This window comes from Carettochelys insculpta, chromosome 15 (genome assembly GCF_033958435.1).
Source record: "Carettochelys insculpta isolate YL-2023 chromosome 15, ASM3395843v1, whole genome shotgun sequence".
In the NCBI taxonomy this organism is placed as follows: domain Eukaryota; kingdom Metazoa; phylum Chordata; order Testudines; family Carettochelyidae; genus Carettochelys; species Carettochelys insculpta.
Window position 1 is genome coordinate 27,163,420 of NC_134151.1, and position 72,089 is coordinate 27,235,508.

General features: G+C 44.1%; 1 protein-coding gene across 1 annotated transcript; it reads left to right on the plus strand.

Moving 5' to 3' along the window:
• Positions 1 to 6,066: 6,066 nt before the first annotated feature.
• Positions 6,067 to 43,031, plus strand: SLC25A48 (solute carrier family 25 member 48). Its single transcript, XM_075009781.1, has 7 exons — positions 6,067 to 6,112; positions 10,042 to 10,085; positions 15,447 to 15,518; positions 17,689 to 17,941; positions 34,456 to 34,704; positions 37,645 to 37,778; positions 42,704 to 43,031. Exons 1-7 carry the CDS (start codon positions 6,067 to 6,069, stop codon positions 42,824 to 42,826), a joined length of 921 nt encoding a protein of 306 aa, XP_074865882.1. The 3' UTR covers positions 42,827 to 43,031.
• The last annotated feature ends 29,058 nt before the right edge of the window (positions 43,032 to 72,089 follow it).

Below are 72,089 nucleotides of genomic sequence, written 5' to 3' on the forward strand. Positions count from 1 at the left end.
CACCAGGGGGGAAAAAAAACAGGCATTCCCTTTGGACAGCTCAGTGCAAAAGGTTGCTCAGCGTGCAGCAGTCTAGGTCACATAAGGAATGGCATAGATAGTGTGAAAAATACTATAGTGCCATGTCATGAATCAATGGGACATCCTGCTCCAGAACAGTGTTTTCATGTCTGGAAACCTTATCTCAAAAATTACACAGGGTGGGATTATCAGAAACTGCCTGAGTGATTAAGCCATGCGATGTCCATTAAAAGTTAACTGGACTTGGGTAACTGAAAACCTTAGGGACTTTTGAAGATCCCTCACATAGAAATAAATGGGTGACCAAAATGATTAGGCTCGGGGAAAAAAATCTTTATGAAGGGCCTATAGGCTGGGACTCCTCAGGTATCAGAGGTGACAAGTAAAATGATACCCTGTATGATACTGTGATGCTATAAGTGGAAGAGTAAAAGTAAGGGCAGGTGTACACTAGGAGGTAAAATCAATTTTAGATATGCAAGTCCAGTTATGAGAATTGTGCAGCTGGAGTTGACGTATCTAAAGCTGACTTTTTGCTTACCATTTTTCCTTACTTCTGATTATCAGGAGTACTGGAGTGGATGACAGTGCCACAGCAGTTCAATTTAGCACATCCCCAGTGCTAATCGAACTCAAGAACATCAGCAGCCAGTGGGTTGATCTACTGCTAAGTGTTGACAGGCATACCCTAAATTGAAAGAAAGCAAAGTGAAAACTGATGATACAGTGGAATCCATTTCTCAAGACATTACTATGGCCAAGAACTCAGCTGGGTTTTAGAAGGGAGTTGGCATCTCCTTGGGGAACAAGTCGTGCACGACAGGATGAACTGAATTATAAGGGACACAAAGCCTCCTTCTTCAGGGCAGAAGTCAACCTCTGACAGAGGGGGCAGGGTGATAGGGAAAACACCTTCTCCCATGGACAGGCATTCTGGATGGTTTCTTAGTAGAAGGTGGCAATTCTATGACTTCACAGGAGACCTTTAAGAGAAGATAGGTGACAAAGTGGGAGGCAAAAATGGCTTTGTAAGCCAGTCATTTATGCGTTACCATTATTGTCACAACCTATCCTTGCTGTGGGGAGGCTGAACACATCCGTGCAAAATGGGCAGTGACTGGATTCCTCTACTTACATGACAGTAGCTTCCACCAACCATTTCCAACTGACCACGTCTCCTCTGAAAACATGTCCTGTCCCAATGGAGGAGGTGTAGCAGTCACTAGGTTTTCTTTTTAACAAGAGATTATGTTATGGTACTGTGTGGTCAGTGATGAAATATTGTGTCCAGTTCTAGTGTCCACAATTCAAGGAGGATGTTGATTAAATAGTGTTCAGATAAGAGCTATCGGAATTATTCCAGGATTAAAAAACCTACCTTATGGTCTTACCAAACCCACAGAAAGTTCCGCCTGCAGTCTAACCTACTGAATAGAGCCCTGCACTGGCACTCAGAAGATGTGGAGTCACTTCCCGTTTTGCCACTGGTCATCCTGAGTAAAGCATTTCTGGAGCCTCAGTTTCCCTATCTATGAGATGTGGAGAATCATAGAATCATAGGACTGGAAGGGACCTCAGGAGGTCATCTAGTCCAGCCCCCTGCTTCAAGCAGGATCAACCCCAACTAAGACAACCCCAACTAAGAATGAGGTTGGTCCCTTTTCTTCAGAGGAGTAGCTATGTTATCCTGTTTCAGCAGTAGGAAGGAGTACCATGGCACCTTAAAGACTAACAAATTCAATGTACAAAGAGCAGTTAATCCTGGACCAGCATTTCTGTAATGTAATGGATCACGATAAAGAAATATTTTACGCTTGGCCCAATCAATGTTTAAGCTGTATTGTAAGCCTGGAAACCCAAGCTGCAATTGTTGCCCCCATGATGATTTCAGCCTGGACTAGGATTGACATTTCCAGATTGTTTGGGCACATGCAATACAGAGGTGAACTCCACAAAATATTTTGACCATGGCAGGTCTGGGAAGAGATTTCTTCACAGCCCATAAAATCCCACAAATCCCCTTGCTGTATAAAATAATGTTCTTCCAGGTTCTCATGACTCTTTCCAGTGAGCCCCCTCCTAACTTATTTCCAAGAGAGAGACACTTTTCAAGTCTTTCAAATTAAGTCTTCACAATTAGGTTCTTCTCCGGTATCTCAGCCTTTCCAGGGCTGGTTTGAAATAGCAATATTAAGTAGCTGATTCATTGCTGGAAGTTAGTTATTCTAAATGTTGTAAACTTTTCATCTCACTGTAAATATATTGGCACATACAGTGTTCAGAGATATACTCCCAGAAATAGAGCTTACCGTTAGTGTCAATTCCAGCTTCCAAATTCCTTCTGAACTATCTTTAGGTTATTTACAGTAAAGTCTGAATAATATTTTTCCAGTAAGATGCAAATCATTTTAGATTATTTCACACTTAATAGGACAATATTCAAACATTGGTAGGGAAAGTTAACTGTGTGGCTATTAAATTAAATAGAAGGTGTGGCTAAGTCATCAGACAGCTTTGTGAATTGTTGTTCCTTTTGGTCAGAATTTTCAGTCTTCATGAAAATAATACACACAATGTCCATGCGCATCCATTTATATTATTTGTTATGAATTTGTTATTATTATTATTATTATTATTATTATAGCTGTTTGAAAATTTTTCAAGCAAAAGTTGAAATATTGGAAATTTTTGCCTGAAAGCCACAGTATTTTGCTTTTCAGGCATTTTGTTTTAATTAATTTAGTCAAAAAAGAGACAATTTGCTTTTCGCACAGTTCTGATGGAAAGAATTGCAGTCAGTAGTAATCCCAATGGAAGGTTCACCCACTATGGTGTAACAATGCTCATTGTCTAGAACACTTTTGATGGTGATGAAGGGATAATCCCTTTTTTCTCACCTTCTTCCCCATTCCGATCCCAGGACATTGCACATTCACTAGACCATATCTGTGTGTCTCCTGGAATGCTTTACAGTGGCACATGAAGGATGACTTTGTTCTGGTCATTTTTTCTTCTTGTTAGATCTCCTTTGTCCAGAGTCAAGCAAAACTATGAGAAAGACGCTTGATAACTCAGGACACCTAATTTTTAAACTTTGCAGTTAATAGCTTTACTGGTTTTAATTGCAGCTAAATCCTAACCCAGTCATTTTTGGCTTTTAATTTATTAAAGTGAAGAATCCTGACTGTTCATTGACTGAAGAGGAATAAGTTCCATTTTTCCTGTTCCTCCATAAAAACAGGGTTAGGTTAAGACAGGGTTAAGCAGGGGCTCTATCCTACAAATCCTCATTCAGGTAGGCAGTCCTTACGCAGGGGCATTAAGAGCTGATCTTTAAGGTACAGCCAGGGAAATTAATCCAAATGGCCTAAAGTTGTGAATTTCAAGTGCATTAATTAAATTACATTAAACTGTTGTGTGAAATTTGTTACTGACAATTAAGGCCATTTTAATTCTTACTAACAGTGATCATATAGAGATTTAATGAAGTTTAATTAATTTTCCTGGATGTCCCTGCATAGATATGTCTTAAATTGTGACTAGTTCCATTGACTCATGTATGGAATACCAAAGTCAATGGGACTATTCACCTGGGTAAGGTCTACTCATAAAAGTTGGCAAGATTAGTTCTTAGTTACACAACTTACCTACTATATCAATCCTTAGGGGTCTTAGCCCATATTTAGAGGCCAGACCCTAAGCTGGGGTACATCAGGAAAGTTCTGTACCACAGTCATTTCCCTAGCATTCAAACACCATATTATGAACCCTTTTCTCATATTGTACTAGTATATCTGTATTTGAGTGTATTGGTGACCCTGTTCAAGAACTCTTAAACTACACCAAATGTGGTATTCAGCTTCCTCTTACCCTAACCTAAGCCACGTTCAGGGGCCGGTTATGCCCAGAAAATGGGAAGTGCCAGGAATGGGACTGTGTTCCATAACATGGAAACAGAGGGGACGTGATATGGAGAGTGGCCACTGAGGGAGAAAGGCTAGTAAGTTTGGGGCTCTGCCATCTAGCCTATCATCAGGCTGGTCATGTAGTTCTCTGCCCCAAACCCAGAACCTGCTCCTCACTCGTGTGCAGAACCTGCAGGCCATGTGGGGAGGAAATGCTGGAAGGGGTGCAGCCCCCAGAGCCTGCCCGCAGACATCCTACAGGCTGTTGGGGAGGCAGCTGAAGGGGAAGCAGCCTTCTGGAGCCTGACTTCCACCTCTACACAGCCTGCAGGCCATGGTAGACAGCTAAAGGGGGGCAGCTCCCCTGAGTGGTGTGTGGGATAGCTCCTAGAGCCTGCTCCCCCTGACATCCAGCAGGATGTTGGGGACAGCTGAAGGGGGGCAGCCCCACAGTGCCCCCTCAGAGCCTGCAGGTTGCCGGGGGAACTGAATGGGGGACAGCCCTGAAGCCTGGTTCCCCTCAGAGAGCCATGGGAGCCCGTTTGAGGAGGGGGCAGTCCTTGGAGCCTGGCCCCTCCCCAAACAGCCCTTAGGCTGTGGAAAGGAGCCACTGAAGGAGAGAGCACCCCTGGAGCCTCACTCCCCTCACAGAGAGCCTGCAGACCACAGAGGACCAGTGGAGGGGACAGACATCCCCCCATCCTCCACCCCAGAGCCTGGCCCTGCCAAGGACCTGCAGGTCAGAGAAGGGTTCTCAAGGGAGGGCTGACTCTAGAACTTGCCCCACCCCACCAGACAGCCTGCAGGCCGTAAGGGGCTGCTCGAAGCCAGGCATAGTCCCCAGAGCCTGACTAGCCACGGGAGCAACCCCACCACACAAACAGGCTGCAGGATGAAAGGGGCTGATGGAGGCTGGAGGTAGCCCCCAAGGCTAGGAAGTGGAGCCAATGGCTGGGGAATTCTGCCTCAGTTGCTGGGCAGAACCACTGTTGGAGCAGCACCACCCTCGCCACCACAGATGCCCCAATAAGCCCTGCCCCTGCACCTCCCCGGCCTCTGTCCTGAAACTTCTGCCCTGACTTCTGCATCCCTACCTCTGCCCTGAGCTTCCCACCACCTCTCAAACCATTGCCCTAAGCCACCCACCCCTGCCCTTCTGCACACCAAACCCTCATTCCAACCTTCATTTTTATCATAATGATTGCACATAAATTTTTCATTTATTTAAAAAAAAGTGTTTGGTTAGAGACCCAAGCAACGATGGATACACCTGTGAATGCTGTTGTATAGCCCCTCTTCCCCCCCCCGCCGGCAAAAAGGGGCAGTGTGGTCTAGTGGATAGTGTAGTGGACTGAGATTGAGGAGACTTTCATTCTTGACTCAGTCTCATCTCAGTTCCACTGCTGATTTATGGATTGGTCTGGGCAGAGCTCCATGCCTCAATTTTCCCATCTGCAAAATGGGAACAATAACACTGACTTTCCTTTCAGATCCACTGGTAAAAACACTATATAAAAACTAGGTATTGTTGTTATTGTATCATGACTGGAGTGTGTATCTGGTCATCAACTTATACTTCACATGATTGCTCAAATCCATGCATGCTGTACCTGACATTTTATATTAATTAATTTAAAAAAATGAAGACTACAAAAACCCCACCTTTTCAAATGCAAATATCAACAATTATTATTGCCAGTCACATAAAATCCCTCTTATTGATATTTTGTTTCAAAGGGAACAATTAGAACACAAAACAATTTAACCTGGAATAAATGCATGATTTGTGCTAAATCAGTAAACTTCCCCATTTGTCCCTTAAAAATAAATAAGGAATTCCCAGTACTCTCATTGTACTGTGCCTTTAAGGTTTGGGGAAATGATGTCACAGTGGGCTTTGGAGGTACTTTGAGACAGGCTGTGTGAGAGGTTAGAGTCAGAGTTGTTATGTTTTTAAGACTGTTAAAACATGTAAAAGAAACAAACTCTTGCTACAATCACTTTGGGACATGTGGTGGAGTTGGATTCACTTTTCTGCACAACAAGAGACACATTCAAGCAGTCCTCAGCAGCACATGCAGAAGAAATAGAATGTGAATTGCAAAGGATTTGAATAGGAATTGTCCAGCAGTTTTAAAACATGGGCAATCTTCAATTAGAAGATTTTGTAGCAGGTTGGATAGGAGGTAAGTAACACTGGTAGGAAGTTTTGGGACCGTATCAAAGGAATGATATAAAAATAGGTAAGTGAATGGACATTTTAAAAAAATGTATAATATTGATGGATCCATTTATCACATTGTGGGCATTTATTCATGGCAGTGTTTGTATTCATAGAGAGGATTGTTTCAATCAAGCAGTTATAGAATATTACATGGGTTTTTTTTCTGTTTGTTCTAAGGCTACCAATATGCAATGAGATGTGGGATGTCACTTTATGGTGTCATCTATACATTACACATTCCTGAAGTAAGTGCATGACCTATAAAGCTGAATGCCTCTTGCAGAGAAATCTGTAAAATGATATTGTAACCCAACACAGAAGATGATGGTTTTATAAAGGCAGTCTAGTGTTTGCCTATTGAGTTCATATCTCCATGCGTACAGCCTCAAATTTAAACAGCTCAAGCCAATCAGGCAGCTCTATAAATCCACACCCTTTTATGAAAGGCACAGATCTGTTCTGAGTGGGTAGTCCTGTTAAGGATAGAAGATTATTACCAAGAGAGCTTTCACTATCAGACTGGAATTATTGATCAGGCAGTTTTCTGAAAGTACTGGATTAATTTTGGCCTTCTGGGAACTGGGCACCATCTCTATTACAAAGGGAAGGAAGAAGGTCCTGCAGACATATCTTTCACACACAAGCCACGTCGACACTAGCAAGTTATTTCGAAATAGTTTTCAAAAGAAGGGGCTCTTTCAAAATATCCAGCGTAGCGTCTACACACACAAAGTGTTCTTTCAAAAGTAAATCGAAAGAACACAGAACTCCTTTCGAAAGCGCTTTTTCATTCCCACTTTGGGAAGTGTCCCTACTTTGGAAAGAAAATGTGCAGATGCTCTATGGGCTCTTTTTTAAGAAAGAGCAGTCCTCATGGTGCCTGATTTTTTGATTCCTGACACATTCTTTGGAAAGAGTGGGGGTGGTGTGGATGCTCTTTTGAAAGCGCAGATCACTCATTTGAGCCACTTTTTCCTATGTGGACTCACTCTTTCCAAAGAATTTCTTTTGGAACAGATCTTGCAGAAGGACTTCTTTCAAAAGATCACTGTCATGTAGATGTAGCCATAGAGAGTTCCTTTTCTTTAGAAAGACCCCAAAGAGCACCACAAAAATACAGCTACTGCTGGACTGGAGGGCAGCTGGCAGGTGGACAACACAACAGGACAGAGGAGGAATTTTTTACTCAGAGCGGGTGGCTACCATTACAAAAAGTGCTACTGTGTTGGATTTTTAGTCTCCATACAGAGCTCATGAAGGTTTTGTGTTAGTGCCACACCAGGGTGTGAGATCACTAAGTAGTTAAATATTTCCAAGACCAGACCAATGTCTTCATTTATGCAGGAGGAAAGAATCTTTGCCAAATTGCCATGAGAAAAGGTGAGGCTTGATTTCCAAAACCTAAGAAGGCCGACTCATCTTTGCTGATGTATTTTGACTATTTTGCCCGTCTGTTACTGCAAATTCACGCCTACATATAGTGCAGGAGAACCATGTAACCAGCTAGCAAGTTGGGGATCAGATTTGTCAGTTGGATGTGCAGTTTTCATGCACAATCACAAAATCAAGTTCATGTGATCCTGAGCAAAGGTTCTGGAACACTTTTTAAAAGATTCTTATTCCCTAGCCGTCGCCTTGCTTCTCTCCTCCTACCTCTTTTTCTCCTTTGAGTGGGCCATAATGGAAACCTTTCTCATGGACATTGCAGGATCATTGCTGGGGGCAGACCACTTCCCAGAGCGGAGTAACGTCTAGTATTCTGACTACTAACAAAGCAGACAATTAACTGTGAAGCCATTTGTCAGGAACGAGGGCCTGCAGCAGAGCTAGTCTCCAGGAACTCTGCTTAGGACTGTTGGCCTACAACAGGCTGCCCAATTGTCCCAGCCACCATTGGCCAGGCCATCTGATTGGCTGCTGGGGCCAGCAAGGCCACTTGTAAACCAGCCGTGAGCGCTGACTGGCTGCTTAGTGCTCATGTTCACCAATGTGCCTGCTGCTATGTGGCCTTGTTCCTGAGACTGCTGCCTTCGTCCAGGCTGGCTTTCGTCCTGCCCTGGCTTTGGACCCCTCCTTGCCAGCTGCCCTTGTTGCACCAGTTCCTGACCCCCTGCTTCATTTGTGGCTTTGGCTTTTGACTACTCTCCTATAATCCCAACTCTACATATAAACAGGGACCAATTTAGCTGTAACCACCCGAGAGGGATCTGGAAGTGAATGTGGATAGTTCTCTGAAGACATCCGCTCAATGTGCTGCAGCAGTTAAAAAACAGACAATGCTAGGAATCATGGAAAAAGGGATAGAGAATAAGACAGAGAATATCTTTTTGCCTTTCTATAAATCCATGGTATACCCACATCTTGAATACTGCGTACAGATGGGGTCACCTTATCTCTAAAAAAGATGTCTTGGCATTGGAAAAGGTTCAGAAAAAGGCAAAAAAAATGATTAGGAGTTTGGAACAGGTGCCAGATGGAGCTTATAAAGACTGGGACTTTACAGCTTAGAAAAAAGGAGACTAAGGGCGGGATATGACAGAGTTCTGTAAAATCATTACTTGTGTGTAAAAAGTGAATAAGGAAAAGTTATTTACTTGTTCCCATAACAAAAGAACTAGGAGTCACCAAATGAAATTAATGGGCAGAAGATTTAAAACTAACAAAAGGAAGCTCTTCCTCACACAGCACATTGTAGGCCTGCGGAAGCCTGGCCAGAGGAGGTTGTGAAGACCAGGACTTGAACAGGGTTCAGAAAAGAGCTAGCTAAATTCGTGGAGATGAGGTGTATCAATGGGTATTAGCCAGGCCAGGTAGGAATGGTGTTCCCTAGCCTCTGTTTGTAAGAGGTTGGAAACGCATGTCAGGAGGATTGCTTTGGTGATTACCTATTCTATTCACTCCCTCTGGGACAACAGGCATTGGCCTCTGTTAGAAGACAAGATACTAGACTAGATGGACTTTTGATCTGACCCAGTATGGCCATTCTTGTGTTCTTATGTACTGACTCTGTCTTGTCCCTTGTATCCAATTCCTAGCCTCTGGGTTGAGCCTTGCCTCTGGTTTCTGATTATGGCTTGACCTGCCTTCTGGTTTGAGCCATGGCTCCTCCATCTGACTACCATGCCTGCCTTGACCCTCAGCTCCAGTGTCTAGTGGCTGACTTTCAGCTTACTCTTGGCTCCAGCCTCCAACTACAGATTCCAGTTCTGAGCCAGGTCGTCGGTTACCGGCATCTGCTCTGACTGCTAGGCCTGGCAGCTGATCCGGCCATGCAGCTTGACACAGGTTCTGATCACTAGGCTAGACCCCCCTTGTGCCAGTCAGCAGACGCCATTGAATGACAGATTTCGAATGCAGACTCAATTACACATGCACAAAGCCTGGTTAAGAGAAAATAATGTGGAAAAGTTCAGGGTTTGAATATACAAAAAATCCATCCTCCAAGCTGCAAACAGTGCATGGGGTAGCTACACAGTGCCGCGACATGGTCTCATTCAGCCCCTGGCCTGCAATATCATCTGAAAATCATGTATAATGCCCTTTTCATGTTAAGTGATCTCACTTCCCACCTCTCTGGGTTGGCATTTGTGGATCTGGGGCAGAACTTGCTTCCCTCTTGCAAAGGGAATCCAGAGTGTCTCTCTGTATCTGCTTTGTAACTGAAACCATTGCTTCAAGATGTGTCCTCAGTTTGCATGGTTCTAATGGATGAGTGAATTTTCATCAGTTAGGTATGGATCAGAGTAATGGCAAGTGCTCTGACTGGCTGAGGAAAGAACATGTGCAACAGAGCACTGACTTCAGTGTCATTGGGTAAATGTTACAAAAATAATTCCTTTTAGTCAACTCAGCCAAAGGTGTTTTGTCTAATTACCTTATTTTAATCCCCAGGAGCTGCAAGTGTAATTGTGGGGCATCCTCTGGACACTGTTAAGGTAAAATATTTTAAGCTATGCTTTCACTTACACAGATAGTGAGATTCATCCCTGCACAGAGCAACACTAGTTTCCTGCTGAGGGCCAATTTTAGCCTCTGAAGAAAAAATATATCCACATTTAATGACAGACAGTTCTCTTTGTATTTTTCTTTTTTCACTCAACTCTGATTACAGTGCAGAAAAATTATTGAAAGGCCTTTCAAAAGTAAGAAATGAAAATATGATTGTAAGATGAATTCCCTGGAAAGGATCAAAACTGAAAGTGAAAATGACCCGTTTTCTGTTGTTCAGCTTACTGAAAAGGTCTGCACCTTTGCAATAGTTGCGTTGACAAAGGACAAAGGGCAAGCTGAATTTGTCTTTGCTGAAGACGTATTTTTAAAAGGTTTTCCTCTGGTTGGCACTTCTATAAGGACAGAGTACAAATATAGCTAACAATACTCGGAGCTTTTGCCTAGATGGGAAATCAGCTTTTTTTTTTTTTCTGATTAAGATTGATATACGTGAGATATTGGAAGATGTTTTTAACAGGCCCAAACACTGTAGTGTAGACAAGGCAGAATAGTCTTTAACACAAAGCTGGCTGAGTGGAAAACACAACTATTGGGAAGCATTAGCATTTTTTTCTAGTTGGTGAAGCTTTAGTGGAACACACCACTCCCTCTCCTGCTCCACTGGCAAAGTGTGTTGTACATCCCCCTCTGTGGGCAGCCTCGAGGAGATAATTATCGGTTTCTGCTGCTAGCTATTGGATTTACTCCTTCAACCGAAGTGGAAGAGGCCTGTGTGTGCAGCCAGGTTCCAGCCTACGTGATGGTCCCTAATGGAGGTCATTACGCTTGTATAAGAGTGCAAGGTCTAATAGCTAGTAGAAACATCATGGATCTGCAGTAGAGATGATCAGGCCACAAAGATTCTGAACCAAATTCATCAAAAGTTCCATCATGGTTTCTCCACAGCTGTCTGGGGGGATTGTGTCTAGGCCTGTGCCACATGTGGGCACATTTTGTTATACTTCCTTGTTCTTTTTAAAGCCAGCTATGAGATTTGTTTGACACATTGTAATTAAATAAACAGGAACAAGGGTTTGAAAATCTTATTTTATAATCCATGTGGTTTTTCTCCAGGAGAGATGATCTTGTTTTTTTGAAGACATTAGATATCATCAGACAGAGGATCATTGTTGCTTGAGGTACTAGGGTTTCTTTACAGCAGACAGGAGGGAAGCATGGTGCTGATTACTGATTACTGCAGAAACCTTGCCAATACCTTTACAAATGACCCTGGGAAGTCAATGTTCAGTGCTGAGTATGTACAATGGATATTTTTGGAAGCGTGTTTGTTCAGGAACTGCCAAGTAACAAGTAGTGTATCCTTTCGATGCTTCTAAAGACAATTGTCAAGCTGACACCTCTGTTACATTTCGTTCTGGATATTGTTTGGGAATACCAAGCAGGCGGCTTTATTACTTTTCCAAATTGGAGGAGGAGGAAGTCGAACAAATACTGAGCTAGAAAGTGAGCATCTGAACAGTGTTCATTGATGAACATAGCTTTTAGTGGAATAAGGAATGAAGATTTCCTGTTAATGGGAAATAAGAAACATGGATAAATACTTGCATTATTTCATATATAATCTGTTACAAGATCACAATTCTCAACAAACCAACCAGCTATCAGAGGAGTAGCTGTTTTTGTCTCTATCCTCAAAAACAATGAGAAGTCCTGTGGCACCTTACAGATGAACAGATATTGTGCAGCATAAGCTTTTGTGGACAGAGACCCACTTCATCAGAAACAATGTCAACCAACCAAAAACTTGATTCAGCAGTTCCTTTCCCTTCCCTAAAATCTAGGCAACATTTTTCCTTTTACATTAGGAAGTCATGTCTATAAAAGTTCTCAGCTTCAGTTGCCTTTCATTATGCATCTTTCATTTTACCTTTTATACACCCGAACCACCTACCGTAGTATTTAGACAGTGGTGCTAGTCTCAGCTTTTGCATGGGAGTCTAGTTTTTGGGTCTTCTCCAAGCCCAAACCTGGTTCCACGAATTAAACCAGAGAATAAAGAATACATCTGCTTGTGTCAGGAGAGGCCTGCACATGCACCTTCACATTAGTGGTTATCCTGTTTTGATCTGTTCACTTTGTTTATTCTAAATGGGATCAGCAACCTTTCTGAGGCGGAGTCCTGAAATTTGATCTTTTGACCTCTATGTACAGTCTGAGTGCAGGTGATACATTTTAAAGTCACTGATAGTTCTACTTATAACAACTTCATTAATAAACATATTAAGATGCAGAGCTTTACCACGTAGCTGGTGGTTGGTAGCATTAGCTGGTCTTTTGTTAATCCGCAGGCAGCATGGCTTTGAGCAAGCTCCTGGCAGCATGGAGGTTGAGGGGCAGGACTGAGCTCCCGCCTCATTTGCTGATGAAAATCTGCTTGTGTGCCACTCTTGGCACCCGTGCTGGGGGGTTGCTCACCCTTGTTCTAAATAATGGTTTCATGTCTTTGAAAGAGGAAACTTTCTTTAGAAATTTGCTGGGGCATTCTCTATTTCTCTCACTTGTGTTGCTTCTCTTTGTCACTAGTTGCTTTTCCTTGCCTCGGCTAATTTTTCATGACCATAGCTTTTGTCATTTTTAGGTGACTTTCATTTCCAATAAACCACCACGTGCACTGTAGCAGTAGAACACACTAATCCAGCTTCTTCAAGGGCGTGACAGCTGTGTAATTTTGAACCATAGTCAGCTTCAACGCCGCATAAGATTTAACTGCTATTTCTGCAGTGTTTTCCTGGTGCACTCCTGGGGAGAGAAGAATATTGAATGTTGTATTCACATGTCATTGCAATTACCCAAGCCAGACAAAATGCCAGCTTTTGAGGAATGCTTTAACAATTTTTTTTTATTCAGACAGTAATTTACATGCTTCATTCTTATATTGTGAGCCAGTTTCACACACTGGCCATGCAGGTAAAAGTCCTCTAAGTGAAAATAGGATTCTTTATTTTCATGCATCATAGTGAACCACTAGTGTGTATAAAAGCACTTCTGCACTTTAAGCATACAAGGATGATCACCCTGATTTTCAAGTCTGGCTGATCTGTGTTCAAATGCATGTGCAACAATGGTGTGGGGCATGTGGGACAATGGGATCCCCAGATCTTGGGGTCAGTCAGAGCAACATCATTTGCCTGGCTAAATACTTTTATCCCTCCTTTTTCTAGAAGTAAATATTAGTAGAATGACTGAGGTTTCAAACTCTACCTCTCCTGCAGATTTCTTGCACTTTAGAGTGACTGCTAGTTCCTATAAGGGTCAACAGGGGAATTTGCAGGCTCTGGGATAGGAGCCACAATACTGTACACCTGGAATATAGAAATCTAAGAGATATCATTGATTTTGAAGGTAACAAGGCTACTGAAGTCTGAGATCCTTGTTGTGCCATAAATGAAAATGGATGGTTTAATTAAAGAATAATCTTCGCAATACAGAGTGGTGTGGCATGTCCTTTATTGCTTGCAAATGTATTAACTTTAGCCTTTAAGCACCTGGTTAACATATAAATGAAAAGAAAACAAACCCAAGGAGATGAAGTGGAAAACCCTATGTTATAGCTGCAAATCAGTGTAAGAAAGACTCCAAAGCAGTAACCATGACTGCAACAGGGATATTCAAATAGCCATTCATGTGCATATCTTGCCATACATGCATGCAAATATTTAATTTGCTCATGTCATATTGGTAATTGGATGCACAAATCAGGGATGCAGCTATACACACATATTTACACTTGCAATTCTGTTCCTGCCCTTTTGAAATCATAACCTAATGTTTGTTGTACGGGTCGAACTTCTGTAATCTGTAACTCTGTCATTCAGCAACATCCATAATCCAGCATGATTTTAATTAGCTGGATGATCACTTCTCATGAGTGTGGCCAAGTTTCCCGCAGTCCCATGAAGTTTGTTTATAGCCACCAGTTCTGGCTCTGTGTTCTGTGCTGTTATTTAGCTGTAGTTTTCCCCAAAATGTCTTCTAGGGGCTCAGTAAGCAGTGGAAGTGTTAGTAATGCTGCTAGACAATATTGACCTCTCATTGTCAGGCAGATTCTCTCATCCTGTACTGATAAGGTCCCAAGGGTGCTAGATTAGAATGATTCAACCTGTTCTAGAAGATTTCCCCAGTGTTACTCTGGTTCTTAATTAATTTTTGGTTTTTGAAAAATCAGATGAAAATGTACGTTTCTTTTAAATAATTGTTTTAGGTATTTGCTTCTCCTATTTATTTGGGCTTTGCCAGAGAGGATGAATTTTCCTGTACTAGTGAGCTATGGTTACACTCATCCCAACTGCCATCAGCAGTATGCAAATGTACAGTCTTGAAAATGCAAATGGTCACTCATTTGCATATTCACTCACTGGCAGACGCTGCCAGGCACACAAAAATAGCTGTGTAAACATGGTTCTGCTGGTGAAACCTCCCCTTTATCAGCACAATCTTATGCCTGATTTTTTCCAGGTATAAGAGGCTACCGACAAAGTGGGGCGGGGAGGTCCGCCAGCACAACCATGTTTACACAGCTTTTTTTGTGCCTATGTCAGCATCTGCCCATGACTGAATATGCAAATGAGTGTCTATTTGCATTTTTCAGACCACCTATTTGCATACTGCTGCCGGACTTTCAGATCAGTGTAATAATAGCCATGGTGTCTTTCAGGTATATCTAGTAATTTAAAGGAGAAGCAGAATGAATAAATTACCTGCTACACTTCCCAGTGACTAAAAATCACATTCAAGCTTCCACTTTCAATACATTAATGGAATGTAAGGCCAGAAGAGATCATTTTGATATAGTCTGTCCTCCTGCATAACACACAAGCCAGAATGTTGGCCAGTGATACCTGCATAAAAGCAACAGTTTCTGGCTGACATAGAGTTTATCTTTTGGAAAGCTATCCAATGATGATTTAAAGACTTCAGACAACAGCGAATCCACTGCATTCCTTGGTAGCTAATACTATCATTTGCAAATGCTATTATTGTGCATAAAACACATGCCAATTATTCTGGGTTAGGTTGAGAGGCCTTTCCTTATTTCAAAACAACTTGACAATCATGGACTCTGGATGAAGCAAAGAGCCCTGAATTTATGAGGTTCTCTTTGGATCTGCCGATGGCTCCATGAAAGCTGGGCTGCTGCTTGTTTGTCTTTCTTTACTGTCCCATTTTAACTAGGAGCAAGGTCATAATTTGCTGTCAAATCTAAATGTGCATTTTTTCCATAGTATGACCTTTCCCTCAACTGAAAACACACTGTTTTAACTGCATTTTGTAAATACATTTTGCAGACTCGCTTACAAGCAGGACAAGGATATGGAAATATGCTTAATTGTATCCTTACTGTGTACCGAAATGAAAATGTAAGTAGCTTGGTTTGGCTGTATTATAACAGGCCATCATAGAAAATGGAAAAGATATTCAAAGAGATTACAAAACAGCATCTGTTCACTGCGATGTTGTTCAAAGTCCTTATGTGAAGACTTGCAAGCACCTGTCCTCTTCCCCAGCTAACCCAGACTTACAAGAGAGACTCTCCTTCTCAAGTGAATGACTATGGATTTTTGATCCCTTTTGAGCGGGCACGAATGCAGGCATGTATGACTTTCAGTCTCCTCTTGTTTCTGGAACATGATTTTTGCCAGGGTAACCCTGACTTCCAGCAGATTCATACGTTGCATGAAACTTGTTTGTGAGTGGGAGGGCAGAACAGCGTTTTCAAAAACAGGCCTCACCTACAGCCTGAATTCAGATAGTGCAGAAGTGGCCTGTTACCCATGAAATGCCCTCTCATTTCCAAGGCTTTATGCCCAGTCTTGCTTCTACTGACCTGGCTCACAAAGCTTCCCTGGACTTTAGTGGGAGCAAACTAAACTCTTGTCTTGTTGCGCCAACTAAGAATTCCACAGCTGTTAATCAACTGAAGTCTTGCCCACAAGGGCTACGTCTACACGTGCCCCAAACTTCGAAATGGCCATGTGAATTTTGAAGCGCCGCGGCAGCCCGCATGCTAATGAGGTGCTGAATATGCATTTCAGCACTTCATTAGTAAACTTCGAAATGGCCATTTGCATGGCCATTTTGAAGTTTGGGGCACGTGTAGACACGGCCAAGGTGTGGTAACTTACCTCAGGGAGGCATGAATTCTAATGTTGCATATTCACTGGCCCACGCAAACCTGTCTGACTTGCACTCAAAGTTCCCTGGCACAGGTTTCAAACAATATTAGGCTTAATTCACAATAGCAAACTTCTAGTTTCTGCCAGTAGAGTCGGCATGGGCCAGTGCCTGTGCAACACATTGATGTGCGTTAGAATCCACCTCGCCCTCATGTGCATTATTCTACCCTGTAGACAAACCCTGAGCTGTTTTGCCCTCATGTTCAGATTCTGCATTGTTAGAACAGCCAGCCAGGCCAGCTGAAGGGAATTGGGGGAAAATTCTGTGGTGATGGAGTCCCCATGATTTTATGCAGAAATATGGGAAGGAGTGGAAAGGTCTGGGTATAAACCAGTAGAGTAGCTGGCTGAGAAGCATGGCACAGATTGAGGTTTGTGATCGGTATGATCTGATCCTGCGCTTCCCACTCAGACAAACCTAAACAAAAAGACAAATGATTATTAGGAACAAGGTTGCTCTGGGTGTTACATAGCTGAACTTTAATGTGCTGTCCAGTCCATTTTACTGAGAGTGATGCCTGAGTGAGGACTGAAGAATGTGGCAGGATATGGTCTCAGTAAAATAAGCAAGTTTTTCCACCTCTACAATTTTTGACAATAAATGGATGGGGAGGGCAAACTAATTAAGGTCAATAATGCTGGACTAATGGTGTACAGCATAGTTAACAGATCATCATTATTATTGACTTTCTTGTGTGCACAATAGAGTTTCCCCATTCACCATTTTGCAAGCTGTGGTACCTCTTCCTTGGAATTTTGCAGGCACAATTTTCTCTGTAGGAATTGGTCTCTTGATTGCAATGGAATGAATCCAAGAGAGAATCTGGACCTTTTATAATATTTTTTTCTCTTTCTGCTATATTGAAAATATTCCTTATGCAGCATAATGTGTGAAAAGCACTTAAAGTAATTTCTGTGTCCTAAATTTGCTTCCATTTTTAAGTGTATTGTTTTAGCTACAATGTGCAACTGCTCAGCTCCAAGACACGTGTGCTGTTCAATTTTTGCATGTTTGGCCTGACAACCATGTTGGGTTCTATCTATCAAATCTATCTATCTAGTTTGACATGCCATTGTTAAAGAATGGTTGAGAACTTACCTAGGATGTCACATTTCACAGCCAATTAGCACTATGAAAGGATCAAAGAAAATGTACGTTAAAAATGACAAGAGAAGGATTCAGTGATTGGTTTTCCACACTACTTACCCAGAGTTCTAATTCCCACAGAACTGAGCTGAAGATATGCAAAGTTAAGTATAGTGGAATTCTAAGGTTTATTGCAGTGTGACCAAGTAGGAAAAACAATCAGATTGATCCAACTCCCTTAACTCTTGGTTTATATTTCACTGTTAGGTTGCTGGATTCTTTAAAGGAATGTCTTTCCCATTGGCCAGCATTGCTGTCTACAGCTCGGTGACATTTGGTGTCTTCAGTAACACTCAAAGGTTTATTAGCCAGCAGCGCTATGGAGATTCTAACCATGCCCCAGCTCTCTCAGACTTGATTGTTGCCAGCATGGTAGCAGGGGTTGTCTCGGTAGGAATTGGCTGTCCCGTGGACCTGATAAAGATAAGACTACAGATGCAGACACAGTCGTTTATTAAAGGTAAGAAGGCAAAAGGTTTTTTTTTTTCAGCCTTTTCTGCTCATTCATATTAATTGAAGCTATGATTCAAGGCTGGATTCTTCACCATCTGACATCCATTGTGCTTATTGACAAAACACCACCCGTTAGAAAAACACCACCTATTAGAATTCTCCAGTGCCCCAGAGCCTGATCAAAAGACCATTGAAACCAATAAAAAGACTCCCATTGACTTTCAGTGGGCTTTGGGTCAGGCCCTTACACTTATGGATGTGTTCTACATCCACTCTAAACCAGTGTAAATGACTATGCAAGGTGCTCAGCAAGATAGAATGAGGCCCACAGACCCTAAACTAAATGTTAAACCATGAGATTCTCATAAAAAAGAGAGCTTTTAGTGTGCATCGGTTGTACCACCCAGGCCTTGAAAGAGAGGTGATCAGCCACAGATTAGACAATGCACTAAAGGCACCATCACCTAAGGCAGAGGGCAATCTTTGTTTCAGTAATCTTCTGATCTTTTGTTTGTGGAGCAACAGAATATTGACAGTATGAGTCTCTCCAGCAATCTTTACTCAAGCTTCAATTGCAATTTTTCCTGAATAAAAGCTGCTGATGGATTACCATATTTGGCTCGTGGTAGTATCCTCCCATCATTGATCATTAAAATCCACACTGTTGAGAATGATTATATTTTTCCCTCTAGAACACATCATATAATGCAACTGAGACTGTGAGGTGGAGTCTAGTTTATGGGTACCATCATCCCTTGATCCAGGCAACAAACTGCCTCTGATATCCACAAGCGTTCTGGGGACAGAAAGCTAGGGGTTATTCAATCCCCCTTTGTATTCACATAACTCCCATTAATGTTAAGAAGAGACACAACACTTATCAAGTGGATTAAAATAACTCTCCATTTTCAATCACATTGATTAGAATCTAGGCCACAGGAAAACAGAACACTCGGGATAAAAGAATTCTGTCCCTAGTGAAGCGTTGTATGAAAGGTCAGTGCAAAATACAAAAATAATAAGAAGTCCTGTGGCAACTTATAGATTAACAGATTTTTGGAGCAGAAGCTTTTGTGAACGAAGACCCATTTTGTTGGATGCATACAAAGTAGCTCCAGAGCAAGCCTGCCACTGCATTATTTAGTTCATCTTTCATTCAGTTCAAGGTGGGAGTTTTGGAATTACTCGTTGTTGGCCTAACTCTGCTACCACTGAAATCGCTGATGAATTAACATCAATAGGAGCAGTGTTGGGCCAAAGTTGAGCATTCATAAAGATAATGCACATGGTCTGCAAAGGAGACAAATATATGAAATTGAGAGGTATTACATCTGACTGCTTAAAATCCTAGTGAATTATCACCACAGAAATCCTTTTTACATTAGAAGTTTGGACAACTGAAGGGAACTGACTTCACATTTTTAACAAATTTAGTTTGTCCTTGTCCATTTTCCTCACTGCACCTCAGGAAAGCTAACACCTGTTTGGGACAGTAGGAGAGCATCTTTCTTGTGGTAGGTCTACACAGCACAGTTATTTAGAAATAAAAGCTGTTATTTCAAAGTAACTATCCTAGCGTCTACATAATGCAACCACTATTTCTAAATAAATTCAAAATTGTGGGCATCTTATTTTAAAATTGGTAAACTTCATTTCACAAGGAATAGTGCCTATTTCAAAATAAGCCATAATGAGTAAGTGCTATTTTGAAATGCATTTTTGTGTGTAGCAGTGTTATACTGAAATAATTTATTCCAGAATAGTTTATTTTGGAATTAGCATGCCATGTACACATACCCTTAGAGACAGAATAAATACATGATATAGGGTTTGACATCTCAGTTCATTTCTAGTGCCAGAATTCCCTGCCTGTTGGCCCAAAGGGATGTTACACTTATCCTGCAGTGGAAGGACTGGGCTTCAAAATGTCCAGCAGCTGCAGCTAATGGACCTACTGTCCTGCCACTGAGCATTTTAAAACCAGTATGAACACACTTACAATCAAATCAAATTAGAAAGGTTTTTTTCAGCCTTTTCTGCTTATTCAGATTAATTGAATCTATAATTCAAGGTGGGATTCTTCACCATGGGCATCCATTGTGCTTGACATCCATTGGGCTCTTTTCTTGAGTCAGATTCCCAATGAAGTTATGTACAATCCATCACAATGCTAGCAAGATCTTTGAGAGGCAAGAAAGGGGTAGGTAGTGTCTTTGATTAAACTGACTTTTGTTGGTGAGGGATTGCTCATTTTGCCTAACAGCCTAGGACCAGCACTTCAACAACAAGATTTTTCAGTTCCTTGATTTAGGTATTTTTTTAAAAAAGTGGATTTGGCAGTTATCCAGTGAAATATTTTTAACCACCACTAAATTTAATGATATTCCACTTTTCTCTGCATGGCAGAAAATTTCTCTTATAGAAACCTAAATAGTTCAATTTAGAATCAAAATCAACTGTACTCTTATTGCTCAATCCTGCCGCTTGCAAGAATAGCAGTGACAGAGTTCGTCCTGCGTGAGGGAGGTGTGGAGAGTAAAATTTGCTTGCTGCCTTGAGGACTGATGATCCTAGACTCATTGCGGCTTCAGATTGTAGTTGTTAGTAATTCTTTTGGCTTAACCGTATTTTTATTTCAAGACAGGCTGCTCTTTGAAGCCTTGGACCGATTTGATCCCTTTACCCGTAGATTGTTAATGCAGACTCATGCTGTTCGTGCCATTCTATAATATAGAACTTACATAAAGTTTTCAGAGCAGAACCTTGGGCCAATTTGTCATCATGACCATAAAATATTAATGTTGAATTTGTCTGTCAACAGACTTCTCTCTCTCAGGAAAAAGCAAAGTCTCTCAACTGCCCATCAGTGGCGTACAGCCAAACTGCATGTTTTTGCCTGGCCTTCCTCTCCAATGTGGAACAAAACATCAGTCACTCGCCTCTTCTCTATATGGAAAGAAATCTTCTTCAATGGGTTCTCAAACCCAAAAATGGTGATAATGATGTGCCTGATCCTGAAAAGCTGCCGTGTGCAACTTGCAGTAGGTCCAAGCATTGCTGGTTATGGGTGACTTGTAAATATGATTTCCACCTCTTTTCTGTCCTTCATTGGTCAGAAGGTCTCCATCACTGCAGGCAGGTGCAGATAAAATTGAATGAAGATTTTTAGAGTAAATGGGAAAGTCCTATTTGATGTTTTTATCAGGAGAAATAAGATTGCCGTGGAAATACAAGTTGCACCTCTAACCAACGGCTTTCTCTCAGCCAGCAACATCCCTCGGTCAGCAGGATGAGGGATGTTTCTGGACTAGAGAGTTGGGGCGGGACAGCAACCAGCTGGCAGCCCCTCAGGGCAGGCAGCAAAGCTGTGCTGGAGGTGGCATCCCCTGGCAGCTCCCTGTGGAGGACCAGGGTTGGAGTGCCTGCTTCCCTCAACAGCCCCCGCCCCAGGGGACCAGTGCTAGAACACTGGTTTCCCCCAGCAGCCCCAGTGGGGGACCAGAACTAGGGCATTCGCTTCCCCCAGTAACCCTCTGAGGGACTGGGGCCAGGGGCCAGCTGCGGTGGTAAGAGCCACGGCTGTAGATCTGCAAGTGGAGGGCCAGCGAGGGAGTGGCCAGGGACAGGGGCGTTAATCTCCCCAGTCCAGCAAAATTCCTTGTTCAGGGCCACTGAAGTCCAGAGGATGCCAGACCAGGCCCGTACAACCTGTACATTGTTTAAGGGCCTGATCTGAAGTCCATTGGAGGCTTTCCATTAACTTCTTTCCCACCGAGATTCTGAATGATTTCACTTTGGAAAAAAAAGCAGGGACAGTGCAAGGCCGTTTTATGAGTGTCGTCTGACTCTTTCACTCTATTATTTTTGCATGACTGTTCTGAAAAGGCAAATAAAAGGTAATTCAGAATATTCTGCCAAAATATCATTTAAGGCAGGGTCTCACATAGATCCCTTCACACTTTTGGGGTGATGTAAGGGATTTAGTACAAGTCATAAACCTGTGCAAATTACCAGTATTTCAGTTCCATGGGCCACTTCCCTTCCCTAAAAATATTCTTTTGGGGTCATCTTGAAAATGTTTCAAAATTTCACTGAACAAACATGTTGAAAACAGTTTAATTTTGACTTTAAGGTTTTTATAGTATTTTAATAAGATAGAAGAAAATTCCAAAATGAAATGAAATGTTGAAAGGATTTGACATCGCTCTTTTTGTCTCAAACCTGGGATAATTCACCAAAATCAGCCCAAATTTGTGAATAGTTTCAGTTGATCTGAAACAACATTTTTTTGTAAAGAAAAAAAGTTTTGTACACATTTTTCCCCAGATTTAGTAAGTGAGAATTGGGCTCTCTAGTTTTAACAAAGTACAGAAATGTAGCATTGAAATGTCCCAGCAACCATCCACAAATCCTAGTATCGCAGACAAGAAATTTTTTATTGCTTAGGTCCTGAGAAGGAACTAGATTTAAAGGAGGCCAGAATGTGCGACTTACACTGCAGCCACTAGAGGGGCTATTTTTATTGGCTGCTGTACAAACATGTAGGCTGCGTCTACACTGGCCCCTCCCTTTCGAAAGGGACAAATTAATGAGGGAGTTTGCAAGATGCTAATGAGGTGGTGACGTGAATATTCGGTGCCTCCTTAGCATAAGAGCAGCTGTATGCAGTTCAAAAGCGCTGCTTTCGGACTGCACATCACCTGTGTAGACGGGGGGGCTTTTGAAAGGACCCCCTGACTTCTAAAGCCCCTTCTTCCTATTTGGTTTTAGGAAGAAGAGGCTTTTGAAGTCAGTGGGGTCTTTTCGGAAGGTTCCCATCTACACGGGTGGTGTGCATTCCCTAGAAGACTGACCATGCATCGTCAAGACATACTCTGAATGTCTAATCCACTTAATGGTTTACGGTGCAGAGGTGCTGAGACCAGTCATTGCTAGAGTATTCTAAAGATATCAGCAAATGATGAAACCATAGATAACTGGCTATGAATGCCATAACTACTTAGTTCATTTCTAAAAACATTGGACTAGATTCTGTCTGTTTCCAGTGTGAGGTTGTTGACAGGAAGGACTGAACCTGCAACCTTAGAGGATAAAGCCATCATGCCCTACCGCTTGAGGTACAAGCCAGTAGCAGAGATTTTACTCTCCTTTGTCAGTGGTCTTAGTGCCTCTGGAGTTACACCAGGATGGTGCCAGCTGGCATGTGAGACATTGCAAATACAGGAGATTTGGGAAGACAAATACAAAGGACACTGGCTTATTTCTAGGGTAGTTTTTTGAATTGCTTCTATTTATGCTGGAAAGGGCAGGCAAACTGTAACAGAAAGATGGAGAGCTTACTTGTAAGGGTTGTCAGCACACAAAGGCTACGTCTACACGTGAAGCCTACATCGAAGTAGCCTATTTCGATGTGGCGACATCGAAATAGGCTATTTCGATGAATAGCGTCTACACGTCCTCCAGGGCCGGCAACGTCAATGTTCAACTTCAACGTTGCGCAGCCCAACATCGAAATAGGCGCAGCGAGGGAACATCTACACGGCCAAGTAGCACACATCGAAATAGGGATGCCAGGCACAGCTGCAGACAGGGTCACCGGGCGGACTAGCGCTTCTGGGGCAACAGCTAGCTGCTCCCTTAAAGGGCCCCTCTCAGACACACACAGCCTGCACAGCACGCGGTCTGAGGAGCCATAGGCACACAGACCCCGGGCGCCGCAGTCATGGACCCCCAGCAGCAGCAGCAGCAGCAGCAGCAGCTAGAGGTCCACCCAGCCCTCCCGGCAGGAGTAGGGCTTGCCCTGACACATGCCATGCGGGAGGCAGCTGAGCACCTCCTTGCCCCAGGGGAGGAGATGCCCCCAGGTCAGCAGGGCTCAACCCCTACCCCTGCAGCACCCCGCTCCACCCCCCGCCTCACACGCCGGCGGCTGTGGAGTTACCCCACCAGCACCGACTGGTGGGAGCGGCTGGTGCTTGGGGAGTGGGACGACGACCACTGGCTCAGGAACTTCAGGATGACCCGGCAGACATTCCTGGAGCTGTGCCAGTGGCTCACCCCTGCACTCAGGCACCAGGACACTGCCATGCGGCGTGCCCTCCCTGTGGAGAAACGGGTCGGCATCGCTGTCTGGAAGCTGGCCACTCCGGACAGCTACCGATCCATGGGCCAGCAGTTTGGTGTCGGCAAGGCCACCGTCGGGGCTGTCTTCATGGAGGTAAGCGAACCCACGGGGGGAGGGCAGGGGAGGGGAGAGCAGGGCAGGACAGGGCAGGGCAGGGCCACGCACACCCTGCTCACCCCTCATTGGTGCTGTCCCATGTGCTTTCTCTGCAGGTTGGGCGTGCCATCAACGCCATGCTGCTGCACAGGCTCGTGAGGCTGGGGGACCCAGATGCCACCATCGCGGCCTTTGCCACCCTGGACTTCCCCAACTGCTTCGGGGCTCTGGATGGGACTCACATCCCCATCTGCGCCCCGCATCACAGTGGAGGACGATACCTCAATCGAAAGGGCTACCATTCTGTCGTCCTCCAGGCCTTGGTGGACAGCTGGGGACGTTTCCAGGACATTTACGTGGGCTGGCCTGGCAGCACCCACGACGCCCGGGTTTTCCGGAACTCGGGCCTGTGCCGCCGGCTGGAGGCGGGGACCTACATACCCCAGCGGGAGATCCCTCTGGGGGACACCACCATGCCCTTCTGCGTCATCGCAGATGTGGCCTACCCCCTCCGGCCGTGGCTCATGCACCCCTACACGGGCCATCTCTCCACTAGCCAGGAGCGCTTCAACGAGCGCCTGAACCGTGCGCGCCAGGTGGTGGAGCGCTCATTTGGCCACCTGAAGGGACGCTGGAGATGTCTCCTGACCCGCCTGGATGCGGGCCCCAACAACATCCCCCAGATTGTGGGTGCCTGTGCCTGCACAATTTGGTCGAGAGCAAGGGGGAGACCTTTTTCCAGGGCTGGGCTGCAGAGGCCGCCAGGGCACACGTCCAGCCACCTGCTGCCCCCAGTCGGCAGGTGGACCCAGAGGGGACCCGGGTCCGGGAGGCCCTGCGGGCCCACTTCGACGAACAGGCCGCGGGGTGAACTCTGCCCAGGCCCCCTACTGCCCGCCCCTTCCTCCCCCACACTCCTGCCCCAACACCCACACCATGGAGCACCCCACCGCCCCCCCCGCCACTTGTCCTGGACAAATGACAGCACGCACTTGTGGCTGAACGTAAATTTTTTTTTTTCTTTCTGAAACTTTTTTTTTCTTTCCGAAACTTTTTTTTTTTTGATGTAAATAAATATATGTGAACCACAAACAGAAAACTAGGTACAAACGTTCAACAAAAGCAATATGTACAAAAATAAAACAATACAAAGAAACAACTGTCTGCCATAATAAAAAGAAAACCAGGGAGGATAAAGGGGAGGACTATTTACATGGGGGGGACGGGGCAAATGGGGGGACGAAAAAAACAGGGTCCAACTACATACGGGGGGGGGGGCCACGTCCCAGGCCCCTTGCCCCTATAGCCCAGCACTGGGCGTGGCCGGCCGGGAGCCCCGCCGCGCTCGCAGCCTGGTCTGTGGCTGGGTGGGAGCAGGCTGGACCGGAAGGTATGGTGGCCGGCGAGTGTCAGGTGGCTCCAGGGGTCCCTCGGCGCTCCAGCCCTCGCCGGTGGGTGGTGGCGCGATGGCGGACGGGACGGCGACGGGCGGAGCAGCTGGTGGTGGGGCTGCAGGAGCAGGCAGGGCGGGCGATGTTTCGGCCGGCGCGGCATGGGGGGCCAGGTAGTCCACCAGGCGGTTAAATGTGTCCATGTAGGCCCCCCATGCCTCCTGGCGCCAGGCCAGCGCCCGCTCCTGCAGCTGGAGGTGCTGCTCCGCGACCTCCAGCTGCTGACGGTGGATGGCCAGCAGCTGGGGGTCCGTTGCCGTCGGCGGTTGGAGGCGCGGGGTCCGCCGTCTAGCCCGCCGTGGGGCCGGTCGGTCCTCGGCCGAGGGGCTGCCCTGGAGCGATGGGGACGACTGACGCCTCGCCGGCGCTCTCTTCCGGTCCTTCTGATGGTGCAGGTGCAGGACACAGGAGAGGAGGGGGGGAAGAAGAATGGAGACAGGCATTAGTGTGGGCCCCGAGCCGTGGCCTTTGTCCCCCCAGCCCTGTGCTGCAGGTTCCCCATCCCCGTCCCCGGGAGATGCTGCTGTGATGGATGGGGTTCAGGGGTCCCCCTGCCCTGCACCCCGTCCCCTGGTGGGAGCGACTCTCACTTCACCCCGCAGGGTCTGAGAGCAGGAGAGGGTTCTTAGGCCACAGGTGCCCAGTTTCTGCCAGGAGTGACAGCACCAGCTGTCGGAAGAGACAGTCCTTCCAACCCGTCGTGGGGAGAAGACCCCAAGGGGTGCCCCTCGGGGATGCAGCTTTCCCCCTCCTCAGGCTGGCTGCCTACCAGCTCTCCCTTCCCCTAGCCTCTACCTGTGGCCCCCGCCCTCGCCCCCCAATTCCAAGCCAGCTCGGCTCCTCCCTCCTGTTTGTTCAGGGCAGAGGTGTCACCTGCCAGCTGTAGCCCCAGGATCCTCCTTTGGCCCTGGGAGCTATTCGGCTCTTGTGGCTCATATGTAGCCTGAGTCTCCCTTTGGCACTCCCCCCACTCCATCACATGCTGCTGCTGCGGGGTGTCCCAGCCCCTCCTCCCGGGGGCCCCTCGAGGTTCCGCTCCCCCCTGGCCCGGGGATGGGGCATGGCACTGTCATGCGGGGTGGGGGGGGGGCAGGGGCTGATGGATGCAGTGCTGTGAGGGCCATGGCCCTGGTGTCCTTGGGGCCATGGCCATGTGAGCATGTGGGGGGCCCTGGACACATATCTCTTACCCCCGCCCCTCAAGCCCAGGGGTGTCCACCAGAGGGGGGTACCTACCTGTTGGTCTGCTCCCACGGTCCAGAGATCCCCGGGGGGCGGAGGCCCTGCTGCTGCTCCGGGATGGCAGGAGGAGGATCTGCAGGCTGGATTCTGTGGAGGAGGAGCCCCCCTCCTCCTCCTCCTCCTCCTCCTCCTGCCGCGATGTCCCGGGGGTGGCCTCTGGGGGGGGCCCCCAGGGTGCGGGGCTTGCCTCCGGGGCGGACTCCGTCTGCAGGGCCTGCTGGGGCTCGTCAGCTGAGGTGTCAAGGGTGGCCGGAGGGGAGGAGGTGTGCCGGGAGCCCAGGATGTCCCTGAGCTCCCTGTAAAAGGGGCAAGTGACGGGGGCGGCCCCAGGTCGGCTGGCCGCATCCCGGGCCCGGGAGTAACCCTGCCGCAGCTCCTTGACCTTACTCCTGACGTGGTCAGGAGTGCGGGCAGGGTGACCCCGGGCAGCCAGGCCCTCGGCCAGCCGAGCGAACGCATCCGCGTTCCGCCTCTTGCTCCCCATTACCTGGAGCACCTCCTCCTCGCTCCAGAGCCCCAGCAGGTCCTGCAGCTCGGCCTCCGTCCAGGAGGGGCCCCGCTGCCGCTTCCCAGCCTGGCTGCCCCTCTGGCTGGGCTGGCTGCCCGGGCTCCCCTTGGGGGGGGGTCCCCTGGGGGCGCTGGGGGGGCTTCCGGGCAGCCATTGCAGCTCTGTGGGGCTGAGGGTGGTGCAGGCTGGCCGCGTGTGCAGGCTGCAGCCTACACGTTCCCTCAGCTTCCTGCAGAGGCAGGGAGGGGGAGGGGACCTTTAAGGGGCCGCTCCACGCGGCCACCAGTGAGCTGAGGGGCTGGAGAGATCATCTCTCAACCCCCCAGCTGATGGCCGCCATGGAGGACCCGGCAATTTCGACGTTGCGGGACACGGATCGTCTACACGGTCCCTAGTTCGATGTTGAACGTCGAAGTAGGGCGCTATTCCGATCCCCTCATGAGGTTAGGGACTTCGACGTCTCGCCGCCTAACGTCGAAGTTAACTTCGAAATAGCGCCCGATGCGTGTAGCCGCGACAGGCGCTATTTCAAAGTTAGTGCCGCTACTTTGAAGTAGCGTGCACATGTAGACACAGCTAAAGAGATTTAAAAGATATTCCTGGTGAGTCAACTGTTTCTCATAAAACTGAAAGTCAGTGGATGAGTATGGTCTGAATACCCCAAAAGAGAGCCCTAAATCTTGAGCCCAAATAGTGTCAGTGACACAGAGGAAGAGGAGGAGAGCAGAGGAGGAGAGAAATACCACAGGAACAGTTTGTTCCCATTTATTTTTACATTCTTAGTTTCTGCAGTCCAAGTAAATAATGGTTTTATACGGGGGGAAGTCTCAGACTTCTGCACAGATGAGCTGGACAAATACATACTCCATCCTTGTTTAAAAAGAAAAACCTGTGGTGTTTTTCTGTAATCACCAACACTTCCAAATCAGAGAGGAATGGGCCAGACAGGAGACTGCAAATGAAGAGTAGAAAAAATGCCATGCTCTTTAACCTGTAATCTCAGGGTAAGATTTCACATGAGTATTTTGCATCTGACACAAGCATTATGGATAAAAGAAATCTACTGCCATGTCCAGGAGGTTGCCTGTTAGGGACGTGATGAAACAAAACAATAGTCATGTAGCACTTCAAAGACTAAGAAAAAAATGTGTTAGGTGATGAGCTTTTGTGGGATAGACCCATGAATGTGGGGTGTGGTGCTTTGTCAGCTATGTGGGCCAACCTGCCAAGAGACAAGGCTCAGCTACTGTAAATCTTTCAATCTTACGTGCCCCAAAAATCAGCTTCAGGGAGAGGGACTGTTTTCTTGTTCTGTGTTTGTGTAGTGCATGGCACAGCGGGGTGGCCTTGGCATTCCCAAAACACAAATGGTGGCATTCATAATAAAAATAAAAAGGGGAAAAAAGAGAGGTGCTGTTGAAAACTACATGGCTATGTCTGCACGAGAGGGATGTTTTTTTGACAAACCTGGGCTTTGCTCACAAAAAGCCATAGAGCATCTACACGCAAAAAGAGCTTAAACTCGGCACATCTGCCAGCAGTGTTATTCCTCTCCCCATTCACGTATAATGCCTTCGTTGACAGTTTATTGGCAAGAAAAAAGCTGTGTAGACGTTCCAGGGCCCCTTTTGTCAACAGACTGGATTGTTCTTTCGGTCCACTTTCATGTGTGGATGCAATCTGTCAACAGAAGTTTTGCCAGGAAATCCTTCCAACACTCACTTCTGTTGACAGGCTTTTTGTGTAGATATAACCCATATAACTTTCCTAAACCCAACAATGACTGTGGCGATCCGTGCTACTTAAACTAGTTACAGTCGAACTATTAACATCAAGGCCATGGGTATGGATGGTATTCACATTATGTCTTGCTAAAATGACAGACTAATGACCAGTGCTCATGGACAGCCTAGGTGTGGTGATGTATATTGTTGATGCGTAGAAAGATTAGAAGCAAAGCCTGGTTTTTTTTCTGGTAAGGTTAGCAATGTGGAAATATTGAGCCTCAAGCTCACATTTGTTTTGGAAACTAGGTTTATCATATCTCAAAGATACGGTGGAACTGTACAGCGCTGGGATATGTTTGCTCAGGCAAGCAACTGAGGCAACTAACCAATGGGCTAGCTTAGTGAACTAGGTGCTCTAAAGGGCAAGTTTGAATTTATATCAGGAATCTGATTTCAGGCTGCAGATTCTCAGATGAAGGTATCTGTTGGTCAAAATGGCTTTATGCCTTTGAGGATATTGAATAATTGAAACACCATTCTAATTCGAAGACAAGGACTCTTTCTAAGCAGCTTCCTGAAGTTAAATTTGGGTAGCCCTGAATTCAGTCTCTGATAGTCCAAATACAAGCCAACAAGGAGCCTTCTTCCCATCTGGATCTGGAACAGTTCCACCTTGGCTCTTGATTCAGATCCCTGGCTGGTGTTAATTGGCATAATTCCATTGCATCGCTTTCTGGATGTTGCAGGGTGATTTTGCCAAGCGAGCAGCAGCTCAGAAAAGAGCTACTTAAGTAAAGAGGGGTTTGATACACCTGTATATGTCCAAGGGCATAAATTCTGGGCAATGTTTAGGGTGGCACTTGAGGCCATTCCTAGTCTTAATGAGATGACATTTAGAAGAGGAGAAGCTGATCAGGAATCAGGCACTTCATCCTGACAGCAAGATGCCTCGGTGGTAGAATTGTCTCCAGTAGGAAACAATGCCTGCCATGAGACTTAAAATCATGTTTTTTTCTGGAACATAGCACTGCCATAGCTTCAATCCTTCAACAGGACATGGTCAAAGGCCATCTTTTTAGGACATTTAATACCAGCCAGGACAAAGAACTAATAGAAAATGAGCTTTATAGAATATCGCCGGCAAACAGAAGGTGGACTAGGGGAGACCACAGTTCTTTTTTGTCTTGGGGTGTGTCTACACAGCAGCCTCATTTTCAAGAAAGGTATTCTATAATTGATCTTCCAGAATAGCTTATTTTGAAATAACACTTTACACACAAAAATGCATTTCCAAATAGCACTTAGCTGTTTCAAAATACAGTGCCTGCAGGGCTTATTTCGAAACAGAGCCAGTGGATGGACAATGGCTTGTTTCGAAATAGGTTCTATTCCCTCTCTTAACAGCACCTATTTTGAAATAGATGTAAGCGCTATGCCTTGTCAAATGGGATTTACCAATTTTGAAATGAGCCAACTGCTATTATGAAATTATTTCAAAATAGGGTTGTGTTGTGTAGACACTAGCAAAGTTATTTCGAAATAACAGCTGTTGCTGGGTTTCTGGGTGTATTTGTATTCCTATATTTGTCGTTCTTCAACTTAGGGTGCGTGTTCAGTTGAGTCCCTTCAGTCAGCTGCCTGGTTGTCTGAGTCAGCACCAACAAATGATGCACTTCGGGAGATGGGCTTCTTTGGCGTAGTTTCCCAGTATGGATGGATTAATCAGCACTGACAGGCCCTCTAGAACTTTTAATTGATTTTCTAAGACCTGCAGCACTTATAGGAACAGCACCTAAAATATTGGCTTTTTAATTCACTCTGTTGCGTTTGTTCTCTCTTTCAATTGGTTGAATTCTAAGCTGAATTTTGCTCCAGACCAGAGGCCATGGGAAATGGGTTGAGAGACAGATGTCAGCTGACATACTATATAAAATGTGAAGAAAAAAGTCCCACATACACACATGAAGAATAGATAATAGTTTTGCCTTTTTGCCACAGCTACAGCACGTGCATCTCTGTGTGCCAAACACCTCTTTCAGGGTGCACTGCCTGTCCTACAAGCATGTCCCAGGCTTCCAGCCAATAGGAGCTGTCAGATTGTGCCGTGGGTGGGGGTTATGTGTGAAGCCCCTCCCTGGCCCACACAACATAGAGACACACATGGCCCCAGCAGCCACACACTTTGAGCAGCCTATGAGGGCACAGCAGGTAGGGAACTTGAATGAGGCTCCTGCTGTGCTGCAAGGCAGTGGTAGGCCAGATCTGAAGTTTTGGTGGGCTGAATCCAGCCCGCAGGCTGTATTTTGCCTGCCCCTGTACTAGGAGATTAGCTGAATCAATCTCATAATTAGCATCCAAAGTCTGATCTCTCTGACCCCAATGTATAAATGGAGTAACTAAAATGACGTCAGTGACTCTGTTGTACACCAGTATCAGAGATCAGAATTTGTCCTGATACGTTTATTGTAACAAAGAGATATGGAATCACCATTAATGTGCAACAGAAAATAAAAGTGTGACTTGAATGTCTGAAAAGCTGTCATGTCTGACAGTGATTTGATTATGGTCAATAGGGAATTCTGAACTCCAAGGCCACTTATTAGTGTCCTCCAAAAACTCTTATCATCTGCTAGTACTCCTTTAACATAAGTTTTCACAGTCTGTTTGGGTGTGTCTACACAGCAGAGTTATTTCAAAATAATGGCCCTTATTTCAAAATAACTTTGCAAGCAGCTACACAAAGCAACCGCTATTTCAGACAGCTTCTTTCAAAACTGGTAAATTGGTACAGGGTTAGTATGAGAAAAATTGGTAAACTGGTACAAATCAAAATGGGTAAATTGGTAAGAATTGGTATGAGGAATAGCACCTATTTGGAAATAGGTATTTCAAAATAGGGACTGTGTAGACAAGGGAATGGGGCTATTTTGAAATAAGCCACCATGCATCCAAGGGCTCTGTTTCAGAATAGGCTCTAATGTGTCTGGATGCTCTATTTCAAAACAGACTTCGGCTATTTCCAAATGCATTTTGTTGAAGCAGTGTTATTTCAAAATAGGCTATTCCAGAAAATCTCTCCTGGAATAGTTTATTTCAAAACAACACTGCTGCGTAGACATAGCCTTTGATATGTATACATATTTCATTTGAATGCATGCATGTGACAGCAGAAGCGGGTGGGGAGGAGTGTCTATATATACAGTAGAACTTCAGAGTTATGAACACCAGAGTTATAAAACGATTAGTCAAGCATACACCGCTTTGGAAACCAAAAGTGTGCAAACAGGCAACAACAGAGACCAAAAACAAATAAATAAAGCATACTACAGTACTTTATTCTATGTAAAGTACTAACAAAAGAAGAAGGATTTTTTAAAAAAAAAGATTTGACAAGGTAAGGCAAACTTAAGGTAGTTAAAACCAGCATTTTTCTTTAGCATAGTCAATTTTCAAAGCATGTAAATGTTTCAAAGAACAGCCATAACATTCTGATCAGCATTAGGAACAACATCTGTCCTGGAGGTGTTCATAACTCTGAGGTTCTACTGGAGCTCACGGAAACACAAATAGGCTATGTCTACACTACAGCGATCTTCTGGAAGATCTTCTTTTTTAAGAGCGCATCCACACACCAAAAAGTGGATCTAAAGATCAATCTGCTCTGTCTATAGAGAATGTACACACAGCCCACACACTTCTAAAACAACAAGCCAGGGATCAAAAAATCTGGTGCTATGAGGACTGCTCATTTGAAAAAGGGCCTACGGAGCATCTACATACACTTTTTCCAAGAGACTCTTTCTGAAGAAGGCATACTTCCTGGTCTGGGAGCAGAACAGGGCCTCCGGAGGAAGCACTGCATTCTTTTGAAAGGAATTTGAAAGAGCGCATTTTTTGGGTAGACGCTCTGCTTGTTCTTTCGGAAAAGGGTCTGCTTTACTGAAAGAACTTGCTAGTGTAGATATGGCCATACATATCAAAGAGAAAAACTGTGAAGGGCTAAAGGGAAATGGTAAGCATTCTAAGAGAATACCAGCATTTGATGTATATGTGCCAGATAGATGATAGATACATATATACCTTTATAGTGCTGCCTATAGAATTCTTTTCTAGTGTTTATCCACAAAAGGTCTGCTTGTAAGACAAATCTGGTGTCCAGACAATCACTCTTCATTGCATGCAAATGGAATGAATGGTCATATTAAGAATACATTTTGAAAAATAGTTGCCCATATAGCTGTAGCGATAATCTTCAAAGTGAATACATTTTTAAACAGCTGGAAATGACATCCAAGCTAGGCACAGGTGAGCCTAGGCTAGGAATGAGCAAACTTTTTACGTTGGGCCCCACTGTTTGTCACCGCAATTATGCAATTTGCAGGACCCCCACCCCCCCAACTTGTCTCATGTAATAGGGACTGATGGAAATTTCAGTTATGAAAAAAACAAAAACAAAAAAAACTTCTGGCATGTGTAAGAAAATAAATCTGTAAAATCTTTATTAATTTGTATATAAATGTGAATACACAGACATAAAAACCATACTGTATTTCAACATTGCTAATGAAATGGATAAGCCTGAGACCCAGCAGTTGATTGTGTAACACACCCCCTTATGAAATTTCATGCCTCCGCAAGGGGACCTGCCCCACATTTTGCTCACCCCTGGCATAGGCCAACATATTAATGAGCTTATTTCTTTGGGTAGTGATTCAATACTTGCTGGTCTGCATACAGAATACATTTCTAATTTGGGGGCGGGGAGGGGAACACTTCCTGTAAAATATACACAAAAATGAGTGCAAAGCACCCTCCATCTTATGATTTCCTGGCTTTTATCTGCTTCTTTAATAACTGTCTTGTTCTTAAAATATTATGAAGGCTTTTGGTGTTTAATTAGCAATACTGCATAAAATACAAGAAGTTTACACATTTGCTTTCATTTAAAATATGGGTAAAAAGTGCCAAAGTCACTTCACTATCAAAATTGCTTATTTCTCATGGTCACAGTTAGGTGCTAAAAGTTGTTGTAGGTACAATGTGGGATTGAAATCAAGATGCATTAGATACCTATAGTGCCTTGGGGGTGTTAAATCCTACTAGATGCTTGTCTGCATCTTTAGGTGTCTAAATACATTTGAAATCTGGCCCTGAATATTTGTTTCTTTTAAACACACCATTTAGGTTCCTAAGTCATTTAGGCATATTTTGAAACTTGACCCACTGTTTCCACATGTCACTAAAATTAGAAAAAGGAAAAGGTGTCCAGGGCTTACGTTAAAAAGGAGCCACTGCATAAGGGAAATTAAGCTAAAATATGAAAATATCCAAATTATGTATAGCTGTTAAAATTATTTATATCTGTTTTTGCAGCAAATATAAATTTAAAGAACAGGGCCATTGGGTTTCCTGCATACAGAGGCCCAATTCACTGTGTTAGTTCAATCCTACGGCATGAGGGCTTAGCAGGAATGTACCGAGGTGCTGGCGCAATGCTTCTGAGGGACGTTCCTGGGTACTGCCTATACTTCATCCCTTATAAATGTCTCTGTGGATGGATTACCCCTGAGGGAAGCATATCTCCTAGTCCCTCCTCTGTGTGGATTGCAGGAGGTATAGCAGGTATGGTCGTTTTTGTTTCACAAGGTTGGGGAACAAATAAACATGAAACAAAGTCTAAACTTCAGAAACATTATTGAAGTTGCACGAGTGAGTATTACTCAGACCCTAGTCATGCTCCAAACCAGTGAAAAGCAGAACAACCAAAGCATTAATTTTATTGGCCGGGTAAGATTTCCTTCTTGTATTTAGTATTTCTGTATTAGGCACAATATCTGCACCTACATATTGGATAATCTGCAAAAATCAATCCAAATCATAAAATGCTGGTGTTTTTGTCTCACTTATGTCAATGTAAATCTGGCCTGCTATTGGTAAAGTTGGTGGAATTGTCCTTAATGTTTTGCTTTTGAGGCAATAAACTAAAGATGAAATCACATCCCATTTGAGGTCAACTGGAATTTTACTATTGACTTCAGTGGGCCCAGGGTTTCACATCAGGAGACAATCTATATGTGTCTGCTCATGTGAGTAAATTTAAACACCTGTATAACTGCTTGCAAGACTGGGGCCTCCTGTTTTTATTCTCTTATTACTAAGAGCGTGATCTAAAGCCCATTGAAATTATTGGAAAGGCTCTTGTGGACTCCAGTGGACTTTGCATCAGGCTTTAACCCCTCTGCAATTAGCATCAGCTTCAGCAAACTGCACTTCACTCTTGCCTTTCAGCATTCTGAATGGTCCATAAGCCTCCACAGTAGTATTTTACCCTGTATGTACTTCATGACGGTAAACATACATCCATAGCAGAAGCCTCATAACCAAGAAAGTCATTGTTAATTTTGTCTCAGTACTGGAGGCTGAGGCTTGATTTCTCCCTTTATACAGGCCAGGATATACATTTAGATACACAAACTTGCTCTTAAACTAGCTAATGGTTTATTTACAATTCCTAAATCTCTCGATGCGAACTGAAGAGAGTTACTGATTAGCCTGGGCCATGATTACAACACACTGGTCCTGTTGCACTTGCAAACAAACAGAGCACTGGTTGATTTGAACAAATTATCTAGTATGTTAGGACACTGGCACAGGTCTAGGCATGCTCTGTCAGTCTGTCTCCCGTGCATAACCCAATCACACATGCTCACTGGGATGAAAGATTGCAGGATTAGCTTTAATACCGAATCAATATGCATGAGACTTTCTCAAGCCACTAAATCTCTCAGCATGGAAACTTTACATTCCAGAGGCAAAAAATATAGGGCTAAATTTTCTCTATGGCTAAGGTTACACTACAGCACTCTGTCGACAGAAGTCACTGTTGGAAGAGATTTCCCAATAAAATTTCTGTCGACAGTGTGGCCATGCAAAACAGCCAATTGGAAGAGCGCTCCTGTCTGTCAACAGAATGGCTGGACAGCCCAGCTGCTCTCTCGACAAAACAGGCACCTGGAAACACAGCAGACAAGGTTGCCTATTGTCCTGGATGCCCTGTTTGTCAAGAGATGCACCCCCAACCCCCCCGCCCCAGAGCATCCACACAGCTCTTTTGTTGATAGAATGTGTTGACAGCAGCGTTATGCCTCATGGCTGAGAGGCAGAACGCTGCCGGCAGAAGTGGTGAGCTTTGTTGATAAAGTTGTCAACAAATCACATTTTGTGTGTGGATGTTCCACCAGTTTTGTCTGGGGTTTTCTTGGCAAAACTCGCTAGTGTAACTGTACCCTATATGTATACAGTCCAGAGGAACTAGAAGACTTCAGTCATAAGAGATATAAACCCATCTGACATTTACAAGAAGGAAAAACATCCCATCCGCTTATGGTGTAATCAACAGGATTTGGATTCAGTCCATTCCCATGTGATTAAAACAGTCCCTCAAGCCTTCTTAACCCAGTACCCTCTTTCTCCATATACCCCCATGATTACAGTTGTTTTTAAATTCCTCCTATACTGGAAATGAGGTATATTTTTATTCAGGTTGAACCTCCCTGGTCTGGCACTGTTGGGGCCTGATCAGCCCCAGACCAGGGAATTTGCCAGACCAGAAGAGGTACATGCCAGCCAGGGGTTCTGCTTTCCTCTGCTTTTGCTGACCATGGTCCCCTAGTCCAGCAATGCTCCTGGCCTGAGCCTGCCAGTTTGTTCTTGCGAGTTCTCCCACAGAGTCACTGATGGTGCCAGAACAGGAGCATTGTTAGACAAGGGAAATCCAGATTATGGAGATTCAACTGATAGATTGTAAAGCCTGGGAAGTTTGGTGGGGGAGGGGAGGGAGAGCCTTTCTTCACAAACTTGTACTAAGTGATATTTTCTCTAGTCTTAGGCTAGGTCTATACTAGACTAAGCAAGTCAACTGCAGATACCCAATTCTAGCTGGGCCAATTGCGTAGCTAAAAATCAATGCATGTGCTCTTGGCTAACTTGACTGTTTATAATGTGAAGGTCAAAGGGAGAGTTTCTGCTCTCAACCTCCATTACTCCTCATGTCTCGCACTGCGACCCCTGAGAGCTCAATTTTGTGCATCCGTATTACACGCACGAAGTCGTGCCCAGGAAGATGGACCCTGAGCAGGTCGATCTTCCATGGTAGTGTAGACGTAGCCTTAGTCACAGGCACTGCAGCAGGATCTGCACACACAGGGGTATCTCTGATCTGCCTGTAATTGATTACCTGCCTTATTTCTTCCCTGTGTCACATTGACAACCAGTTCCATAGACAATTTGCCCAGAAATATGGTGCATTCCCTCCCACCCCCCCAGAAATGCCATGTTGATGCTAGAAATGCTACTTTATGCTATCATTCCAATGTATTCCTCCTTTTTGGAAGTATCACCAATTGGACACATTAAGTGCATGGTGACTTAATGGGTGTAGCAGGCTGGGGTTAAGGAGGGCTGTGAATAGACATGCACTAGCAGACAGTATATTATTACCCACGTAGCTCCAATTATATCAGTGCAGCACAAAGGAAGGAATTTTGTTTTCCTTATTTCTAGGAACAATTTCCTGGGGGACTGCGACTCCGATGGATGTTGTGAAAAGTCGACTTCAAGCTGATGGGGTTTATTTAAACAAATACAAAGGAGTGACTGATTGTATCTCCCAGAGCTACCATAGCGAGGGCTTAAAAGTAAGTGTCAGTAATCTTTAGTGAAAAACGTAATAACTGTTATTATCCAAACTGCAGGTAGCCAGTATATAGCTATAATGATGACGAAAGTGAGATGTTCTAAAGAAACAAATATTGCAATGATATAAGGTCAGGTTCTGCTACCCATTGTGAGTAGCATTTTACTAGATGGGAACTCACATTGAAAGAAACAGGTTTATAGTTTAAACTAAGGTAGTACTTGTCGTGAGTTACGAAATCTGGCCAAAAGTGGCTGTTTTCTATATAACATAGAAGGTTAAATGCTGACCCCATTCAAGTAAAGGGGAGCAGTGCTACTGACTTCACTAGGCTTAGATTGTGTCCAGAATTACTGTGGAATTAGTAATTGTTGGACAAGATTCAGTGGGTCTATTTCTCTGGTGCCCCTTCAGCGCCTACAACTATTTTACACAAAGACTGTGTCTATACTAGAGTGATCTGTCAACAGAAGTTGCTGTAGAAGATCTCTTCCGGCAAAATTTCTGTTGATAGATCATGGTCACACACAAAAGTGGATCGCTTTGTCGATTCACTCTGTGGACAGAGAGCACCCAGACTGCCTGGCCACTCTCTTGATAGAACAGCCAAATGGAAGCACAGCAGACAGGGCTGCCTGATGACCTGAAAGCCCTGGGTGTCGACAAAGAGTCCCCCTAGAGTGTCCACGTGGCTTTTTTGTCAACAGCTTCGGTCAAGAAAGGCATTCTTCCTCGTGGGGGTGGGGCAAAAGGCTGACGACGAAAGTGCTGTGTTCAGTACTTTGACAAACATTGTCAACAAAACCTTCTAGTATAGACAAGGGCAAAGTGGATGTAAAATGCTGTTACATCAGACTGGCAGAGCATCCAGTCAGTGAATTTATTGTTTTGTAAACTGATGAGAACTGAACATTGTGCCATTGCTCCTGACATGTGAATGCCATGTGCGTATTACGCCTTCCCCAAAACATTAGACAGCTCATACTTAAAGACTGCTAAATTCCAAGTTCTGTGACGGAGAGTAACCCACTATAAACAGAAAATTAACTGTGAAATTTGCAACTGTTTTGCATTAAATAGTTGATAGCATACCAGTAGATCATGCTGCCAGCCCAGAACATCAGAGTCCAACTCTTTTCCCAGATGAGGACTGTCATAACTTTTTATTTTCACTCCTAGGACATAGGAGTAAGGAGTACAGAGAAAGATACAGCAAGTAGCCATGTAACACATCTTAGGGGGGAGGGATACCTCAGTGGTTTGAGTATTTGCCTGCTAAACTACAGGTTGTGAACTCAGCTCTTGAGGGGGGCCATTTAGGGACTGGGGCAAATAGATGCCAGGGATGGTGTTTGGCCCTGCCAAGAGGGCAGCAGACTGGACTAGATGACTTCCCAAGCTCTCTTCCAGTTCTAGGAGATGTGTATCTCCAATTATAGTAAAACACAGTCTTTGGATATTGACAGGAATGAGGGCAGCATTTTGCACTTACAGCCTGAGCTCCAAACATCCCACTGGCCAAATTCAATGTATACAGTGCAGGCAGTCATGAAGCTGCTGTTGCTGCTGGTGCCAGGAAAGGAAATGTGCAGAAACAAAGAACAAAAGAATAGAGCACTGCTCAGGGATATGAAACCCTGATTTGGATCCCTGTCTCAGGGGAGATAGCAACACGGTTGTTAATCCTGGGAGCACATGAAAAAGAAGTGTGGTCCCTTTGCCCACTCAGTATTTTACGTGATCATTCTGAATGCAAGAAGATCAAGTCCTGGGACCTTTCTCTGTAGAAGTCCATTGACATTTACCTTTGTCTCTGAACAAGTAACTTTTTAAAAATGCAGACAAGATTTGCACCTTTGTCATAGAAGTTCCATCTTCTCTAAATACCAAACACACAAATCCCTCTCTCTATGTTCGAGAACAACCAGAAGTCCTGTGGCACCTTATGGACTAACAGATATTTTGGAGCATGCTTTGGAGCAAGTCCATAAGGTGCCATAGGACTTCTGGTTGTTCTCGAAGATACATACGAACACGGCTACCTCTCTGATACTTCTCTCCATGTTACAAACTCCTCCACATTTAGATGCTCTATCATGCATTTCAGCAGCCTTGTAAAGGACTGGTATGTAGGTGGTCTGGCCTCATGATCTCTCATGGGCTGAGATCTGATCTCAAAGGGTGGCAGGAGCCAGACGTGTTGGGGGATCACAACAGCCAGGTTCCACAAAAAAGAGTCAGGCTGGGACTGGAGACCAGAGATCAGAGGCAGGCCCAGCCTAGCACTGAGAGGTTGCAATCAGGCTCAAAGTCAGGCTGGAGTCAAAGACCAGAAATTAGAAGGTCAAGAAAAATCTGACATGGCAAATGCTGTGTGGTAGCAAAACAATTTGCTCGAGCAACCCTATAAAACAGGGTGCTTGGCTGATGAGAAAGTTAGAAGGTACCATAACTCTGGTTCTCAGGCAATACATTCTGTGGCACCTACTCTCTACACTGCTTCCTGGCTAGACCATTGTGTGTTCTCCTGATGGGATTCTAGCAATATTGGTTGTTCTGGGCTTTATAAATCTGGATTCTACTCCTTGTGTCCTTATAATATTAATTATTTGATTAAAAATTCTGGATTTCAGAGAAGATGCTAGATAGTTATTTAAAATGGTAGATTTCCTTGTACTGGACTACAATCGAACAAAATACCTTTTCTTTCTTTTGTAAGTTTGCTTCTGTAAGAACAGAAGGATTTTTAATGCATTTATTTTGGTCCCCACTCCTATTCCAAAGACAGTAATCTAAATTTAGACATTAGTGCTCATTTTATCCAAGTATTTATCAGTGAGTGGCCTGCAGGGATGTGCTGGCTGCTGCTTCCTGCAGTTTCCATTAGCTGAGAATGGCAAGCCATGGCCACTGGGAGCTGCAGGGGCCAGGCCTGTAGATGGTCATCATAAGCAATATATCACATGGCCCACCTGTGGATTACCCTGGTGGGCCACGTGCCACAGGCTGCTGGCACTTCTTCTAGAGTCACATGAGCTAATTATCAATGTGGTACAGAACAGTCCTGCATTTTTCCTTAGACTGGAAATTGTTTTGTGGCAGCAGAAAAGAGAAACTGCAAAGCTTGCACTGAGATAGATCACTTAGCAAAGAAAAGGGGATGTAGGTCCTGATCCAGCAAAGCATCTATCTCTGCGCATAACTTTCAGCCCACAAGTGACCCCACAGAAGTCAGTGGGACTGTTGATATACTTAAATGTTAAGCATGTGCTAAGTGCTTTGTTGGCTCACGGCCTTGAAGCTGCTGTGAAGGAGAAGTTGGGAACTGCCCTGCAGCAGAGCTGACAGCCCTGTAGGCCCAGGAGCAAAGTGTGGGGGAGGAGGTTCCATACTCCCAGAAGGGGCGGAGCCTCAAGCAGAAGGGGCGGGGCCAAGAGCTGTCAGCCTGTAGCACTGCCGGAAGTATGATGCTGGACCCCCTCCAGCTCTCAGAAGCTGCATGGAGTAGCAGAGCGATGCTCCTGCAGTGTTTCAAAGGGACCCAGAGCTCCTGGCTGCTGCTGCTCTTGCAGCAATAGCAGCAGCAGCCAGGAGTTCCCAGCCCCTTTGGAACACTGAGCCTCTATGCAGTTGCACCCTCTTGCCTCCCCACCTTGGCAGGCCTGCTGCCTTGTCATAAGTGTTTGCATTCAGGGCTACAAAGCTCTGTGTTCCTAGACTGCCATAGAGGCAGTGTAGTTGGCCCCATGTCACCTGCTCCTCTGTGGGCTGTGTACTGATGTGTCCTGGGAATGGGAGAGACAGGATGCACCTCTGGCTTGGAAGAAGACACCTGTGGCTTCTTCAGCAGACTGATCTCAGGTCATAGCACCTCCTGTGTCCCTTTCAAGCAGAGCTCTGGTGCAACAGAAGACCTAGCCCATAAAGTCTGAGCACTTCCTTTGCAAAGGCAAGAAGCTCTGTCATCTTGCCTTTCATTCTCTCAGCTCATTTAGTACTGTTGTCAATGCATCTGCAAGAGAGGAAGGGAAAGACAGATAACAGAGGAGAGATTAAGAAGAAGATTTATTTCCTGTTTTCTGGTCAGAAAGATTTAAAAAACATGTTAGTGAGCCCAATTTTTTCCTACTGCAGGAAAAGAAACTTTTGAGAGGCATCCCCTGCTATCTGATTGGGGGGGCATTCTACTAAAAAAATCAGAGTATCTATGTAGCCCTTCGAAATTAGCACCTTCCCATTGTATATTGACTCTCTCGTGATCACACAGAAAAAGATCAAATATGACCACAAGAATGAATAATGAATAATTTACTCTCCTCCTGCTCACAAGAGGTAGGTCTACACAATGAAGTTATTTCGAAATAATGGCCACTATTCGAAATACACGATGCAACTGCTATTTTGAAATAATTTCAAAATAGTGGTTGTCTTATTTTGAAATTGGTAAACCTCATTCCATGAGGAATAGCGCCTATTTTGAAATAGGAATTTCAAAACAGGAGCTGTGTAGACAGGGAATAGGGGCTATTTCAAAATAAGCTATTCTGGAATAGTTTATTTTGAAATGAAGCCACTGTGTAGATATAGAATATCCGATTAGAGCCCCAGAAGCAGTGCTTCCATGGGCTGTAATCCGAAATAGGCCTTGTTGTGTCTGGACACATTATTTCAGAATATGTTTTGCTTGTTTAGGGGCTTCCCTGTAGTGTAGGCACATTATTCTGGAATATTTTATTTTGGATTAATAACTCCAGAATAAACTCTTCTGGAATACCTCTGTAGTGTAGACATACCAAGAATGTCTCTGAGCAGATCACAGTTTACAATGTTCTGTTGTTGACATTTCTATTACGATTTAATTATGTTTCCTTCTTCATAAAAGTATCTGAGCTGTTCATTTGCTGTACTTTTTTCCCTTCTGGACAGGTGTTTGTTAAGGGTATCACAGTCAATGCCGTGCGAGGATTCCCAATGAGTGCAGCCATGTTTCTTGGATATGAACTTTCACGCCAAGCTCTAATAGGAGACCAGGTTGAGACCAATCCTTAACATCCAGGTCAGCTTCACAAAGATCTTTACTGATTTCAGATCTACCAACGCTATTAAAAATAGACTGCAACACTGAAATCCGTAGAACTTGTGGTTGCCCAGAACTTCTCAAAACTCTCTAAAGTACTGACATGTTCCCTCTCTGTGGTATCTGAGCCCTTTATAATCTATAGCTATGTCTACACTAGAGAGTTTTGTCAACAAAGCTTGCCGAGCGTCCACACTAAATATACACACTGTCAGCAGCACTTGGTGCTTTTGTCATCAACCTTCTGCCTCTCCCCCGTGAGGCAGAACGCCTTTCTCAACGGAATCTGTGAACAAAAAATCCATATGGGTGCTCCAGGGGGCCCTCTGTCAACAGACAGGGCTTCCAGGTCACTGGGCAGCCCTGTCTGCTGTGCTTCCAGTTGGCCATTCTGTCGAGAGAGTGGCAGGCAGTCTGGCTACTCTCTGTTGGTACAGTGTATTGACGGAGTGATCTGCTTCATGCGTGGCTGTGATCTGTCAACAGAAGTTTTGATGGAAGATCTCTTCTGACAGTAACTTCTGGTGACAGATCACTGTAGTATAGACATAACCTTTGTGTTTATGCTCACAACACCCCTGTGAGCTAGGGGAGGTCCATTTTCTGCATTTTACAGATGGAGAATTGATGGGCAGAGAGGCTAAGTGATATGCCAAGGGCCACACAGCTGCCACAGGACTAGTTTGAGTGCAAACAAGCCTTGACCCTTTGAGCCTCTGACCATGCTAACCATGGCTACATTGTTATTTCTAGCATGCTAATGTCAGTAGAACTAGCTAGTGCATGTCTACCCTGCTGGAAAGGACCCTCCCAACTGCAGTGTAGACGTGCTCTAAAGTGCTTAAATGTGGTTTAGGTGATTAATTTTTCGCTACTCGCCTTCAAGAACCATGGCCTAAGTGACTTAGTTTTGGTGACAAATCTCCCAATAGACCCAAATGGTTTGCTCTAAAGCATGACTCAGCTTCAAACACAGTGTGCGTAGCTGTAATCCCATTTCATGCAGCAGAGCAGAACTTGCTCATAGCAGATCTCAGTCTGTGTCCCTTGAATCTTGTGTCACCATCCCTGCCCTTGCTTACATTTTTAGAGCATCACCATGCTCTTTTTCCTGGTGTGGGAGGGTAGATGTCTGGTTCATGCTGTTGCAGGATAACAAGTAAAGGTGTCTAGGGAGAGGTAAGAATAAATAGGATTCACCATGGTCCTTTACTCCTAGGGGGAAGAGGGAAGGGCTGTGGAGCCAGAAGCAGGGTTGGCCATGGGATAATGTAGTTTGCAAGCAGAGACTGGGAGTTTTGAAGTCTAGTTCTCATGATCCACTCTCTCAGCTTGCTGAATGATTTGGAGAGACAACCACCAACAGGAGCTCCTATACCACGTTCCTCCTCCATATGGCCCTGCAAGACAAGCTGAGAAGAGGATGGAGTAGCAGTGAGGAGGGTGTCCACACTCCCTTCTAACCAGCCACAAGAAGGAAACAGGGAATTGTAGGCTCACCTCCATCCCGTCAATATTAGAAGAACAGGGATTAGGTGCATGGTCAAAATATACTACCCACTAAACCCAGAAAGAAGTTGCTAAACATGTGGGCTCTAGGAGGCTTTCCCTATGCCCTGAGGTTGGTTTGGGTCCTTCACCTTGGGCCTAAGACAGAAAGGGAGTGGGAACAGGAGGACCCCTCTACCACAAAGTCAAAAAGCAGTAGCATAAAGTCTCGCCCAACCTGGGAGGTGGCAAGCTGGGCTAGGATGCCCAGATGCTGCCTGCTCTTGAGCTCAGGGTTTGCTATTGCTGAAAACAACAGGTGTGATCAGATTTCCAAAAATGAATAACAAAACACATCCTGTGCATGCCACCTCTGAGCAAAGGTCTATACATCACCGATTACATTCAAAGCACCACTCTCCCTGCATTATCTGGTTTTAAAAACACTCTTCAGCGAAGGACACAATATTGCATGAGCCCATTGGGATGATGATTGGGAATTTAATTTCCTTTTCAATGCAAGTAAAAGTACTTGTTAGTTTTGCTTATTCTGTGGAAAATGGAACATGAATAAATTAAAATGGAAAGTCATGAGAAACTTTGTTTCAAATGAGTATCTGAATTGTTCTGCCCTGCATGGTATCTGTGCCTTACACAGCCAGCCTTTGGTTTTACTTGCTAAACTTCTGGACAGAGAAGAGCAGGCCAGTATGCTTCTCTTCTTCTCCCAGCACAAAGCAAAAGGGCACAGAAAACTTAGAAATGTAACCCTTGATCCTGCACCATTAAGTTACTGTTGGCTTCAATGAGCACAAGATCGAGCCCCAGCGGAGGAAAGGGAGATGAGTTAGCTGGACACGCTGCCTGCTGTACGTATTTCTGCACATGACTGTCTCTAGTGAGAAAGAATGTCTCCACCATCGTTTTAGTCATGATTCCACGTGGCTGGGACCACTTTTGCTCTCAGATCACAAGAAAACCCTCACACTTGTTTTCCCTGCAAAATTTGTCTTCTGCTTCATTTCACCCTCCAGGGCTCAGTAACTGGCCACTACTGTAGTGTCATTTCAGCCAATGGGTGCTGGAGAGGGTTTCCCCCATCCCCTGCATTCTCTCAGCACTGTTGCAGGATTGGACACAGAATGCCAGCCCTGGTTGAGAAACACTGGCCTAAACATTAACTCAAAGCTGGAAGTTGCAGGAAGGCATCAAAAACTGCACTTTCCCGCAGCTTAAACATTAACATGCGATTAGCTCTGACGTATGGCACTGCAGAGAGCAAAGACTGAAGGTAATCTAGGGACATATTTTGTACAGAAAATGAAATCTAGATAAACAGAATAAAGCCAAACAAGTTATATACCTAGTTGTACAATAATTTACATCACATAAAACAATTTGTATCTAAATATTTCACTTCATCCTGTAGAGCAGATGTGGATCTATTGATTCTTCTTTTTTTCCATTAAAAATGAAATGCCATACAAATGTCTCACATCCAGTGCTTTAGAGAACTTAATTTTGTGGGCTACAAAATATAAGCAGAGCAGGATTGCTTGACACCGACAATATTATTACATCTGTTCACTGGGCCTTTGGGTTTTTTTTGATGCATAGTATCAGTTAAGGACCTATGCCACCCCTTAGGCTGAGTAGGTGAGTGATCCCATCGAAACCAGTGGAACTGCATGTCTGAATAAATGCCTAAAGAAATGAGAAGAAAGGGGTCACACGTGTTAATGGAAGCTACATTCCCGCAGCCAGCTGTGTACCTGGAAAGTGCTGCATGATGGGAAATGTCCTAGAGGTCAGAAAGAATAGTGAGGCTTTAAGCCTTTTAGTATATGAATAATATTATTTAATTTAGAATAAAGAAACTCCAATTCAGCAGTTACTTTAGGCCATGCCACAGGTAGACTGAGATTGCTTAGTATTTTTAAATTGTTGAAGATATTGTAGGGGAAGGATTCAATTCAGCAAATTCATTTAAGGCAAAATTAAACAAACGTTTATGCTTTGCTGGTGTAAGTGTATGGGAGAAGAGCTGGAGGAGTTGGGGAACAGACTCTCATGACAGAATTTCCTTGTATTACAACGTTTGTAAAAGGGCTAATCAATGTGTATTTGAAATCATATATCCCTATGCTTTATTCGTTCCAGTGCTCAGCATGGGTTTCTCATGGTTATATTTATTGGTGTTTCTCTGTTTGGAGCCAGTCTGCGATAGGTCCTGCAGCAGTTACTCAGACAAACTCACATTAAATAGAAGTCTTCAGGAATGGAAGACCGAACATGGTAACATATTACCTTAGTGTCAAAAAGGGGTGGGCAGAGAAAGTTTAATAATAAAAGGAAAAAAAAAGAGAAGTTGTTTGGGTTAATTAAAGTATAAACCCAGTGAAAGCATCGACCACACGAGGGCACTGTGTCCTGTCACAAGAAACGAGGAAAAGGCAGTTTATTACTAAACAGCTGGAACTCTCAGGATACTACCTGGCATCATTCAGCCGGCTTGACAGATGCATCTCTAGGAGCTGGACACATCTTTTGATGAGCTTACTCTGAGTTTAAGGTTTGTTAACAAAACCATAAATGAGGCAAAATCCTGCAAGGTTGCTTCATGACACTTTCACCCCAATTTGCTGCTCAGCCTTTCTGCAGCATTGGTGGTTCAATGACGCAATTTTTCCCTGACATGCAGGTTGTCCGGCTTTGAGTTTCAGGCCAAGGGAGCCAGTTTAGCATTGGTCTTGATGGAGCAATTAAGGCTTAAAAAGGTCTCCAGCTTCATCATGGAGATCAGACGAGATGATCATTATGGTACCCTGCTGGCCATCTAGTCTGTGGAGACTGAGTTGGAAAGGATTTAAAACCTGTGTTCAAAGTAATAAAGAATGAAGGGCTTAAAACATATGGTGAGTTGATTTTTTTTAATGGTTAAGTGTTCTTTTTAATCTGAGTGCTTGGGTGGCTTGTCCAAGAGAGATTCAAATGCCACCCAGTGGATTAGCACAATGCCCACAGCCTCCGCAATGTGCAGCGTTGTGTTTCTACCAGTGGTGCACATCCACACATGCCTGGGTGCACACCACAACATTTATTCTGCACAGGGATGGAAAAATTAGAGGGAACAGTGACAGTTAAGCTATTACTATTGTTATTGTAGAGGATCAATATAGAGAAAACACACAATGGAAATTTTCTGTTTTTAACTGAGTCCAGTTACAGTATCTTACATTAGAAATGGAAACTTCTCCAGACGATAACATCTCCCAGCTACTTGTTTTTCCTGTCTTCTTCTGACCATGTTAGGCTTTTCTGGCTGCAAGGTATACTGTGGGTGCAGCACTGGGGTGTTATAACTGAACTTGAGTAAGCATTCATACGAATCTCTTTTTGAAGTCCTCGCATGGGGGCTTGAGAATGCTCATTTCATCAGCTATCACTATCCCCATGTTTAAAGTGAGGGGAAAAAAAAAGTCCTGTGTTGCAGTGAGTTTGTGAGCTAAGGGCCTGATCTCCCACAGATTGTAGGAGCAAGACAAAATTGCTCCCTAGTGACCTGGCATTGCAGGGTAGGTACACCCCATTCCCATTTGGAGGCAAGGCAGGGTTGTGATACCACTGCAGTTAGTTTCCTGTCAGTCTTGAAGCTGAAACTGGTATGGCCGAGAGGCCAGAGACCACATGGCAGCCCTTGGAGTTAGGGCATTGTGGCTTATTGGCCAGAGTAAAGTACAGCAGCCCTTTTGTTCAAGGCAGTGCAGCTTAGTGGCCAAAGCTTTTATAACAGCCCTCAGATGCAGGGCAGCATGGCCTAGTGGCCAGAGTCAGCATAACCACCCGCAGGTGCGGGGTAGTGTTGTCTAACAGCCAGAGTGTGTATAATGGCCCTCAAGTACAAATACTGTGCAACCCAAAAGCCAGAGCCAATATAACAGCCCACGGGGCCAGGGCAGTGTGAGCCAATGGCTAGAGTTAATATTGCAGACTCTAGATCAGGGTTCCCCAGCCTATGGGTCGGCACCCAAACATGGGTCACAATTAGATTTGTTAAGGGTAGCCAGCAGCTCAGAGTTGCATGTGGCTCTTAAAGAAGCCATTTGCAACACCTTAAAGCTGCCATATCCTGCAGCAATTTCTATCAATAGAGAAGCAATTACACACTATAAAGACAGCTTCTTCACCTTTGATATTCGTAGCCATCCCAGGCAAGCCACTTAATAGACTCGTGCAGAAAGTAATTTTTACTTACTGGACCTCTGCACCTGTAGATTTTGGGAACTTTTGGCTGGGTCAGAGAGGGAAGGCCACGGTCATTGCAAAGCCTGGTACAAAACTCCTATAGTCCCAGGAGCTGGAGCACTTGCCTCTTTGTTGTCAGCATCAAAGTATCGGCTAGAGGTTGCACCGTATCAATCAGAGGCCATAACTTGCTTCTGCTCACTCTATACCCAAGGCATGTCACCTCTTCTGGCCCAAGATGTCATTTTTAACCACTTCTTCACAAAGGGCCTGGAAAACACTGATTAGGTGTCAGAAGTGGTCCTTCCAAAGGCCACTATAAATCACAATGCCTTTATGCACTGCTGCACATTGTTGTGAGGCTGCAGTACTCCATGGAAGATAATGGTTGCCCATGTACTACAAAAGGCATTGCTATGAACTGAGAGAGGTCATATGGTCTGGAAAAGGCAGTCTTCACCCTGGAGTTGGTTGTCAGAGATATCTGCTAATACACCCTAAAAGATCTTGTGTGGACAAATGTTTAGCTCCCCCAACTTGCTCCAGGAATTCTTCAGTGTGTTGCAGTGGATATGCATCAAAATGAGGATAGCCTTGACCTTTTGAAAATCAATGCAAAAATGGGTGGCATCATGGGGTTTGAGAACTAATACAATCAGACTTCGCCATTCACTTCGCGATTCCACCATGACTTCCATCTCAAGCATCATCTCCAGTTCCTGGTGGACCACATCTTCCTGGGGGAGAAACTGATCTTTATCGCTCACCCTGCGTCCTGAGGTCATTGCAGTGTGTTGCTCTGTGATATTGGTTCAGCCTGGACATGTTCACAAGACATCCAGGAAGTCCTCTACGATACGTTGTGGCTTTGCTCACTGTGTTGAGGTAAGGACCTTTCCCATTGCCTCTAATTTTGGGTCTAAGGGTTCTCCCACTAGTGGTACCTGTTCTGGTTCGGGGGGGTGAATGTCTGATGAATAAGGCCTTTCTGTGCTTCCGGGATTTCATGTGGTACACACGAACCTCCGTATTCAGGGTGTCCCTGCCCCAGGAACATCAGCGGTTCAGACCCTGACCAGGGGAGGATGAAGCAGCTCTGTGTGCTGCCCTTCCTTCTTCCTCCCAGTGGGCAGCACAGTTAAGCACTCGTCTGGAGTGGGGCATGGTGCCTGGGAAGGGTGTTGGGGGATACAGACTGATCTGTGTCCCTGCAAGCGGAACACTATGTAAGTGCCCCACCTCCATCCCCTTCACACGCAGACCCCACAGTGTCTTCCATAGTCTGGAAAATTCCATAATCTGGCCATACTCTGTTTCCCAGAGTTGCCAGGTTAAAGAGGTTCAGTTTCTCTCCCATCGAGGAATTCAAAGGGAGAGACCCTTGTGGAGGTTTATGGGACTCCCCACACAGGGAATGGTCAAGTGAGCAACAATGACTCCCAATGTCAGGTATCATCTTCTACAGACTTGCAGAGCATTGACTTAAGAGTTCCATTAAAGTGTTTGACTAACCCATCACCCATTTGTTTGAAGTCCTGAGGGTCCAACTGTTCATGAGGTGACAACTCCGTTATCAGTATGAAGGACACATTGGTGCCATGATCAGTTAGAATCTCTTTGGGTACATGATGATGACCCGAGAGAAAATTGTCACTAGCTCTGTTGCAATGTTAAAAGCCATAACAAAGCAAAGGGGGTGGCTTTGGGATAGAGTGTTGCATAATTGACCAATAGGAATATGAGGCAATACATCAACCCTGCACTGAGTCAGAGCAGACTAATCTGGCCCACCTGGCCAAGGAGACCCCAGTAGCCTTGCTGGCTGTGCTCCAGCTCCAGACTTGCTATAAAAGCCTGAAGAACTAGTCAGACTGGGATCGCCACTGCTGGGAGGGAGATGCCTGTGGAGCTCTGGACAGGGAACTGTCCACAGACCAAACCACAGGGGCTGGTCTGCCAGGGGTGCCCAGAGAAGCCCATGAGCCAAAGAGAGACATCACAGAGGATGGCTGGGAAGGCAAGTAGGAAGCAGTCCAGGGAGGGAAATGCACCCCAGTAACTTGGCATGTTTTGGTGGGAGTCCTCTCCTAGTCAGTGGTGGGGCTCTGAGCTGGGGACTGGTGAAGCAGGGATGGCCCAGGCCCCCATAGTCCCTTCCCAAACCTTGGCCCATGGGGTATGCCTCGTGAGAGGGGCTGTGCTGTGTTGACTCTGGCTGCTAGGCCGCCCTGCTCTGAAGACAGAGCTTTGTATTGACTCTGGCCGCAAACTTACGCTGCTGTCAAAACGGGGGACTCAGAACAAACCAGCCCCTGACAATGAGAATGAACTGGTTCCTGTCTAATTCTTTTCCAGCAATCCCATGAGATCCATGCTAAGTCATTCAAATGAGTATGCCAATCACATGGAGGAGCATGAGGGTGGCCTGAGGTACTGTTGGCCCTCAGGACAGGAAGCACAATAATCCCTGACCTTCTGGGGTATGCCACACACACACACACACAAAAAATGGCTTTCTATCTTCTGGTGGGTCTTCTGTCTACAGAGGTGTCCTGCCTTGGCTACTGCCTAAGCAAGATGCTGGAGGCTCCAATATACCTTTTGAGTCACCAAAAGCTGTCAGATAGTTCCTGTGTTTGAAGTTCCTGTTCCAGTTGGTCGACAGTTGCCCTCAATTTCGAACCTTTGTTCTTGTGTAGCATGTTTTGTATTTTCCTTCTCGTTCTGGGGCCATTGGCTGCTCCCAAGCTTGACATAAAGTTGGATCTTCCATCCACTCTTGGATGAAGTCCCTGTCATGCTCCAACTACCCTTAACCTCTTCAATCAGGTGTTCTGTGTATTGAGGCCAGTGTTCCCCCAAAACTGAGCACCTGAGCAGCTGTCCAGGAAAGACTTAGATGCCACCCATCTGATTAGCAGATCCCCATAGCCACCCACCGTCAGAAGCATGTGTTTCCACTGGGGATGCACACTGGGCTGCACTGACCTGTACCCTGTAGTCTTCAGTGGAAGACTCCACCAAATGTCCTGTCTCTCTGGCGGTCAGCCTAAAATGAGCTGTGCTTCTCCTTTTCATACCAAGGCAGCAGTCGGAGCATGCTCAGCATGGTCTAAAGCAGAGATGAGCAACCACCAATAGTGGGTGGGCTGAATGAATGGTCCTCCTTCACCTCCGTGGGCCAGAGCAGCCTGCAGCCCACTGGAGTTCCACCTGTGGCTCCCTGTCACCCCTGCCCTACCCCAATACACACACACACGCCTCTTGTACACTGGGGAACCAGAGTCCTGCATTTATCTACTTCTCCCACAACCCTCCAGATCTGGGAGGGACAAGGAGGAGTGGGGACGAGAATGAATCAGGTAATTCATGGCTCCTCTGAACGTCCTGGGAGGGAGTAAGGAGGTGTAGAAAATGCAGGGCTCCAGTTGCCTGGTGCACAAGAGGAGCATGGCAGCCAGGGGTTCCACAGGTTACAGGTGAAGCCCCAGTGGGCTGGGGTCTAAGAGGTAGGAGTTCTCCTACCCATACTGTAGCATTAACACTCTCTTGTCTAGTGTGAGTTATGCACACCCCATCACTCCTGGAAAATTAACTTAAAGATTCAATCTTTTAAAAAGTTACTGGGGGCTGGGACAAATTATGCCTTGAGGAGTTCGCTGGCACGCATGGGGAGCAGGGCCCAGCTACTGAGTAGGGATGCAACTTCATGAGAGGGTTCTTGAACTCCTAGCCCTCCTTTCATTCCCATGAGGTAGCTGGATATAAATAGGATCTATGGGCATTTCCCAGTGCAATCACTGGTACTACTTGCATTGACTGCAGTGGAGACTAGCCCCCAAGGTTTACTGCTAGTCATCGCTGAGGACTTGGAGGCAAAATCACCCTTGGGAATAGATCTTAACTTTCCTTCAACCAAAGTCCTCTGAAACAGTCTCCTGGAGTAGTCCATTGCTGAAGAGTTTTTGGACTCTTGAATGGTTCTGTTTGCCAACCAGTAAGACATCTTGCCCACTGTGCACCGTGTGCATAACTAGCACTGTGAACTGTCCTAAGGACTGTGGTTCTGTAGATCCAATAGGGACAGCTCAAGCACCAGGCCAAATCCAAGGGGAATTTAGGCCCAAACTGATGTAGTGTGACTTACATTTTCTTAAAGCCATACTGAATATGTCATCTTGGCGTCTTTGAGGGTTCTTATCTGAAATTCACTTTGACTTACTTATGGAAATGCACTTGGAGTCCTACCCATTACTTGCTCCCTCCTTACCCTGCACCTTTTAATTTGGCTTCTAGTGTTTTTTACAGCTCCTGTTAAAATCATACCTGTGGTGGCTCTGCACTAGCCAGGGATTCTTTCACATCTAAAGAAATTCCAACCTGTTCCTATAAACCAGGGGCCAGAAACCTCCGACATGTGCGCCATGAGTGGCACACGAGCCAATTTTCATCAGCATGTGAGGCGAGAGCTCAGCTCCACCGCTCCTTCTCCATATAACCGGGAGCTTGCTCAAAGCATGTGGATTAACAAAAGACCAGCTAATGCTGCCAACCACCACCTAAATGGTAAAGCCCTGCATCTTCATTTATTTATTAATGAACCTGTTGTAAGTAGGACTGTGAGTGACTTTTAACAGTATCACTGGCCCTCGGATCATACATAAAGGTCTAAACGTCAAATTTTGGCATTCTGCCTCGAAAAGCTTGCTGACCCCGGTATAGACCAGCTAGATGGCTCTTTTGTTCCAAGACAGCAGTATAGAAACACTTTACTAAAGACCAAAATCTGGCCCATTGTCTTGAAATTCTGTAACAAAAATGAAGCAGTCTTCAACAACAGATACTATAATATGAGGCCCTTTATATCCTTATCTTTAGCATCTTCAGGCCCATCACATAAACCACTATTATTCAACAAAGCATCATTGACTTCCCAGTGATGAAATTAGTGTCTCACGTATCTCATATTTGCTCTTCTCTTCCACTACATCATTATGATTAGATTATAACCTGTGGTTTAAAAGCTATCTGTCAGAAATGAAGACATGATTTTTTCACCTGGGAGTGAAATATTATCTACCCAGTTTATTTGCATATCCAGGCATGCTGTTTCATCCTGCTTTGCTGGAGATTTATCATATCTAATATGTAATTGATCTGAGCTAAAAAATATATTTTTTGGAACTGTAAAAGAAAAATGAAAGTGCATTGCAAGAAGAAACAGTGAACTCCAGAGTAGAAAGTGTAAAGAAAACTTAATCGTTAACCCCCCTTCACCCTGCCTCTCCAGAATACAAACTAAACGAATGTGTTATGTGCATATTTGGAGACAAGGGGAGCTGTGCTAGATTCATATCTTAGAGAAAATGTTATCAATTTTCAGAGTCATTCTACAGAAATTATATATGATAACAAAGCTCTGGAGTCAGAAGTTCGAGGAACAGATGTATTGATTCAAAAATCCTACAGAGTAGGAAAGTCTTCTCAGGAGGAACTCGAAAACCCTGCAGTACAGGTGAAGTACTAAGGCTCCAGTATAGCTCTTGAATTATGAAGGAAAATAATATCTAGCTGCACTGCAACTTCCAGGTTCTGAAGCATGTAGCATGTAGATTTCCAATGGCCAGAGCCAGTCTTAATGTTAGAAGTGGGACTGATGCATGTGGGCTTCCTAAGTGGAAGCTTTTTAATCCTGTTTTATCACTAATGTGATTTGGGTGCTAAATTCAGGCATGCGAAAATTGGGTTTTTGACTCAATGAAACTTATCACAGAAAATATCTGTTTTCCTGAAAATGTGTTGAGCTTTGTCATAAGCTAGAAATCTGGGCAAGGTCAGTTTTTCAATAGAAAGGCAAAAGTTTTCTATTGAAACCTTCTATGAAAACTGTCTTTTCCTATTTTTGTCATAATTTTCTGCACAAAAAGCCTTATTTTTTCTGTCCAGTTCAGGTACTATGCTTATTTCTTTATTTCTTTATTCAAAACATCTCAAGATGTGAAGATCAGTAGCAATTGGCTTGTGTGGGTCCAGACCTACAAAGACTATTTCAGGTTTAAGGATCCCTTAATGACCATGACATGATTGGTTAGAACTGGACAGCTAAAAGATGCTCTTTGTGGATTTCCCACTTTACTGTATAGAAATAAAGGCAGAGTGGGAGTCTTGGCAGGACATCTTGCTTTTGTCATTTTGAGTCACAGCCAATCTCAGCATTAGTTCCGCATGACTCATTTTGCTGGAGAAAACACTGTGTAGCTCTTTGCCTTTACTACTACTGTTGCAGCAAGGTGGTGGCACATGAGTTGGTGTGAGTCAAATGAAAAAGTTCAAAGCAGCTTATCTCCGGAAAAAGTAAACTATTGAACATTATCATGTCCCATTTGTGGTTAGCAAAGTGCATGCTCTCTGTAACATCTTGATAAGTGTGTACCGTAAACTTTCTTGATACTTAAAACAAAACAGATTGTCATTTTGGTGTTTTCCATCTGTAGGGAATCTTTCTACTGCCTAAGGAAAGAATTATAAGAATATTCTTAGAAGCCTGATGATGGGTGATCTTCAATGATAAGCAGCCAAAGGTGGAGACACTTACACAGATCATCCACAATCGAAAGCCTAAAAATCTGGTCTAGAAAGCTCACTTCCCATGATAGGTTAGTTATCAATTCTCATTAATACTAATGGTTGCACACATTCATATATTACTGTGCATCATCATAAAATGTACCACTTAGGGTTGGTTCATAAAATCAGACCTTAAAAGACCTTTAGGATGGAATTTTCTATAATGCCTCAGAGAGTTAGGGACCCAGTCCCCACTGAATTTCAGTAGAATTTGCAACCCAGAAATCACATTGTCTAAACAAAAGTAATGTACAGTAGTGCTGCTACTTCTGTGTTTTAGGATATCATGGAAGTAATGGTGGTGCAATGTCAGAGGCAGGATGAGCACAGCACTTTGAATATCGAAGTTACTTTGAATTCACTTTCATTTTCTGTGTTGAAATCAACAAATTTCCAGTACCTCAATATATTTTGGCATGCTTTATTTAAGGAAAGATTAAGAGAATAAAATAGATGAAGCTACAATGCTGACGCACACACACACAAGCGCACACACACACTTTTTAAATATTTGGATGAACACCAAAGCTACAGATGTTCCAAGCATAACTTTAAAGGGCTCGTCTTTTACTGTGAGAGGGAAAGAGCATGGACTAATGGAGAAATAAATTATATGAGAGTATTATTTTTAAACACATAAGGTCTGATTCTGATCTTTTTGTATCAATTTAAATGTGAATTAAGTCCATTAATTTAAAAAGGGGGGAAAATGGGAATAATTGGAGTGAAGGGATAAGAATCAAACCCAATGTTTGTACAATAAAACGTCAATGAACTTCTCATGGACAGTGAAGTTACCACTACACAGTGCAAGCAAGGTCAGAATCAGGCCAACTTCAATGAGTTCATTAAAAAGAACATATTCTATGAATCATTTACTTGCCTGTGATTTTCACAAAGCTGTTCTAATGACAGAGGCTTAAGGATTTTCTAATAACAATGAGTGTGAATATTTAATAACAAATTGTAAGCTCTGTGGGGCAGAGACTGTCATTTTGTTCTGTATTTACACAATGCCTGGCACAGTGGGGTCCATGGCTAGGGCTCCTATGCACAATGATACTACTTGTAATAACAATAGTAATAAAAAGACTTAAGGCTTGTCTAGAGGGTGCCTTAGTCTGTTACAGAAGGGTGTAAATTCCAGTGCTCAACAGAGTGTTGGGCATTAAACAGCTAACATGGGCCCTGCTGATGTGCACTAAAAGTTCACTAAGGCATGATAACAAAGTAGGGTTTGAAATGGGACTACAGTAATGCACACTGGTGAACTTTTAGCTTGTGTCAGCAGGGTCCTGGTGGATATGCTGGAACACATTAGAATTTTCACTCCTGCTGGTGCAGATAAAAGAACTGCGGAAGTATGCCCTAATAATTCGGGCCTCATCCAAGGACTCATTGAAGTCTATTGGAAGAGTCCACTTGACTGCAGACAGTTAATGGTGGAACTGAAGTTAAAATCCTGGGTTCAAGAGATGAAATAGTACCAGTGTTGTTACTAGTACCAGTGCCTCAGAGGTTTAGCACACTATTGTTCAGTTACTTTCACAAGCAAAATATTTCATCTGTGCCAACTTAATGAATGTGATTCAAATAAAAATTAAGTGTTGTTACCAGTGGTGCTGGAACAATTTTTATAGTGGGGTGTTGAAGGCAGAAACCCTGTATTCGGGCTGTTATTACTACAGGTTGAATCTCTCTTGTCTGGCACCCTTGTGACCTGACCAGTGTAGGATGAGAGAAGTTGCCAGACCATGGGAGGTCAATATTGTCTAGCACATTAACAACACTTCCACAGCTTACTGAGCTCTTAGAAGACATTTAGGGGTAAACTAAAGCTAAATAACAGCACAGGACACTGAGAGCCAGGACTGGTGGCTGTAAACAAACTTTATGGGACCATAGGAAACTTGGTCACATCCGTGGTAAGTGGTTGTCTGGCGAACTAAAGTCATGCCAGATTACAGATGTTGCTGAATGACAGGGTTCCAGATTAGAGAGGTTCAACCTGTCCTTCAAACTGCCTTACCCTGCGCATCCTTGCTTCCAGTACCTATGGTAGTTGCTTGAGATTTATCTCCAAACTGGATATGATAAGGATCTGATGGAGTAATAGGAGAGGTGAAAGAGCCCAAAGAGGTAGCAATAGCCCTGGCACTCCCAACTAGTGACGTTTGAAGGAAGGAGTCATGCAGCTTAGTTGGCATTTGAGGTGTGTTTTAATTTCTCTCTCAGCCTCAGTGCTCATCCTCCATGCTCATCTCCCATTCTCATGGCAGGGCAAAAGAAATGCAAACCATAAATATTGTCTGAAACATTTTTGAAGGGAATACTTCCAAAATCCTTTCCCATCTTCCTCTTTTTACTCTAGTCTCATTACAGCACCCCTCCTTCTGACACAAGAAGGTTGGATGCAACAAATAAACTCTAATTGAAATAATTACTCCTTGAACATTTTTGAAACTGTCTTTCTCATCACACAGTGTATTTCTAAGGTTTTCCTCTTGCTTAAGCCTCAGCCTCCCACCTCCTTCAGTCAGAGTGATTGAATGATACAGATTAAGTAGATAACTTTGCAAATACATGAAAAGGGAAAGTAGCTTTTATCCTCTACGTATTCCTCCAGCATGATGCAGTTTCAGAAGTGATGAGTATGTTGTCTTTATGCAAATGAATGGAGAAATTCCTCAAAAAGCACTGTGCAAAACAGGTCATTTTCCCCATCATGTAGGTTTTTAGAAAGCACCAAACTCAGTCGGTTTCACCTAGGCTGTGCACTCATGGACACCAGATGGGAGCTTTGCCATTGACCTCATTGTGGCAGGACTTGGCTCTTATTGTGCAAAACATTCCAGGACCTTTTACTGCTGGGCTGTCCTTGAAGGACAATGCTGATGGTCATTCCTTTCATTCTCACCGATGTTTTCTGGCTTTGCTTCTGACACCAGAACAGAAGTACAGGATATATACTTTTTTCTGTTTTACCAAATGTTGTTAAACTAAAGTTTGGCCATAAACCCAGAACTGAACAAAGATTCGGCTTTGGCCAATACTGTTAGCAGCTACATATAAAGGCCTTTTCAGGAGCCAGCACCCACTGAGAAGACACAGGGCACTAGATAGTCAAAGAAGCCGTGAGTTGGAGATGCCCTTAGTGGAGATGACTTGCACTTGCAGGGAATATGATGCACTAATGAGGTGATTAGGTCACCAGCTGGACAACTCAGTCTTTTAAATTTCTTGATTTCTTCTCTGAATCAGTAAGCAGGAAGGATCCCCTTCCACTTGCAGCTACATTGTATTAGAGTAGAGACAAAGGGAAGAAAAAAATAATGAAGACACATAATGAAGGCACCCTGGTAGATGGTGTCCTGTTCAATCAGCAGCAGGCCTCACTAGCTGGGGCTTCTGGGCTGGAGGAGAAATTTGTTTGCAAGTGGTGCCTTGTCTGTGGTACACCACTCAGCCAGAGCCAGGGATATTGGAGAGGTGGCCTGTATGAGGACTGGTAGAGCCTGGAAAAAGATGGAGGAGCTGAAAGGTTGTCTAGCTTAGCAACAGAAGTAGATGCAGAGGCTTCAGGCATTCCAACAGACAGCTGACATGGTAGGCCGAGCAACAGTCAGCAATCTTACTGATTTTTATGGGAATGGCTATTGGTTCAATATGAGATAAGGGGCTAAGCCCGTAACTGTTTGTCAGGCAAGAAAAGCCCAGGCCAATGATACAGTGTTAAGCAAGGAGATCAGAAGAACTACAATGCATTAAAGACTGCTACATTGGGCCATGTAGCCTTGTCAGCTGGAAAAATACAGATAGTTAGGATGGTCAGGTAGATTTATGGAGTATGGCCCAGAGCCTGTATGTAGAAATTGGCCTGTTAAGCCAACCAATGGCTGAGGTTCAGGGCCCAGGGTTGGAACTAGTTTTGGATGCCACGATCTTAGAAGAGTTCATGTGGACCTTCTCAGGTAACACAAAGGTCTGGGTGAGGAAACATCAACCAGACACTAGAGGCAGAGGTAAAATTGGCCAAGGAGTGTGCAAGAGGCTGGTTTTCCAAAGAAAGTAGCTCATCCTACCCAAGCAGGTGAATGTGGGGCAGGGGGAAGCAAGGTCCCACGTGCAATGAGGCTTGTGTGTGTGAAACAGGAATTTAAAAAGGCCATTTCAGACTGTCTGGTTATACTCTGTTACCAAGACAGTGGGGTACGGTCATATAAAGTGTGATTGTCCATACATGAAATGTGGACTGAGGTGGGGAATTCTGCTGCTTGACTGAGGTGATGGGGATCTGGAAGTGAGCAAAACAATTCCTATTAGGGTGGGCTGAAGAACAGAGAAGGGGGTTATTCATTTACCATTTTCCCACTTGCTCCTGTGGAGCAGGTTGGTCAAACAGATGTGGTTATGGAAAGGAGAAACTCTAGGCATTGAGCACATCCATAGAAAGAAAAGAAGATAGTTCCACTACAGGTGCAGAGAGGTTAAGTGAAAAAGTGCTGATGTTGTGAAAACTCGGCTTTATCCTATGGTCTTAGGGACTAATTAGAATCTATTGTCTTTAAGTAGGTGAAGGGAGGCCACATGCAAGGAAGCTCAATGGATGGCAAGAAATAGTAGGAACTTAGGGTCAAAAAGACAAGTCCACAAGCTGAGGTACAAATCTTTCTTAAATAGATACAAATAGGCCAAGTGGGACCCAGGTAGGAAATGCCAGAGCAGAGGAAAGGCTGGAAAGAGTACACCGTAGACAAATATTAACAGGCTGAAAAAGAAGAGTGCAGGAGAAACAGTGACATGGAGAAGTGAATGAAGGAGCAAGGGTCAGATTGTATATGGACAACCCAAAGAAAGAGTGGAAGGCAAGTCCACTATTCCCCAGTTAAAGGGCCCAGAGGAATGGGAGATCCATGGAGGCTACACATCCATGGAGGGACACAGATTATTAGACTGAATTGCTGTTTGGGAAAGAAAGTCACCAGGCTTTAAGACAGATCAAGAGCAAAAGATTGAAAGATGTTTGTTGTGTGATGATCTTTGGGCCAAAACAGAGCTGTGCGCAGACCTTGAGCTAAACAGTGTTTATTCAGTGGCTGGAGAATGGAAGACCTTCACAAAAGATCCACAAAAAGTTATACTAAGTTTGGGAGCATTTGTTGCCCCTATAAAAGAGGGCGCCTGAGCATGGGCAGGGGAAATCTGAGCCCCAGTGGAAAAGAGGAGGGTCTAGCTAAGCTACAGAAAACACATAAAAGTGGAGAGTTGCACGATGGGGTTCTGTAAGCACCTGTAAATAGAGTCCCTTTTAGGAGTCAGCCCTCTGGTCACTCAGAACAGGGCAATGGGTACTTAGAGTAGGAGGGAGTTAAGTAGGCTGATTGAGTTTGAAAGATTAGAGGAAATTACCTACAGAGAGTGTGAGGAGCTAATGAGGTAACTGGGTCACCAGCTAGATCTCTCAAAGAAGAGAGTAAGCTATATAAAAGATGACCAGGGTGCAGGAAGGAAGCTCTTGGTGTGGGTACTCTGGTAGAGAGCGCATGTTACCTGGAGGACTTACCTGCCAGGACTGTAGATGTTACCCATGTACGGTCTCCTTGGCCTAGAGTACAATACTGAGGTTTTAACAGTATTTTCCTTTCTGACTTTGTGCCATCTAGGCATGGATGTAATCACTTGCCATGCACAGAAACATCCTAGGTATGTGTCCTGGGCACACATTCAGTTTTTTGTTCTGTCCTGTGCAAATGATTTTTTAGATAGCTTGGTCAAGACTCATTACATTACTATGCTAGATCTCACAGAAGGGTATTGGTGACTCCAGTTGCCCTGAGGTCAGGGAGAAACATGCTTTTCCCACACTCTGTGAACAGTTCCTCTTCTGAACAATGCCATTTGGCTTTCATGGAGCCTCCAAATTTTCCACATTGATGGATCAAATTCTTCAGTCTCATAACCAATATGTGTTGGTTGATGATCCTGATGACCTTAAGAACTAAAATGTTTCAGCGCTGATTAGCCCTCAGTTGGAGTATTGTGTCCTACTCTGGGCACCACATTTCAAAAAAGATGTGGGCTGTGTCTACGCTACAGAAATAACTTCAAAGTTGCTTATTTCAAAGTAAACAACTTCAAAGTAGAGCATCTACACACACCCTACTTTGCAGTTAAACTTTGAAGTAAAACACTACTCCATTCCTGGGAATGGAGTAAGGAAGTAAAAGTTGGGCTCCCAGCTTCAAAGTAGTCCCTTGGGATATGCAAGGGTTGCATTCCACACAAGCCTTGTGTATCCTGAATTTTGGGTAAGTTGGGGGAACTTGGGGGGGGCAGTGGGATGGGGCCAAGAGGTTAAGCCTGGGGTGGGTTAGGGCTGCGGGGGCAGGGGAGGGGATGGTAGAGTTCAGCTGGGGTGTGTGGGGGTTGGAGCCAGGTCTGTGGGGTTGGAGCAGGGTCCATAGAAGTGGTGGGCAGGGGGCTGGAGCCCGAGCCCTATGTGCTGTGCCAGGGGTTGGAGCCTGATCCCCATGCGGGGCTGTAGTGAGCCAGGGGCTGGAAGCCCATACACAGGTTGGGGCTGAGCTGGGATTGTGGGGACTTGAGCCTGGGGGGCGGGGGGGCATAAGGTGGTTTTAGCCCCCCCCCACTTGCCTGAAGCAGTGGGCAGCTATGGGGGCTAAAACCCTTCTTATCTTCTCAGAGTGGGGCTGCTGTCAGCTTGATGGCAGCGCCACTCTGGGAAGAGGGTTTTAGCCCATCTGGCTGCCCACAGTGGATGACACCTAAGTGAGCTAAGAGCCTTCCCCCTACATTCACAGAGTGGCGCCTAGTGCTGCTCTGGGAAGGGGGAGAAGGGGCTCTTAGCCTGTGAGAAGGTAGGCAGGCTGATAACCACGCGTCTTCAAGTTGTGTGAAACTCACATTAAAACAAGTTTCACACAACCTGAAGACTCGTAAAGCAAGAGTTTAATATACAGGAAAATGTGTGTAGACTCTCTGCTGGCTACTTCAAAGTGGTGCCTAACTTTGAAGTTAACTTCGAAGTTGGTTCCTAGTGTAGAGCACCCCTGGGCAGTGTCTACATGGGCACAAATCTTCGAAATAGCCATGCTAATGGCCATTTTGAAGATTACTAATGAGGCGCTGAATTGGATATTCAGCATTAGGACGCTTTGAAAGCACGTGGCTCGGCACGGCTACACTTTCCTTTTCGAAAGGACCCCGCACCTTTCGAAATCCCCTTATCCCGTGCTTGCGCCGCATCCAGAAGCGTCCAAATGCTAATGAGGTGCTGAACTGAATATTCAGCACCATGGAGAAATTGAACACAGCCTAGAGAAGAGCAACAAAAAAGATTAAAGATCTAGAGAACATGAGGGAAGACTGAAAGAACTGAGCTTGTTTAGTTTAGAAAAGAGAAGACTTAGAGGGGACATGAACCTGACAAGAACCTTACTAGGAGGAGGGAGAAAAATTGTTCTCCTGGGTCTCTGAGGATAGGACAGGGAGCTATGGGCTTAAACTGAGGAAAGGAAGTTTTAGGCTGGACATGAGGAAAAACTGTCAGGGTGGTTAAATGCTGCAATAAATTGCCTAGCGATGTTGTGGAATCTCCATCATTGGAGATATTTAAGAGCAGGTTAGATAGACATCTATCAGGGATGGTCTAGATGGTGCTTGGTCCTGCCATGAGGGCAGGGGACTGGACTCGATGACCTTTCCAGGTCCCTTCCAATTCTAGTGTTCTATGGTTCCATGATTCACATTAACTTGGATACCCATCTAAAGAAGATCACGGCCATATTGCAGTCCCCAGCAGAAACAGACCTACTAACAAACCCTGCTAAATACTGCGGCCGAAAATATGAAGCCTGTAACCAACAGTATCCCCTGGTGAAAGGCCAAATCTGGATGAGCAAGATCCAGCAAACATGCCTTCCCCTAAGACAGAAAAGCAGTAGAAGAATTCCCAGGTTGTTACTGAAGGTTCATATCAGGTTTTGTCACCACAGCAATTCTAACTTGAACCTTACCTAGAATAAAGCCCCCAGACAACTTTACTGCGTGAATATCTGCAAAATAGCCTTTTCATCTCCCTGAGTTATTGAGTGGCCTCCCAACATTACATGACACCAGGTTATTTAGGGATTTATACTTACAGACCAGCCACACTTAATTTTGCCATGTGGCATTACTGTCCTAAGAACGAGAGTGAGAGACACACACCCATTGCTCTTCCTGATCTGACGCTCTTCCCTCAAGAGACTGCCTACATTTCAGTCAAGCAGAGCTGTGAAATGGGAAGCTGATGATTTCTTTTCAAGACAGTCCTCAGAAAATTTCCACTCAGAGTACATCCAGGCTGACCAGTGAAGGATTCTATGCTATACTATTCTATTACTATACTACCTTGTTTCATAACAGAAGAGGGGGAGCTTCAAAACCAAATCTATATAAATCTATGAAGAAAAAGGGATGGGCTAACTCTTGCACAGCTAATGAGTATGATGGGAAGGAGGAGTCTTTATGCCACAGAAGCCTTAGTGCTTTTAGATCCAGCCTGATTCAGAATGACTGATTATTGTTCTGATTGTGCAGGCTCATCCCTGCTTGATCACATTTTTATATACGACGTTTCCTACCTGCTCAGGCAGAGAGGGGCAAAGAGCCTATCATGTCAATGTTCTGCATCCATGAAACTGATGCCAGATTCAAGTGCCTGAAGGAGGCACTCACAAGCTTTGCAGAAGTTTGCCATGGAACCTGTTGACAGGACTTGGGTATTTTTACTGCCATGCTGTGTTTAATAAGATCGTGCAGCCTTTTGGCCTCTTGCAGGAGGGCTCTTTGAGGATAAAAGCCAAACAGTCTGTGTGCCTCTGGACTGTCTCCTCAGGCCCTTTGCATTGGGGAATGTTGTATATTTGCTTTCATGCTACATAAGAGGAACTACTACACAAAACAAAATCCACACCTGAAAAAAAATGCTTTTGTGGGAGATCTTTTATCAACCTTTGTTTCCTGCAGTGCTCTGACACAGCACTGACAAAAATTAATCACTTCAGAGGAGCATTCATGAATTTCCCCACCGTGAAAAAGCCACTGCACTAGGTGACTCAGTTACACATCTGACTCTTCCAAAATACTGTCCAAACTTAGAGGGAAAAGTAGTGGGCACTTGCTATGAGTTTACGAAAAGGGTTTTTCCCCATTAGAAAGGGAATTTTGTGCAAGACTCAATTTAAAGGAGTGTCTGCCTGCACTTCTGTCAACCATCACACTGCATTGCACTTGAACACCAGAATGCTGTCATACATAATCTTCTGCTTTGGGCTGCTCTATGTGCAGGCAGAACGGACTTGTACAGTCAGAGAGCTTATTGATAACACAAATGAACTGCTTGTAAGTAATATACTTATTTAGTATTTTGTGTAAAAAGAGACATTTGCCAATTATAAAATCATAGTAATTACAGATCTTTCACTCATCTTTTCAGAAAGAAAATTTTGACAACTGCAGCTGTAGTCCCACTAATGTAAGTGGCTGAACTCTCCCTTTGAAATTGATTATAAAATTAAATTACAATTTGTGTGCAAAATATTTATAAGCTGGTAACAAAATTTTAATAATTATTCTTTTCATTTTCAGTCATGTTTATGTCTTCCCATTTCTTGGGTAAGTAAAAGAGCTAAATTTCTCTTTAAATACTGCATCTGTCATAAGTATTTAATTTTCATGTTTTTTTCTTTTTGCGGTTTTTTAGAAGTTTGTAAAGAAATTTCACAATATTGTCTCCACTGACATATATGCAAAAAGCTCTTAAAATGTCACCCGAGCTGGATCAGATGCATAATCCATTAAAGGTGTTTTATGGGCCACATTTAGGTGCCTAAAGATGCAGACAGGCATCTATTTGCAATTTCAATAGGAGTGCCTACACTATCAGGTGCCTGTCTGAATGTTGAGATGCCTAAATACCATTGTAAATCTGGGCAGAGAGCTAAATGGTTAGAAACCAAGACTGGTGGTGTGCAGATTAAGCGGCAAACCCAGGCCTTCGTAGTTCTGAAATACCCACACAGATGAGGACAATTAATTTTAGCCTGGATTGTGTTTAAGTGCACGACTTAAATTTGTGGTTAGTCAAGTCATATGTGAAATGAAGCATTGTTGTTGTTGTTTTTTTGTTTGTTGCTAAAGAAAGGAGGCTTTTCTGTTTTGAAAACTAGTCAAAGATTTTCAGTCAGTGCGCAATATAATGCCTTCTTAATTACTTCAGTTGTGACATTCAGCTATGTTAATGAAATAGTACTTCTCCTTTCTTGTGATGAGCTTAGGTTAAAGTAAATGTAATCCAGCTTGGATTGGGTTTTCTACAATATGTTCTTCATTTATCAGACTGATGCTGAATTGCCGTGCATTCAGGATGGATTTAAAAGAATGAATGAAATACTGGAAGTTGATGCCAAAGTGGGTCAAAGGATTTTTCATGTTCATCGATTGCTTAAACTGCTGCAGAGGAGAAATCTGTGCAGACATGTAAGCTTTTCTTTTATTATTTTCTCACTTTTATGTAAGAGATTTTGAACCAAAATATTTTATAATTATTTGATTAAATTTCTCCTGTGAGACAATTGTGAGCCCTTTGCATAGTGGCCCAACCTTAATACAAGTTTCCATCTCTGGGAAAGAGGTGTGAAAATTGGCAGTCACTGTTTTGGCTCCTTTCTAAACCACTGGGAGGCTTTTACGTAGTCCCACATTGACAGAGGCGCATAACAGGCCAAGTACCATAACAGGTGCAGAAAGGTGTTTTAGTATGAGACCTAGTTGAAATCCTGGCCAAGACTCCACTTGTAACCACGGACTCGACCTGTATACGAATAGAGATGATCCACATAGTGCGCCTCATGACTCAACATTGACCACTGTGTATGGGCCCTTCCATAGATTTTTCAGGCTTCTGAAAGGACAAATCTTTGTGGTTCTGGAGATATCCCCAGAGCCAGAATTTGAGCAAATATTTCAACGACGGGTAGACTTTTAAACTCTCTTTTCTCAATTATTGGTGTGTAAATTTAAAAAAAAAAAAAAGTTTGCTGTGGTTTTGATTTGCACTCAGATAGCTCAAGTGGCAAGTCCTGGATGACCAGGACCCGTATTACTAAAGCTCTGAAAAGAGTTCAGTGCAGTGTTCCCAGACAGGCTCCGGAGCATGAGCTCCAGCCTGAGCCCAAATATCTACACAGATATTTATAGCACTATAGCAAGAGCCAGAGTCTTGTCAGAGGGGTTCAGAGGCACATTGCCATGGGCTGCCACTCACTGTGTAAGATGCACCCAATGAGGTATGTACATTTGTAGTAGAGCAAAAGCCTGGTTATCTGGCATTTGGTTAACTGGCATGCTCAGCTGTGGCCACTTGCCATGGGCTGGTATCCTGGTGGGAGCCAGCTGCCACAGAGCCAATGTCCCAGCTGGAGCCAGCTGCTGTGGGACTGGCTGCTGCAGAAACAGTGCCCCAGTGCCCAGCCAGGGGTGGGGTGGTAGAGAGAGGCCAGCTGCCCATTGCCCAGGCTGGGGTTTCAGGCAGAGTGGGGTTAGCTGCTGGATCCTAGCTCTAATAACCAGCACATTTTATTATCCAGCATCCTGTAATAAACCTGTACTATACAAGATAAGAACATAAAGAGGAAAAATAATAATTCACCTTAAATCCCCTTTTCTTGGGATTCAGGATACACAAGCAAACTGTTGGCTAGCAGAGCCTGACTGTAGAGGGTTAGCCAATAGGAGTTTATGACAAGCGTCATTACCAGGATATTAGAAAGATCCAATGGGTGAGGTAATAATTTTTTATAGAGTCAACTTCTCTTGGTAAGAGACAAGCTTTCAGAGCTTTTCTTCAAGTCTGGGAAACTTACTCAGTGTCACATCTAAATACAAGGTATAATGAATAGTTTGGCATCAGTGGTTGGAGCATTGGCCTTGTAAACCCAGAGTTGTGAGCTCAGTCCTTGAGGAAGGCCATGTAGGGGTCTGGGTCAAAAAGATTAAAATATTATATCTGTCAGGGAGGGTGCTTGGTCCTGCCAAGACGGCAGGGGACTAGACTCAATGATGTCTTGAGGTCCATTCCTGCTCTATGAGATATATATATCTCCATAGGTTAAGTAGTTAATATATATTTCAAGACACTAAAGCACCCCATACCTGCTTTCCACCTTCATCCCTTATTTTCCTCCCTATGGCCGTTCACTTTGAATGGCCCCTGGAAATGTGTGTTAACTACTTCTGCTAAACAATCTGTTCCATCTTGTATTTAGCTGTATGCAGTGTAGTTGTAGCTCTGTCATCCCTGCATATTAGACTGCCTACATTAGAGGCCTTGCAGCTATACAACTGTAGTGATGCAGCTGCTCCATTGTAAGATCTCCCATGTAGTCACTCTATGCCAAGGGGAAGGAGCTCTCCCACTGGCAAAGTTAAACCACCCCAATCAGCTGTGGTAGCCTATGTCAGCAAGAGAGACTTTCCTGGCAGCACTGGATTGTCTAGACAGCTGCTTCTGTCGGTGTAACTTATGTTGATCAGGTGGATGAGTTTCTTTCACACCACTATAAGTGCAATACGTTTTATCAGCAGAAGTGCTTGTGTAGATAACCCTTTAGACAGACAGTGGCTACATGAAAGAGCTTATGGCACTGGAGCTGTATTGTTGCACTTTTTCGTCTTTCTGGTGGTAGGGATGGCAGTTTAGCCACAAGTAATGTGTAGCATTAAATGAGGATTTTGAATACACTATTGGATTAAGTCAATAGTTCCAGCAGTTTTAATGTGAAAATATTTAGGCAGCTAATAGGTTTTCCTGGCTGTCCAGGCCAAAGAATCTTTGCCACAGGATACTGACTGAAGGAAGCAAAGTATTTTAAGATTTGAACTTGATTTGTGGTCATGACATGAACCAGATGTTCATCTGACTTTCACAGTAAATATAGCTGCATAAAAACTATTTTAAAACATCCACTGGTATCCATAGGACATAAAAAGTGGTTATAATATATCAGTCGAGGAAGTGGTCCAATAATTTAAACTGCCAGAAGAATTAGGGTTTGTCTTCGTGTATAGCTCTCCAGCAGTGCACTAGCACTGGTGAAGCTTCAGTGAAGATATTATTACACTGACTTGAGAGCTTCTCCTATCCGTATAATTTAATTCACTTCTCCAAAATTCGGTAGCTATGTTAACAGGAGAAGGTTTCCTGTTAGGCTGGTATAACTACATTTGTCAAGGGTGTGGATTGTTTCATCCCTATCACACAGGTTTTTATTCAGAGCCTAAGCACTTAAATGTACAATGTTGAGGTATGGACTTTTTTTTTCCCATTGTTTGGTTGTTTAATTGCCTTTTTTTCTTCCACAGGAGCTGTCCTATGGAGAAGCCTGTCATGCAACTGCTGAAGGGAACGTGAAGGAATTCTTAACAGTTGTCCAATCAATCTTTCAAAGGGTGGGAAAAGAAGGCAGGAAAAAATGATAAAGGAAAACAATTATTTATTTTATTTATTTTAATAAAATATGAAAGACAGTAATTTGCTGAAAACAATAAAACTATATTTACACCAATTACTTTCAAGCATCCTTTTTTTAATGCTTACGTGGTGGGTTTTTTCCTGTTGCATAAAAAAAAATTATGTCTGGTCATATGGAGGGCTGGGGCCAGATCCACAAAACTGTTTAGGTTCTGAACTTCCATTGATCTCAATAGGGTTTTTAACTTAAACAAGCTAATGTTCAGCATGGCTAAGGTGGTTGTTAAAGGGAGGGTTAAATAATTTTTTCCACCTTCTCCAGTCTAGAGGCTGAAACATCCCCTAGCATGAGTTACAGCAGCCTATGGCTTTTATATATATAAAGCTTATTACAGCACTGATGTTTGAAAGCACAGACTGCCTGAAAATACTTGGCTTAATCTAATTCTTGACCTTCCCCCCACACCCCTCCACTCTCTGATTTGCTCACCTTGATTATCTTTTTCTGATTTGTCCTCCTTGCTTACTGTTTTTGGTTCTCTGTGCCTTAAATATTGAGTCTGTTCTGGTCTGGCTATGGTCTGAAGAAGAGGGTCTGTCCCACGAAAGCTCCCCTAATAAACTATTTTGCTAGTCTTTAAAGTGCTACTTGACTGCTTTTGGTTTTGCCTGAAACAATAGCACAGAGAAAAACTTCCCCATACAACTCAGTCTAGTTAACTTTGAATATGAATGATATCAGATATGTCACCACTGTCACTATTTCACTCATTTACCAGAGGGGTAGCCGTGTTAGTAGGACCCTTCGTTACTATTTCACTCATCAATGAAGCTCTCAAGAAAGGGGGTGATCCTATTATGAAGATTTTAAAAAATACTGTGTTGCATATCTCCTTTCAGAATTTTAACCGAGTGGAGTTATTTACAATTATAAGCTTTGAAGAGTCCTCTCTTTTGACAGGGCATGGACTTTGCATTCACATTTTAAGTGGAAAATTGAAGTTTTCTTTCTGCATCGTTGCCTTACAGTTTGATGATATTATCTGTAAAATTAAGACATTGGCTAATCCCTTTATGCCCTGTTGCATATTTTCATTTAAATATCCACTTAAGTCTTTTTCTGCATTTCCTGTGAAAAGGTCATTAAAAGTAACAGGAACCTGATGCAAACCCTGGCACAATTGTACTACACATATCATGTGACATTTCAGTTAGAATATGAAACTATAACAATAGTTTGAAAGTCTATGATAGTTGTCACAGAGTTGCCAGTCCCTTTTGGTGAAGTGGGTGCAGAGCAATTGTTCCAGGTTGAACTAATTAAGACCAGAGGGACTGGAACAATTTCTCTTGTAGGGTTGTTGAGTGCCCCTGAACCAAACAGTAAACCCTGTATAAAATGGAAACCACTTCAAGCCTGAGCTAGGGACAGATTCCCTCAGCAGATCTCATCAGCCCCAACATACCCTTCCATCACGAGCTGGAGAAAAGATGACATTCGACTCCTAGGCACTGGGGAATCCCCAGCAGGAGAGGGTGTGCCAGGTTTCACCCCTTTGTGTATTCAGAGTGTGGCATAAGGGGTGGGTAAGCTTCATGATACAATGCATTTTTGCAGGTTTTTTCTTTTTTTCTTTTCTTTGTCTTTGGGTTTCAAGCAAGATGACAAGTATCAAAGTACCCCAAGAGAGACTTTTCTCTTCTTGTGGTATTCCCACTACAGCTGCGATCAGAAAGGTAAAACAAAACAAAATAAAACCTGTGTGTTCTTCAACAAATGTATCCCAATTGGTTTTGGCTAAATTCAACTAAACATAAACATTTTTTTAAATTCTAGTTCATATTAACCACTTTCAGATTCACCCATCACGTCGTGAGTCAGCAAGATACTGACAGACACATCTGATGCATAAGTAGTTCCACTGCTGTCAGACAGTATGCTGAATCAGGCCACCAGTCTAGTGTCAAATCCTGAGCAGAACTCTTGAGTACTGCTAAAGCATGGAGTCCTGTGATGTATCTCCAGCTGCACATCTAAATTGCTTTAATGTTTCCACCACTCTACTATTGTGACCCTTTATGTGGCTGTTCTATACATAAACAGGGCTGGAAGGAATGCTTCCATTACAGGTAAGTGGGATGGGAGAGAAACCCCTTGTGTGTCTATGTAAATACACGTAGGCCCCTCTATATGTGGGAGCCTCTAGCTCAGGCGTGTCCAACCTACGGCCCGCAGGCCACATGCGGCCCTGGACAGCTAGGAATGCGGCCCCACAAGATCGTAAACGTTTAACATTATTATGTGATTTTTAGCGGTATTTTTCATGACTCGATTGGGCGGTACTCAAGCGCAGACTGCGTAGGTGACAACGGAACACTGTGTAGGGGAGGGCACAGCGCAGTGCTAACTTCGCCTCCCGCGCCCGCCACACACAATCAGTCAAATCAAAACCCGCGTGTGTCAGAAGTTATATGCGCTTGTGCAACTTGGCGAGTAAAATGCAACTATTACCGATAATACCTGTGTGATAATATGACGTGTGTGTGCCTGTGAAGACAGGCGTTTATTGTTATTAACCCAGCAAACAAACGCTAAGTTTTTTTGCTGGGAAGCAGACGTAAGTTTTCTTATTTAATTATTGCACTTGGGCTTGTTGTATTACTTTGTAAAATAATTTAATAAGTTAAAATAAGTTAAAATAGTTTTTTAGCAGCTGTGGTGGAGTAAGTACAAAAATGAATCAAATAGTTTTTTTGCTCATGATATTGATATATAATTACATATACAACATCGCTAATACTAGAAAAATAAATGGTTGCTTATTTATTAATTTTTTTATCCGAGCATGGCTTCAACATCGTGTCAAAAGAAAAGAGAACCCAAAAAAAGAAAAATTGTGGATGAAGGAAGAGTGTTCAACGAAAAGTGGACAGATGAATACTTTTTTGTCGAGACAAATAATAAGGCACTATGCTTAATTTGTAGGGAAATTGTGTCAGTTTTCAAAGATTACAATTTGAAAAGACATTATATGCAAAAACATGCTGCCAAATTCAATGCATATCAAGGAATGTTTCGTAAAGACAATATAGCGGAACTGAAAAAAAGTCTGTCATCTCAACAATTTTTTTTTAAAAAAATTACAACTCAAACAGACTCTATTGTGAAAGCTAGTTATGTGGTAGGAAATCTGATTGCAAAAAAATCAAAACCATTTACTGATGGTGAGTTTATTAAGCAATGTATGAAAAGCATGGCAGATATAATTTGTCCTGATAAAAAAACGGATTTTTCTAAAATCAGTTTGTCTCACCAGACTATAGCCAGGCGAATTGAAGAA

Excerpts from the sequence above, each read along its gene's own strand:
- SLC25A48 (XM_075009781.1), top strand. The coding sequence starts at position 6,067 with ATGGGCAATCTTCAATTAGAAGATTTTGTAGCAGGTTGGATAGGAG. Across the intron at positions 6,113-10,041 it reads TGTAGCAGGTTGGATAGGAG|GAGCTGCAAGTGTAATTGTG; the intron begins GTAAGTAACACT and ends TTTAATCCCCAG. Across the intron at positions 37,779-42,703 it reads ACCATAGCGAGGGCTTAAAA|GTGTTTGTTAAGGGTATCAC; the intron begins GTAAGTGTCAGT and ends CCTTCTGGACAG.